The sequence below is a fragment of the Hemitrygon akajei genome, chromosome 4, assembly GCF_048418815.1.
Source record: "Hemitrygon akajei chromosome 4, sHemAka1.3, whole genome shotgun sequence".
Taxonomy (NCBI): domain Eukaryota; kingdom Metazoa; phylum Chordata; class Chondrichthyes; order Myliobatiformes; family Dasyatidae; genus Hemitrygon; species Hemitrygon akajei.
Window position 1 is genome coordinate 46,981,063 of NC_133127.1, and position 72,089 is coordinate 47,053,151.

The following is a 72,089-nucleotide window of genomic DNA, read 5'->3' on the forward strand; positions in this document are numbered from 1 at the left end:
ACTTGGAGGTTCTGATCTGGTATCAGAGTCGAGGTTGCTGCTATTACTGTGGGGAGGCAGGTTGCTTTCAGGCCAAATGTTCAAGGCTGCAGTCATTGGGAAAATTGCTGAGACTGTCCAGTGTCGGGGAAACTGTGACGGTAACAACTATCACTCCTGATCCTACGGATTCTGGTGTCATGCTGAAGGCAGAGAGCTCCTGTGGTAAGAACTGAAAAGAAGCAAATGCTTCTGTGGACAGCTGGTAATTTGCTGGATTTGGGGACCAGTCATCGGCTTAACATACCAGTGCAGGAGTCCTGGCTGACTGTCTGCTAGGGTCCAGGGAGATCCAGTGGATCTGTGGATCATTGCTCTTGTGGATGAGGATAGAGGATCACGTAGAGGATGTTAGTTTCTATATCATCAATTCACCTCTCATACCCCTGATTCTCGGGCACCCTTGGCTGTCCCAGCATAACCTTTCTGTGAATTGCAAGCAGTCTGAAACTCAGCTAAGCCTAAGGGATCTAGTTGCCAGGTCCTGACTAAAGGACAGACTCCTAAACACAGACCCTTGTAGTGTGGTCCCAGGGGGTTAAGGGACATTCGTACTGCTTTGTTGCTGTTATCTGAGAATACAGACAGGCATTTGGACTCTGAGTTAGCCACCGTTTCAAGGAAAGAGACTAGTGAACCTATGGAGGAGACTGAGGTCTGTCGAATCACCCCTGCCACCTATGGAGCCTTAGGAGTCATTCTCAAAGAAAGGTTTGGAGGAGATTGCAACATCCAAACTGCTTGAAATCCTTTCTGTCTACAAAGATTTGGAAAGGGTCTTCAGAAAGGGAAAGGCCTCGACACTTCCATTGCATCAACCCTGGTACTTGGCTTCCACGGGGTATGCACTCTCAGGCCCAGAGAAGCGCTATGGAGGAATACATAAAAGAGGCTCTTGTTATGGGATTCAGTTGGCCCTCAACCTCACCAGGTGGTGTAGGTTTTTTCTTTGTACAAAAAAAGGACTGGAGCCTGCGGCCATGCATTGATTACAGAAGGCTGAATCGCCCAACGACTAAGATTCATTCCTCCTTCCACTTGTGAACACTACCTTCGAGATTCTCCAAGGGGCAAGAGTGTTCACGAAGCTAGACTTGTGGAGTGCATACTATCCGGTCCACATAAAGGAAGATGATGAGTGGAAGACTGCATTCAACACACTGACAGGGCACTATGAATACCTGGTCATGCCCTTCAGCCTTACGAATGTGCCAGTAGTTTTCCAGGCCTTTATAAATGACATGTTCTGGAATGCTCTCCATAACTATGCCTTTGTCTACTTGGAGAACATCCTAATCTTCCTGAAGTCCATGGAGGAGTATGTCACTCATGTCAGAGCTATCTTAAAGTGGCTTCTAGATCATGGACTTTATGTCAAACTGGAGAAATCTGAATTTCACGTGACCACCATTTCACTTTTGGGTTTTATCATCTCTAATGACAATCTCAAGATGGACCTTACCAAGATACAGGCAGTCAGATATTGGCCACAACCATCCAATAAAGGTCCAACAATTCCTGGGGCTTGCCAACTTTTAACAGAAGTTCATCAAGAACTTAAGCTCAGTGGCGGTTCTGCTGGCAGCTCTGACCAAGACATCCTTGGGCCCTTTTGTCTGGACTACTGAAGCAGAGGCTGCTTTTGCAGAACTCAAAAAGCAGTTCACGACAGCTCCCATTTTGATTTCACCTGGCCCGGACCTTCCCTTCGTCATGGAGGTGGATGCCTTGGACGACGGAACAGGTGTAGTGTTGTCTCAACAGACACCTTCGGACAGTAAACTGCTGTTCGCTGCTATCCCAATAATAAGCCCTGGATCACTAGTCACATCAAAGGCCTCCTAAACCAGAAGAAGAGGGCCTTTAAAGATGGTGATCGGTTGGAGCTTAAAAGAGTTCAGAAGGAACTCAGAGTACAGATAAGGGGGGCAAAGGAGCAGTATAGGAGGAAGCTAGAACAAAAGCTGCAGAAAAAAAAAGCATGAAGGAGGTGTGGGATGGGATGAAGATCATCACCGGATGCGGTGCAAAGCGGGGGGCGAATATAAGTGGAGATGTGGAGAAAGCGAACCAGCTGAACAACTTCTTCAACAGGTTCGACAGCTCAATCTCATCCTCACCGCAGAAATCCACACCAGGCTTACTTCCCTCACAGGAAAATAGCCACTCACAGGAGACCTTGCCCACGCCCAGGATTACGGCTGCACAGGTGGAAGGTCAACTGAGGAAGATCTGTACCAGCAAGGCGGCTGGACCGGATGGAGTTTCCCCACGATTACTGAGGGCCTGTGCGACTGAGCTGGGAGAACCACTACAGCGCATCTTCAACACGAGCCTGGAGCAGAGAAGAGTACCCAGACAGTGGAAAACATCCTGTATTGTCCCGGTACCGAAGAAACCACAACCAAAGGAGTTGAATGACTTCAGACCTGTTGCCTTGACGTCGCACGTTATGAAGACCATGGAGCGGCTGATAATACAGAATCTGAGGCCACAAACCAGGCACGCCCAGGATCCTCTTCAGTTTGCGTATAAGGAGAAGGTGGGAGTGCAGGATGCTATCACGTATTTGCTGCACAAATCACTCTCTCACCTAGAGGGGTCAGTTGTGCTGTGAGGATTACATTCCTTGACTTGACTTCTCTAGTGCCTTTAACACCATCCAGCCCAAGATCTTAAGGCACAAACTAACGGAGATGGGAGTTGTGGTGAACTAGATATACCTGTCTGACTGCTCCTGTGGCTCCTCCCACAGACCCTGCTGACTGCTCCTGTGGCTCCTCCCACAGACCCCTGTATAAAGGCGACTGTGGTCTGCTGCTCTCCCTCATTTTCCCAGGATGTAGTGTTGTTCTTCCAGTCAATAAAAGCCAATATCTCACTTCCTAAGTCTCAGCGTGAGTTATTGATGGTGCATCAGGAGTAGACTCTCACATGGTGGATTGGATAGTGGACTACTTGACAGATAGACCTCAGTATGTGCGGTTGGGAGACTGTAGGTCTGACACGGTGGTCAGCAGCACAGGGGCGCCGCAGGGAACCGTACTCTCTCCGGTCCTGTTCACCCTGTACACATCAGACTTCCAATATAACTCGGAGTCCTGCCATGTGCAGAAGTTCGCTGATGACACGGCTATAGTGGGGTGTGTCAGGAATGGACAGGAGGAGGAGTATAGGAAACTGATACAGGACTTTGTGATATGGTGCAACTCAAACTACCTGCGTCTCAATATCACCAAGACCAAGGAGATGGTGGTGGACTTTAGGAGATCTAGGCCTCATATGGAGCCAGTGATCATTAATGGAGAATGTGTGGAGCAGGTTAAGACCTACAAGTATCTGGGAGTACAGTTAGACGAGAAGCTAGACTGGACTGCCAACACAGATGCCTTGTGCAGGAAGGCACAGAGTCGACTGTACTTCCTAAGAAGGTTGGCATCATTCAATGTCTGTAGTGAGATGCTGAAGATGTTCTATAGGTCAGTTGTGGAGAGCGCCCTCTTCTTTGTGGTGGTATGTTGGGGAGGAAGCATTAAGAAGAGGGACGCCTCACGTCTTAATAAGCTGGTAAGGAAGGCGGGCTCTGTCGTGGGCAAAGTACTGGAGGGTTTAACATCGGTAGCTGAGCGAAGGGCGCTGAGTAGGCTACGGTCAATTATGGATAACTCTGAACATCCTCTACATAGCACCATCCAGAGACAGAGAAGCAGTTTCAGCGACAGGTTACTATCGATGCAATGCTCCTCAGACAGGATGAAGAGGTCAATACTCCCCAATGCCATTAGGCTTTACAATTCTACCGCCAGGACTTAAGAACTTTTTAAAAGCTATTATTAATGCTTTTTGAGATAGTGATTTAGATGCATATCATATTTTTTTACTGAGTTAAGTATTGTATGTAATTAGTTTTGCTACAACAAGTGTATGGGACATTGGAAAAAAAGTTAAATTTCCCCATGGGGATGAATAAAGTATCTATCTATCTATCTATCTATCTAAACTGCACCCGTGTGCATTCTTCCCCAGGCAGCTATCCCTAGCAGAGGTGAAATGTGACTTTGGGAATAGAGAACTGCTCACAGTCTATCTGGCTTTGGAAGAATGGCATCACTGGCTTCAAAGTGCCAAGAATCCTTTTATCATTTGGACAGACCACAAGAACCTGGCTTATGTTCAGGAGGCCAGGAGACTGAATTCCATGCAGGCCAGGTTGTCTCTTTTCTTTAACGGCTTTAATTTCATCCTGACGTTTCAGTTGGAGTCAAAGAACCAGAAACCAGATGCTTTGTCCCATCAGTTCGATGAACTTGAACAAGAGCAGCCTACCACCATTTTGCCCGAAGCCAAGGTGATAGCATCAATTCATTGGGGAATTGGCACTCTTGTTTACAAGGCTAAGAACTGTCCTTCAGGTTAGCTGTCTATCCCAAGTTCTGTCCAGTCTCAGGTACTTCAATGGCGACATGCATCGAGAACAACTGCTCAACCAGGGATTGCTAGGACCCTCGAGTTCATCAAGAGAAGATGCTGCTGGCCTGGAATGGCAAGAGAGATCTGACAAGATGTTCAGACATGCAATGTGTGCACCTGGAACAAGGTGCCCCAAACCCAACCTCAAGGGCTCCTTCATCTGCCTGTTCCAGAAAGACCATGGGTGCACATCTCCATGGACTTTGTCACAGGCTTTCCTCCTTCCAAGGGGAAGACCACCATCATGGTATGTGTCGATTGTTTTTTGAAAGCCTCCAAATTTATTGCCTTGGACAAGCTACCATCTGTGATGGAGACAGCCAAAATTGTCCTGCATCGGGTCTTCCGGATCCACAGGTTTCTGGTGGACATTGTGTCAGATCGCGGTCCTCAATTTCCATTATGTTTCTGGAGGGTGCTCTGTAAGCTGATTGGGGCAGCAGCGAGTTTTCCCTCTGGATTTCACCCACATTCTAATGGCTAGACAGAGCAGGTGAACCAGGATATGCAACATACCCTTGGATGCCTGACCTCTGAAAGAGTAGATGAGTGGTGTGACCAATTGATATGGACAGAAGTTGTCACAACACCTTATAGCATTCAGTGCACAGGATGTCATCGTTCAACTGCCAGTTTTGTTATCCACTGCCGCTTTTTCCTGAGCAGGAAACCGAGGCTGGGGTTCCTGGGGCCAAAAATCATATCCAAAGCTGCAAGGAGAAATGGACGAGGACAAGGGAGATTTTGTTGGCTTCTACCCAGAAGGTCAAAATCAAGGCAAGCCAAAGGAGGCAGGGACCTGCTTTGCAGCCTGGGAAACAGATTTGCCTGTAGATTCAGGATTTGTCTCTCCGGGTGGAGTCTAGAAAATTAGCACCCAGGTTCATTGGACCATTCAAGAGTCTCAGGAAAGAAAACTTCATGGCTTCTTAAGACCCTCAAGATCAATCCCACTTTCCATATCTCCAAATTAAAACCTGGTAACTCCAGTTCTTTAGCCCCACCACCATCAGACCCACCGGCACCTTGGCTTGTCGATGGGGAACAAGCCTTCATCATGAGAAGAATTTTGGATTCAAGAATTGTTTGGGGTATCCAGCAGTTCCTCGTAGACTGGGAAGGATTCAGACCTGAGGAATGATGCTGGGTTCCTGAAAAGGACATCTTGGATCCGGCTCTCTTCAACAACTGCCCATCATCATCTCTCCAACTAGCCATGCGGTCAGGGGTTGGCAGGGGGGTGTGGAGGTTTGGAGGGTCCTGTTATGATACGCACCCCACCGTGCCAGCTGCCAGGGTTCAGACGTTTAGACGCTCCAACCCTCCAGAATATCGATAGCTGATGCAGCCTCCTTAAGGATTCGGCACTATCTCAAAATAATTGGCAGCCGTGTTTTGGCACCAGGATTCAATATTTAAGGAGCACCTGAACAGAGGTTCGGTGCTCAATCATCATTCTACTTGGATTATCATCTAGCATTTAGTTTAGTATTCTGTTCTCGTTTCAGCCTTGTATTGTGTCTCGATTTCAGCCTCAGATACAACCATCCTTGCCTAGGTCGCTCGTCATACCCAACGACCTGCACCAGGATCATAGCCCTGAGAAATCCAAATAATTCACAAACTGTATTCTTGATAAGAATCACAACTCAGCCAACAAAACATTGATATTGGTTTAGAATTGTCACATGTAACAAGATAAGTGAAAAGCTTTGGCTTTGAGTACCACAAAGACAGGTTGCTTGATCCACTGAATACCTCCAGCAGTTTGTTCTCTTTCACTATAGAATTTGTTATAATTAAACTGGAATTTTCACCATTTTCCTGATCAATTATTGAACAAAAGTTTGGTTTTAAACCCCAGGGAAACAGCAGAAACCAAAGTACAGTATTGTAGGTACGAGATATCTGAAATAAAAAAAAAACAGAAGAGAAGCTAGAAGTACTTTTCCAGCCAGACAGCATCTATGGAGAAAGAAACAGATTTAGAGAAAATAAAAATAGTCTCAATTTCATAAAAAAGAATTTCCAGGATTAGTACTGAAGTTGTAGCAGAAGATTAGAAATTTCTGGAAAAGATTAATTCCTTAATGGCTCAGTAAAGCTAAGCATGTTGGAATGCATTCATATTATGGAATCTAATTCTTAGCTCAACAAACCACTACCAGACATCATGCCAACCCTATCTACTGCCCTGTCGCTGGTTGCCTGGAGTATTTGATGCAGTGCTTAAAACTAATTCAGACAGGATAGATCACTCTATAAATATTATCACAATAGATGTAAACCAATATAAGGAGTTCATATTTCTAACCTCCATTCTCCAGGAGTAACTCAGAGACCAGGATTGCTACCATTGTGATGAAAATAGGAAAACTATTGTGTGCAATGTAAATGTAAGTTTCCTTGGCATCCATCCCCTCAGATCCTCCACACTGATGCAGTGATCGAGGAAGCAGGTCAGCATTGACACTTCGTTAGGCATCTGATAAGATTCGACTTGCCCTCCAGGATTTTTTCAAACATCTACAGATGTGCTATAAACAGTATCCTAATGGGTTGCACCTCAGACTGGTTGGTAGCTGGGCCAAGAGAAACTGCAGAGTCTATGACAGACGTATCACTTCCTTCCATCTAGTCCATCTTCACAGTGTGTTGTTTCCGAGATATAATAGTATTGTCAATGAAGCTTGCCATCCTGGTTATTCCATTTTCTCTCTTCTACCTTCTAGAAGACACAGGAATGTGAAAACCCAGATGACCATACTCCCCACTGCTAGCAGAATTCTGAACCAATCATCTCTTTCATATCCCCTTCCTGATGGTACTGCCATATTCTCGAATCCTTGATTCTACCTCCATTATTAATTCTGTTACTGTCACTCATGTTTACAGTACCTCAAACAAATTGAACCACAGTCTTTGCACTATTCTGCTGTTTTGCACTTGCCATTCCATCTATTGTTTTATTTACCGTAGATTCCGGATTTTAAGCCGCTACTTTTTTCCCACATTTTGAACAGCTTTGAACTCTGCGGCCTTTAATACAGAGCGGCTAATACATGGTTTTTTTTCATGCCGCCTCGTAAACATTTTGCCTCGTAACAGTAGACCAATAAAATTGATGAGTAGTTCACAGAGGTCCAATGAAATTGTACGATAAATCAAGCGCACTTTCACAATTAAATTATTGTAAATCAGTCATTTGTACTCACCCTCATCAACATGGAAAACACTCGAAGAAAAGCATTGTGCTGCCTTTATGGCAGTTATTTAGTTTATAATATTTTCGCTTAGTAATTCATTTTCTAGTTAAAGTTAGAAGAGTTTTAACTATATTTGTTTTCTGTACTACATCGCGGGATGCTATGACGTCACACCCAGATTCGCCGCGTCTTGTGGGATACCGGTTTGCGATAAACGGGACGGCGGGGGGGAGCGGCGGAGCGGCGGAGCGAAAACGCTGCTTTTAAGTTAAAGGCGATCAATAACTTTTCCTGGTAGGCTGCAGTATATATATTTTTTACCAGTCGTTAGGAGATATTGGAATGTTGTTCAGTAAAGAAGTATACGCAACGTATATTTAAAAGTAGCTGCGTTACGGGCACGGTTCGAAAAAAAGCATTTGCAATATGTATTTGTTTTTGTTACCATATGGATTTAATTAAAAGTTAAAAAATCCTCACGTGTAATATCTTTCTGTGTAAATATCTCATATTACAACGTGGGACACCTGCGGCCGAAAATCCGGTGCGGCCTAAAATCCGGTGCGGCCTTTACAAGTAAAAAATTGATTTTATTTCTAAAATTAGAGCCAGCGGCTTTTAATCAGGTGCGCTCTGTAGTCCGGAATCTACGGTATTATTACCTTGTTTACTCTATGAACTTCACATGATCAAGGAATTTCATTGTACTCTGGTGTATATTAAATTAATTAATTAATTGAAATTTGAATTTGAATTACCATTCTTCAAATTGAATTTGCTATTTTAATGGATTGCTATTCTAATTACCACCCCATGGCATATTCCAGACACCCACCAGTCTCTGTGTTAAAACATGTCCCTTATATCTCGTTGATCGTCCCTCTTCTCACTTTAAATGCATGCCCTATAACATTAGAGATTTCAGCCCCGAGACAAAGATACTGGCTGTGCATTGATGCTCCTCATAATCTATCAGGTCACCCCTCAACCTCTGCCGCTTTGGAGAAAGCAGCCCAAATTTGTCCAACTACTCAAATTAAAGTTCAAGTTTATTATCATCTGACTGTTCGTATATACAACCAAATGGAAAAAAAACTTTCCCCTGGATATGCCCCATTGCATATTCCCTCTATTCCTGGCAGCATCCTGGTAAACCTCATCTGCATGTTCTTCAAAGCCTCCTCATCCTTCCTACAATGGGAAAACAGAATTGAATGCAATACTCCAGGCGCAGTCTGATCAAAGTTTTACAAAACTGCAACGCAACTTTCTGGTTCTTGAACTCAATGCTTTGACAAATAAAAGCAAGTTTATCATTCTCCTCCTTTACCATCCTATTAACCTGTGCAGCCATTTTCAGGGAGCTATGGGCTTGGACCCCAAGATCCTTCTGTACATCAACACTGTTAAGGGTCTACTGTCCCTTTACATTTGGTCTCCCAAAATGCAACACCTCACATGCTGTCTGCCATTTCTCCACCCATTCTTGCAATGATTTATATACTGCTGCATCCTTTGACAACTCCACCATGGACGGTGCCAAAACTGGCTGCAGAAACCCAGTGCTGCAGAAATGCCAACAGAAGCTCTAAAGATCTCATCCCTGAGGCAGAAGGATACACTAAGGAGATGGGTACATGTGGTGACAATGTGAAAGACTGGCCCAGGACAGAGAACTGTGGTGAGCTACTGTTGACAGCCTATGCCCCAGTAGGGGTGATGGGGCCCAAGTAAGTGAGTGCCAACATTCTTCACTATCATCCGTCTTTGTATCATTTGCAAGCTTACTAATTCGCTCATTCACACTTTCATCCAACTCACTTATACGCGTATGTATATATCACCAATGGCAGGGGTCCCAGGAACAATCCCTATGGAACACCATTAATCATGGACCTTGAGCCAAAATAAGTCTCACTGACCACTATCGTCGTCTTCTATGGGCAAGCCAGTCAGAATCTAAATGTCCTCGTCATTCAGGATCCCATGCATTTTATTTAACCTTCTGGATTTTCAGTTCTCATTTCACTTTTCCAGCTTCTGAAATTTTATTTGATTTTCCATTTACAATTCCCTAGAATGTTTTGAACAGAAGTGGCATGCCAACGTGTCAACTAGCTATTGGGTCTAAAAAGACAGAATGCACATTCATCATTCAATTTCCATTCTAAAGCTACAAGCCTTCTGTGTCATGAATTTGAAGATGCCATTTTCAAGCAGATGTTTATTAATTTGCTGCTTTGTAGATTAAGATTCAATAAAAATGATCCTTGATTCTTCTTCTAAAAGGTAACTGACTCTAATGTTCTGTTGGTCAAGCCAGCTTGATATATTTTGGAAGAACTCACTTATTAATATATTCGTAAAGTCGGTTTGCTTTCTTCACACTGTAATTACTGCCTCTCACCAGTGAAGACAGCTCATCACCTTCATAATATCTAAATGGTTAGAAATTTCTCACAAAAATGTGTGGACAGTATAACAAATGTGGACACTATGACAATTTCAAAAGAAGTAGAGGATGCTGTAATGTCAAAAATAAGCCCTGCTTTTGCTTGTTCTTTCACATATTATGGAAAGACTAGTTTACAGAGTGAGCAAGGCTGATTATTCATAACAAGTAGATGAATTTCTCATGGCTTTACAAAATTAGTATAGATCTTCAATTTAAATTAGCAGAGATATGGTAGATAATGGACTGGGAACACATAATAAATGTGATTCAATCCCCATTCTAAAACCATTCTGTCCTCCTTTTGAATAGAATTTCTTTCTATAAGGAAAAGGAAACTGTCTATGCAAACTTGTTGCATGGGGCAGTGATGTCTCTGCTGGCAAAAGGAAGCGATTTCAAGGTAACATGTAGTATATACAATTTCTGGATGAAGGAAGTTATGACAAAAAAAATCTGATGGAAAATGTGCTGGAACCAAAGGGCAGGGAGGAGTCTACCACATTTCCATGAGTCGAGTTGCATATAGGCCAGATTATGACATCAAATATCTTTCCCAGCATATATAACAAATAAACTATTCTTGGGTTTCCAGCTGGAGACAAGTATTGATTATAACTGACGTTTCATCTTCAGGGATGAAGATTTGGTCATCAAAACGTCGGTTATAATCGATACCTGTACACGACTAGAAGCCTAAGAAGAGGTTATTCATCAAATATCTTGTTAGTCAGTAATAGTATACATTTTTTAAATTCCAGATCTATTTAATGAATATGATTTAGTGGGATTTGAATAATTCCAGCATCACAATAATAGTGACGCGATTACCCTAGTCAGTCCATCTAGAGAACGTGTACAGCAACTGCACCCTTAAAGAGTCCAACAAACTATTAAATGACACTAAGTTTTCTGTCTTCAATAAGGAATCATGATATAGTCCCTCACCACAAAGGAAAGCCTGAGATCTATTTAAACTGACACACTAGTGTACGTTTTTAAAAATTCCCATATGACAAGTTTGAAAGGGAATATGGAGTTAACACTTCGTTGTGGGCAAAGTTTACCCCCCCCCCCCCCCAATCAATTCAGAATGAGATTTATTATCAGTGAAATATCTTGTGAAATCTGTTGTTTTGTTTCAACTATCTGGCCCGAATGGCCTTGCTAGTTGTGGGATCTTGCTGGGCACCAATATTCTATCACTTTTTCATGTTTTAGTGCCTGCACTTTGGAAGCATTTTGAAGAGTGAGATCAGCTGAGATTCTGGAAAGTGCAGGTTCCCTTCAATATTTTGTGCTGTGAATGTAGCCTTGCAATCTTCTTTAAAAATATCACATTGTTCAAAGATGTTAAGCAGCCCTCTCAACTGCAATATGTTTAGTAATGCAAAGGGTTTCTCTCGTTTTTATTTTGAGATGCATAGGAAATCTCTCCTTCATAGATGTTATACACTCCTACTAGGTGTTCCCAACCTGTTTTATACTACGAACCCTTACTATTAACTGAGGGGTCTGTGGACCCCGTGTTGGGAACCCTGGGAAGACATTCACTATCATACAAGTCCTATCCAGTTTTTAAAAAAATTCTCCTCACTTATTCGGAAATATTCCATTCCCTAGAATCTTCTTTTAATTTTAAGTCACAAAGATTAGCTTCATTTGTCACATATACACCAAAACATACAGTGGAAAGCATCATTTGCATCAAATCAGTTAGGATTGTGTTGGGCGGCCTACAAGTGATGCCATACTTCCAGCGGCAACATAACACTAACCCTAACAATATCAGTTCAGTTTCAGTTTATTGTCATTTAGAAACCACAAATGCAATGTTGTTTAAAAAAAAATGAGACAACATTCCTCCAGAATGACATCACAAAAGCACATGACAAAACAGACTACACCAGAAAATCCACATAACGTTTGGCAATCCCCAATCCAGAGTACGGAGAGGCTGCTGCGTATTAATATCGTGCTGCCATCTTAGCGCGTTCCCCGGAAAGGAGCTCCAAGTTCACCAGACAAAACAAGACCAAAAACTAAAGCTACAAGACCTGCACAAAACCACATAGTTACAACATATTGTTACAACAGTGCAAACAATAGCATAATTGATAAAAAAAACAGACCATGGGCACAGTAAAAATAGTCCAAAGATATTAAAAGATGATAAGTTCGAAAGAAACCACCACACAGTTTCCACAAGTCCTCAGGGTCCTGATAGACTCGTCATCCCACGCAGGCAGCAGAAGGGAATACCCTCGCTATGGACTTCCATGGTGCCGCCGGACTCAGCCTCGCAGACGCAGCACACAATGAAAGCTCCGTCGAAACCAGCCTCGCAGACACAGCACACAGTGAAAGCGACCTGACCGCAGCGGACTCCGAGTCCGTCGAACTTCCGAGCCTCTGACCATCCCCTCCGGCACAGCTTCTCCGAGTACCGTCCTCTGCCGAGCGTATTAAGATGCCCCCACCAACAGCCACCGGCAACGCGATCCCAAGGACTGGGGGCCTGTTCTTCCCAGCAGAGACCCGGACCTCACAGCAGCAGCAACGAAGAGGGCCTTCCTGGAGATTTCCAGATTTTCCTCCGTGCTCCCACGTCCGTTTTTCTTCAGATTAGGATTGCGCACGGCACCCCGCTTCACAAATAACAGACATCAGCTCCAGAGTAGCCGCTGCAAGCTACGTCGTGCCACCATCTTGGCTGTCCTATAGAGTGAATATGTCCTTGGAATGAGGAAGGAAATGAGTGTCCTGAGGAAAACCGACTCTGCCAAGGGGAAATGTACAAAATGCTTACAGACCGCATTGAGAATTGAACCTTCAAGAAGAACAGGCTACTCCCAGGAGTCTGCATAGTGATATTGGCAGGAGGGGTAGTCCAATTACAAACAAGAGAAAATCTGTAGATGCTGAAAATCCAAGCAACACACACAAAAATGCTGGAGGAACACAGCAGGCCAGGCAGCATCTATGGAAAAGAGTGAACAGGATGAGATGCTTCAGGAGGTCTTGGCCCAAAACACTGATAATTTACTCTTTTCCAGAGATGCTGCCTCACCTGCTGAGTTCCTCCAGCATTTTGTGTGTGTGTGTTAATAGGAGAGGTAGTGTGGGATGCTGAGGGTGATGGATGGGAAATGAGACAGCTCAGAAATAAAACCCGAGTCAGCATGTCCCAAACACAAGATGAGATTATACTTCCAGTCCTGGTAATTGTACAGTTCAGGACCTGTTACTACAGTGCATCTCTAAATAAAAATTACAGAAATAAATTGCAGACCTAATTTCACAAGTGTGGGACATTAATCTGCTTCCACATTGAGAGCGCTAGAAAGAGATCAAATGATGGTCCCTGGGAACCCCCTAAACTGAGACGGAATTTTGTATCTGGAGCCTAGAAGGTTTCCTGGGCTGTTTTTGATCATTCCCTTTAAGGGACTTGTATAATATTTTCTTGATCCATACATACATACTTGCTAAACATCTGAAGTATGATTCCTACATTAAAGTATCAGTGGTACAAGCACGTCTGTTGACATATCCCCAACACATGCTGCTCTTGGGGATGGCTGCAATAGGAAAGAGATGGCCACTCACCTTTGCACAGAATGGATTTGCAGGTAGGGTGTGGAGATGGATTCAAGTGTTCACGTCTCGGTTCATCCTCTGCAGATATGTCATGGAGGGCTCCCTGATCTGCGGTGTGTTCCCAGGGATACACACCAAGGCAGATGTCAAGTGCCACTGGAAGTTCACCAGCTTGGTGGAAGACACTCGTTGGTCTGCCCAAAACACATTGGTCCTCCAGCACAGTGAGAAGTCTGTAAGGTAATGCTGCGGACTGGCACACTCCAGGCAACAGGAGTACGTACTGAGAGATGAACTGAATCTCGGTGCAGCTACTGCTAAGTCTCTGATACGGCGGTGACTGGAGCAAGGCTCAGGAGGGCCACCAGAGATTTGGCCGAAGAGGCAGAACAGGGCAGCTTTTGGCTGTGGCCGAGGAGGAAGGACAGAAATTGGGGGAACCAACTAACCTCATTTGAAGCTGCAAGGGGTCTCTGCCACTGCTCCGGTACCAGGAGATGTATCAGGGTTAAACGAGTGAAACATCCCTGGCTGATGTACCTGCAGCTGACCTAAAGGCACTGTTGGAGGTGTGGCAGGCAGCAATGCCAAGCAGGAAACAACATCCTCCTGGAAGTCTCGCTGTGGGGAAGGACTGCAGTATAGGCTCCTTCTACTGGTGCACGCATGAAGGAGCAGAGTTACGTGGCAAAGCCCCTTGAACAATGAAAAGGATGCATCACCCCAGGGGCCCTCGAGTGGTGTGGTGCTGTTTGTTTGTCTGCTTTCTTTTTCAGTAAAAAGTTTATACTACTGAATATAATCACCATGAATGCAAACATTTTACATTGTTTCTTCATTTGTATATAATTTTTATTATTAATAAAGTTTATTTTTAAAATAAGAAAATGCACCTGAAAGTTGCACCTGGTATGTCTTGAGTGTGAAAGGGATACTTACGGTCCACACTCAGCCCCAGACTATTCCAGTCATAGAGTCTGAGAGACACAGCAAAGAAACAGGCTCTCCATTCTACCAAGTCCATGCCAACCATCAACCACATATTTAGCTTGTTCCTATACAAATTCCTTATTTTTATTCTCCCACATTCTATCAGCTTCCCTGTCAGGACATTGGAGTAGGGATCCAATCACAGACCCAGTACTGTGGACACAGTGATATTAATTGAGTAATGAACCGGAAGTGCAAACAAAGTTCAGGCAGAGATCAAAACATCCAGAGAAATCCAAAATCAGAATCAGGAACCAGGCAGAGTTAATATTCAGATGGACAGAGTACAGACACAAAATGCTGGAAAATTCACTGGCACAATCTGGCAACAAACAGGTGAAAACACAGGACTAAAATACACTGAGCAATAGACAGAGAGGCAGATGATAGGTGGAGCACAATGAGACACAGGTGGCAGCAATACAGGTAATAATGAGAAACAGATGAGAGACGGAGTACTCAGTGATACAGGGGCCGGAGTAGAGCAGGAGCAAATGGCAATACAAAACCACAGACTGACAGCTAGGGGGAAACACACAAAAAGACAGAGTTCAACTGGAGGTACTGACATTCTACCTATAGATTCTACCCATCATGTACACATTAGGAACAACTTACAGTGTCCAATTAACTCACCAACCTGCACCTGTTTAGGATATAGGAGGAAAGCAGAGAACCTGGAGGAAACCCACGCGGTCAGAAGGAAAGTGGGTGAACTCCACATAGACAGCACCTGAGGTCAGTATTGAACCTGTGTCACTGGGTGCTGTGCTGCCACTAAATATTCCACTAACTCATTCTTTCAGACAAAATAAGTGATGAGACAATAGTTAGCATCTAAAACCACATTGTATGGTCCACTCTGCACTTCTCGCTTCCTCCTCCCCTCTTTCCCCTGAACTCCACCCCTCTCCCCAACACTTCCTCTCTCACCCCTCCAATTATTCTCTTTTCCATCTTCTTTGCCCCAGCTCCAATCCCTGCCTGCCCCCTTGACCTTTCTGATGTTGGGTGGTCAGTCCTCTGCAGAGACGTTACCTTTGTACCCTGCACCTACGCCTCAGCAAGCTCTGAGCCTGCCACTACTACAGACATACCGTTGAAAGCATCTTGATTGGTTGCACCTTGGCAGTTCAAATGCAGAGGAATGAAGGAAGATGCAGATGGTAGGGAATTAAGTCCAATACATCTCAGGAACATCCCTCTCCCCCAATGGAAGAATACACACAAGGCACTGCCTCAAGAAAGCAAGATTCCCCCACCAAATGGACCACACCATCTTCTAGCATGTACCATCAGGTAGAAGTTACAGAAGCCTAACGTCTCACACCGCCATGATCAAATGTAGTTAGCTCTCTTCAACCATTGGGTTCATAAACCAATCTGCACAACCCTAATCACTACCTCAGCATAGCAACTTTCACTACAATAGACATTTTCTGTGCTAATTGTGTTCTTCCTTGTATAATGTTGTATAATTTATGTTGCTCTTGTGAATATTTTGTATCTGATATTATATTCCTGTGATGCTGCTGCAAGTAAGATTTTTATTCCACCTGTGCATATGACAATAAATTTGACTTGGACTTTGACATTGACCTCTGCCTCCATCTTCTTTCCCTCCATGTCAGAATCAGAGTCAGGTTTATTATCACTGGCATGTAACATGAAATTTGTTAACTTAGCAACAGCAGTTCAATGCAATACATAATCTAGTAGAGAGAAAAAAATTAATAATAATAAAATAAAACAATAAACAAATAAATACATGTATATTGAATAGATTTTAAAAATGCAAATACAGAAATACTGTATATTAAAAATTAAGTGAGGTAGTGTCCAAAGCTTCAATGTCCATTTAGGAATCGGATGGCAGAGGGGTAGAAGCTGTTCCTGAATTGCTGAATGTGTGCCTTCAGGCTTCTGTACCTCCTACCTGATGGTAACAGTGAGAAAAGGGCACGCCCTGGGTGCTGGAGGTCCTTAGTAATGGATGCTGCCTTTCTGAGACACCACTCCCTGAAGATGTCCTGGGTACTTTGTAGGCCAGTGCCCAAGATGGAGCTGACTAGATTTACAACCCTCTGCAGCTTCTTTCAGTCCTGTGCAGTAGCCCCTCCATACCAGACAGTGATGCAGCCTGTCAGAATGCTCTCCACGGTACAACTACAGAAGTTTTTGAGTGCATTTGTTCACATGCCAAATCTCTTCAAACTCCTAATAAAGTATAGCCGCTGTCTTGCCTTCTTTATGACTACATCGATATATTGGGACCAGGTTAGATCCTCAGAGATTGTGACACCCAGGAACTTGAAATCAATCAATCACTCTCTCCCTCTCCCTCTCTCCCCCTCTCTCTCTCTCTCTCGATGTCCTCACCACTCCATTAATGACTTCTTCTCACATCTCCAACAGACCCCACCTTCCCCTTCAACACCTCATTGGGGCCCTTTTGCCCTCTCTTTTTGAAGAATTCCAATAGAGTGCTTTTGATCCAAAGCTTCCACAGATGCTGCTCAAACCACTAAGTTTCTCCAGCAGATTATTTACATGGTCCTCCTCTCATTTTAATTACTGTACCTGGATACAGTTTACTCATACGCCTCAGAGCTTTGCAAACAAAAAAGCTCAGTCCACGTGTGAGGCAGAGTGAACCTTGCATGTCATTCATTTCTCTTCCTTAGGTTCTGGACCACAAGAACACATTAATCAAATTGCTCCACTAATAGGACTGGCACAGGCAATAGTGAAGAGAACCTCAAATTGACCATAACTGAGATAGAAGCTGCTTTACATTTAGAGTTGTTAACACTTGACTAGTTAACAATTATACAGAGCCTCGAAATTAAAATTCGCTTGAAGGGTTCCAAATGCCTCCAGAGCCTTAACCAACACCATCTCCGTAATTGCTTCTCACTGAAAGCACAGCTACCATTGGTAAAATTAGGGAATTCCTTCCCTAAACTTTCTGCTGCACTTAAGACGCACTCCAAAATCTACCTTAATGGCTGACACTATGGTCGCCTGATCAATTACCTCCATGAACATTTTGCACGCTAATACTTTGAATTGAATTGACTTTATTTCTTACATCCTTCACATACATGGAGACAAAATCTTTACACTACATCTCCATCTGAATGTGCAATTTATAGTACTTTGTAATAAATAGTATGTATATCAGGACAGTCAATATAACATAGAAATACAATCGCATCAGCGTGAATTAATCAGTCTGATGGCCTGGTGGAAGAAGCTGTCTTTGGCCTGTTGGTCCTGGCTTTTATGCTGCTGTACCGTTTCCCGGATGGTAGCAGCTGGAACAGTTTGTGGTTGGGGTGATTTGGGTCCCCAAAGCTCTTTGCAATATTTTGCTTCATTAAAGTCACTTTGAAAGGTGAATTTGATTGGATAACCAGAAGAAGAGGGGAACATTACTGGATGTAAAGCTGACTGTTTATGGTGTCAGCTGAGGCTCAGTGGAATCAGCCTTGGGTTTACGGCACCAGTCTGTATAAGACCATAAGATAGAGGAGCAGAATTATGCCATTCAGCCAACCTGCTCCACCATTCGATCATGGCTGATCAACTCCATTCTTCCACCTTCTTCCTGTAATCCTAACCCCTTTACCAATTAAAAACCTATCAGTCTCTTTCTCAGATATACCCATAGACTTAGCCTTTACTACCCTCTGTGGCAATAGATTCACCACCCTTTAGTTGAACAAATTTCTCTTTATCTCAGTTATAAAGAACCATTCTCTTTATTCTGAGACTGTGCCCTTTGATCCAAGATTCCCCAAATCCACTCAATCAAAATCTTCCATTATCCAGTAGGTTTTGGCGAGATCCTCTCTAATTCTGAACTCCACCTAGTACAAGCACAGAGCTATCAAATGCTCCCCACACCATCATTCCCTCAGTGCTAATAAACAAGCTTCAAAAGCTGGGCCACTGTACCTCCCTCTTCAACTTCCTTAATGAGAGATCACTGTCAATGCGGATCAGTCATAATGTCTTCTCTTTGCTAATCAGCAATACAGTTGCACCTCAAAGATGCAAGTTTAGCTCATTGCTCTATTTTCTCTACATTTATGATTGTGGCTAGGAACAAGTCAAATGCCATCTGTAAGTTCACTGCTGACACCACTGCTGTTGGTAGAATCTGAGATGATAATGATGAAACTTACAGGTATGAGATGTATTGGCTGGTTGAGCAACAACAACAACATTGCATTCGATGTTAGCAAGACCAAGGAGTTGATTGTGGACTTCAAGAAGGGGAAGATGGGAGAACACACACCACTTCTCATTGAAAGGCCAGTGGTGGAAAGGATGAGTAGCTTTATGTTCCTGAGCATTAATGTGTCAGTTGATTTATTAATGCAATGACAAATAAAGTAACGCCAATGAATCTGCTTCATTAGAAGTTTGAGGAGATTTGGTATATCACCCCAGATTCTGACCAATTTCATAGCTTGGTGTGCAGGGTTAATGCACAGGATTGCAGAAGGCTGCAAAGCATTATAGACTCAGCCAGCTCCATCATGGACATGACCTTCCTCACCAATGAGCTGGTGCCTCAAGAAGACGATATCCATTATTAAGGATCCGCACCATCCAGGACACGCCATCTTCTTATTACTACCATCAGGAGGAGGTACTATAGCCTGAAGACCCATACCCAATGACTCAGGAACAGCTTCTTCCCTTCTACCATCAGATTCCTGAATGATCCATGAACACTACCTTGTTGTTCCATCTTTGCATTACTTACTTTTTCTGTAACTTAAAATGTTCATGCTTTTGCTTTATACTGCTGTCACAAAACAACAATTTCACATTCTACAAGACATAGGAGTAGAATTAGGCTGTTTGGTCCATCAAATCCACTCCAACATTCTATCGTGGCTGATTTATTATCCACCTCATACCCATACTCCTGCCTTTTCTGTAACCTTTCACACCTTTACTAATCAGGAACATGTCATCCTCCACTTTAAATACTGTCTATTCAATGATTTGGCCTCCACTACCATCCATGGCAATGAATTCCACAGATTCACTACCCTGTGGCTAAAAACTTTCCTCCATATCTGATATAAAGGAACATCCTTATATTCTGAGGCTGTGTCCTTTGCTTCTAGACTCTCTCACTATAATAGGAAACATCCTCTCCACATCCACTCTATTTAGGCCTTTCAGTATTTATAGATTGTAGGTCAGTGGTAATAAACTTGACTGATTCTGTTTTATAGGTTATATGGGAACAACAGAGCTCAAAAGGAGTCTCAGGAACTGGGAGACAAGGTAGATAAAAGGACACACTGGTATAGTAAATGGACAGGATTTCTCCAAGTTATAATAGAGGAACCATTCAAACTCCAGTAGCTGTTTAGTAACAAACTATTGACTTAGATAGGTTAGGAGAATGGGCAATGAAGTGGTAGCATCAGGGCACTGGGGCAGGGATCCAATCACAGACCCAGTACAGCGTACACAGTGATATTAATTGAGTAACAAACCTGAAGTGCAAACAAAGTCAGTGTCAAAGTTCAGGCAGAGATCAAAGCATCCAGAGAAATCCAAAAACCAGAATTAGGAAACAGGCAAAGCATGGATACAAATGCTGGAAAGGCTCAGGAAAATTCACTGGCACAATCTGGCAACAAACAGGTGAAAACACAGGACTGAAATACACTGAGCAATAAACAGAGAGGCAGATGATAGGTGGAGCACAATGAGACACAAGTGGCAGCAATACAGGTAATAATGAGAAACAGATGAGAGACGGAGTACTCAGTGATACAGGGGCCGGAGTAGAGCAGGAGCAAATGGCAATACAAAACCACAGACTGACAGCTGGGGGAAACACACAAAAAGACAGAGTTCAACTGGAGGTACTGACTGGCAGATAGAATACAGTGTAGTGGTGTATGGTCATGCACTTTGGTAGAAGGACTAAAGGTCTAGACTATTTTCTAAATGGGAAATAAATTCAGAAATCAGAGGTGCAAAAGAACTTTGGAGTCCTTGTGCAGGATTCCCTAAAGGTTAACTTGCAGGTCGTGGCAGTGGTAAGGAAGGGATGTGTAACATTAGCCTCCATTTCCAGAGGACGAGAGTATAAAGGCAAGGTTGTAATTCTGAAGTCTACAAGGCATTGGTCATACTGTCCTTGGAATATTATGAGCAGTTTTGGGCCCCTTATTTAGGAAAGGACGTGCCAGCACTGAAGGAGGTCCAGAGGAGGTTCACTAGAATAATCCTAAGAATGTAAGGGATGATGTAAGTGGAGCTTTTGATGGCTTGAGCCCTGTACTCACTGATTTTTTTAAAAATAAGGGGGATCTCATTGAAGCCTATTAGATTACCTAGATAGAGTGGGTATGAAGAGGATGTTTCCTATAGTGGGGAGTCTGGGACCAGAGGGCACAGCCTCAGAACAGAGGGATGTCCCTTTCTAATAGAGACGAGGAGGAATTTCTTTTGCCAGAGAGTTGTAATTGTGTAGAATTCATTGCAACAGACATCTGTAGAGGTTAAGTCATTGGGTATATTTAAAGCAGAGGTTGATGGGTTGTTGATTAATTAGGGTGCTAAATGTTACAGGGAGAAAGCAGGAAAATGGGGTTGAGAGGGATAATAAATCAGCCATGATGGAGCAGACTCAATGGGCCAAATGACTTATTTCTGCTCCTATGTCTTATGATCTTATGGTATAATGGTTGATATATTTTAATCCATCAACACAACATCAATAGTAGGGAAGGTATAACAATGATGATAGTACCTGAGGTTCTTACAATGAACTTACCTGCCCCAAAAATTGCTGACCAATTTTTATCAATGTGTGATAGAGAGGATGACAGTGTGGTTCTCTAGCTGCAGACAGACAGACCACAAAGCACTCCAACAGGTGATTAGGATGACTCGGCACATCATTGGGACTCAACTACTGGACCAGGCGACAATCTACAATTCTGGATGCCTATGGCGTGCTCATAACATCATTAAAGACCCACACCATCCTGGACACTGCACAATCTCCTGCCATTTGGTAAGAGATACAGAAACATCTTAGCCAAGACAGTAAGACTGAAAAACAGCTTCTTCTCGAGGGGCGTTGTACAACTGAATAATGCTACACCCCAGCTTGCCAATGGCCTTGGAGTGTTATGGACTATCAAAGTCACTTATAGCATGTAAATATGAAACTCCAAGTTACATGGGGATCAAAACCATGTAAAGTACTCCAAGCAACTGGGTGACCAAAGCTGTACACAATGCTCCAAGTTTCAGGATGACAAAAACCTCAAGTGAGGGTTAAAACAGCAGTGCTGGTAGCCAAGGACGAATTTCTAACCAAAAAAAGATTCCAAAGTCCCAATTTCCTGCTCCTCCCTCTTAGTCCTAAAAATTATTCTCACACAAGTGTGTTTTTAGTTCCTTCTCGAATGTTATGATGACTCTGTTTCTTCACAGCACTGTAGCTACTGAATTCCAGTAAAGGATTACGATCTGTGTAAAATCTTTACATCCCAGCTTTCAAAGCCTCTTGACAGTAAAAACTGAGAACAAATTTTGGGTCCCCAATCCAGGTAAAGAAATACAGGTCCACAAGCCCTTATCCGAAATCCTTGGGGCCAGTCACATTTCGGAATTCAGAATTTTTCGGATTTCAGAATCCCTCCTTATTGCTTCTGGGACTCCCCGCGGATACCAAAAAACACATGCTCAAGTCCCTTATTTAACCTGTTCAGTGCAGGTGGACTTTAGGTCCCAGCGGAGCTCCAGACCTACACACATCCTCCCGTATACTTTAAATCATCTCTAGATTACTTATAATACCTAACACAATGTAAATACTATGTAAATAGTTGTTATACTGTATTGTTTAGGAAATAATGACAAGACAAATATTTTATTTCCAACAAAAACATTCAATAAAACATAAAAATATACAGCTTTAAACGAACCAAATCAAACACATGGTAAATGACTTATTGGAATAAGTGTAGAATGTCACTGTCACTATAAAACTTCAGTAACTTGTCTTTCTGATTCTTTAAATCATATACAGTGGTAGTTCTGACACCATATTCTTCAGTAAGATACCGTACAGACACACCACGATCAAGCTTCTGCAATAACTCCACTTCCTGTGTTATTGATACGTAATGATAGATGCTTCCTTCTCTTTTTCTCATTGTTACCCATAGGGGTATCTGCAGCTCTTTTTAACATTTACACAGTGAAACTAAACACAAAGTCAACAGTGAACACAAAATATCAGCGAACAACAAATGCACGTGTAACCAGTATGAGCGCTGAGTCACAACTGACATCTGGCGGCATCTGCTAGTGCTGCCACGTCACACCTGAGTGAGTCAGCTGTTGGCAAAAAAAAACCTTTGGTTTTCAGAGCTGTTTGGATTTCAAAATTTCGGATAAGGGATTGTGAACCTGTACTGGCTTTGGAGAAAGCCCAGAGGAGGTTCACAAGAATGATCCAAAGCTTTACTTATGAAGAGCATTTGATGTCTTTGGACCCATACTTGATGCGTTCTGAAGTATGAGGGTGATGGGGGGGGCGATTTCTCAACTAAACCTATCAGACACTGAAAGAGTTTGATAGAGTGGATGTGGAGAGGATGTTTCCATTAGTAAGAAGTGAAGGAACTGACGGCACAGCTCAAAATAAAGGGACATCCCTTTAAAAGTGAGATAAGGTAGAATTTCTTCAGCCAGAAGGTGGTGAATCCGTGGAATTCCTTGTCACAAAGGGCAATGGAGGTAGATGTATTTAAGGCAGATATTGGTAAGGAGGTTAAGGGTTACGGGGAGAAGGCAGGAGAACGGGATTGATAAAAACATCAGCCATGGTTGAATGGTGGAGCAGATTCAATGGGTTGATTGGCCCAATTCTGCTCATATATCTTATAGTCTTATGGTCTCTTGAATCAGAATCAGTTTTACTATCACAGGCATGTGACATGAAATTTGTTAACTTAGCAGCAGCAGTTCAATGCAAAACATGATCTAGCAGAGAGAGAAAAAAAACATAATAAATAAACAAGTAAATCAATTACATATATTGAATAGATTATTTTAAAATGTGCAAAAACAGAAATATTGTATATTAGAAAAGTGAGGTAGTGTCCAAAGCTTCAAAGTCCATTTAGGAATTGGATGGCAGAGGGGAAGAAGCTGTTCCTGAATTGCTGTGTGTGTGCCTTCAATCTTCTGTATCTCCCACCTGATGGTAACAGTGAGAAAAGGTCATGCCCTGGGTGCTGGAGGTCTTTAATAAAGGACGCTGCCTTTCTGAGACACCGCTTCCTAAAGATGTCCTGGCTAGTGCCCAAGATGGAGTTGACTAGATTTACGACCTTCTGCAGTTTCTTCCGGTCCTGTGCAGTAGCCCCTCCATACCAGACAGTGATTCAGCCCGTCAGAATGCTCTCCACGGTACAACTATAGAAGATTTTGAACCTATTTGTTGACATGCCAAATCGCTTCAAACTCCTAATAAAGTATAGCTGCTGTCTTGCCTTCTTTATGACTACATCAATGTGTTGGGACCAGGTTAGATCCTCAGAGATCTTGACACCCAGCAAATTGAAGCTGCTCGCTCTCTCCACTTCTGATCCTTCTATGAGGATTGGTATGTGTTCCTTCGTCTTACCCTTCCTGAAGTCCACAATCAGCTCTTTCGTCTTACTGACATTGAGTGCCAGGTTGTTGCCACGGCACCATTCCACTAGTTGGCATATCTCACTCCTGTACGCCCTCTTATCACCACCTGAGATTCTGAACTGTCCCTGTCAAGGGAAAGCTTTCCGTCTACTTTTCTCACCTAGTTACAAAAGGTAACCTTATAACACCAATTATATAATAAAATAGCCTTATAACAAAAAATGCAGCAGTCTTACCATTATATTAAGGAGTATAATATATTGGGGATAGAGTTTTTTTAGCTAAAGTTTTCAGAATAAATTGAATTGAAATGCCACAGAGAATTACAGCAAATAGTAGAATGCTAAAAAAAACTTTGATAATGATGTGTGTTACGAAAACCCCGTAACCAGGTAACTTACCAGCAAAGATAGATGGATCAGCTGAGTCGGATGCTACTATTTTCAAACGTTTTATTCAACAAGGGCACAAACGTATGGTTAATACAAAACATTCAATCATACACGTCGTCAAAACTCAATCTAAAACACCGGTGTAACCATAATCAATCAGAAATAAGCTCTACAGTTGTCTAGGGGTTAATACTGAGTCCAACGGAAATATAAAGAGTCACTCAGAAGTTTGCCGGCTTTTCCTTTTGGGAACCGCTGGGATTTTCACGTTGGAGAGAGAGAGAGAGAGAGAGAGAGAGAGAGAGACGACTTAGAAAAGATACACACTTGCCCGTCGTCTTGGCAGAGCAAATCCTTGGAACCAGGGGAGCAGACTTCCCCGTTGTTATTTAAAAGCAGTCTTTCGTTGGTTTTAGCCACAGATTCAAATTCGGAATCTAACGCACGTGGCTTCCTTCAAAATGGCATCCCGCTCCCACGGGAATCGATCTCGTGTCTGCTGGGTGCATCTGCTGGGTGCGTCTGAGGGTCCTCCCCTCAGACCCGCCTTTATACTTCTTCACGGGATCGCAGGTGTCAATCAAGTTGCAGGTATTGCGATCTCTCTCTCAACCAGCCCACTTTGCCCGAGGGCTTTTCACGTGGTCTCCATGAGACAATAGTCAAAGTCACCTTTATTCTGCTTCTTGGGAGAACGTGGTCTTCCGCACGTCTCTCTCTCTTGGGTCAGTTGACCCCCCCTTAATTAGAGTTCTTGCGATTTTCACAAAGGAGGAGGCCAACGGCATAACATGTGAACAGATTCCAGATAACCCAAGCTGCTTCAGAATGTATGACATATGCATAGGTCAAGGAGCCAAATGTAAAGCAGCAGAAAGGTTGGCAATATAGAAGTAGAAAGAGGGGGAACGTGGGGAGGTGGAAGTTTAGCTCTGATGAGTTCTATCCCCAAAACTGGCAGAGTTGTAGTTTAATCGTCTTTGGTCAAATTAGTTCTATCCCCAGAAATTGTGAAGTAATATTTTAATCATTCTTGTTCTGGTTACTTTTTATTCCAGAAATGTGAAGCAATACTTTAATCATTTTTTGCTCTGGTTAGTTCTGTTCAGAAATGGTGGTAGAATAAAGAATTTGAAAGGCCTGTCACAAAGAAATGGAAAAACGTTCACAGAGAATTAAATTATTCAACCCATCTTAGTTCTTCCACACAGAGTAGTCTAACACATTCCATTGTGCATACACTTCCACAACATACTAATTCACACAATACTCCTTTATTCTGTCATGAGAAGCTCCCAGCAATGTGCTACCAGATTTGCAGGTTCGTGGTATTGAAGATGTCCACTTTAGTCCATTCTAAATTACGAAATGTGATGCTGCCTGTTCCCACTTGGTCCAGATCCCCACAGTTTTTTCAGTTTTATGGGAAGTAAGGGAGACCCCAAATAGTATGTTAGTAGGGATTTTGCAAAGGATTGTTGGTGCTTTTCAATAGGCTGGATCACAATTGGTGCCTGGTGACCTTGATACATTCCCTATGGCCCATCAAAGAGCTGGAGTTCCTCAAATGGCTAAAGACTGGGTAGGTAAGAGTACACAAGCAGCATTGCTGACGCTGATTGCTGGAATTGCATGCAACCTTGAGCTTGATGTATTAGTGAAGAGTCAGATAAAAGTATCTGAGTTTAGTTTTCAGTAAAGAGTTAAATAAAGTTTTTTTCAGTTGAGTTACATATAGTTACTTGAATTACTGATTTCTCTGTTTCTTTTAGTTGTGATTAAATAAACTTACATAATCATGTTATTTTCATTGTAGTGTCTTTCAGTGGCAAGCTTGTCACTCACAAGAAACCTGAGCTCAGTGTTTTGAGACAACATGTGGCATTTGAGATTTTTTTCTTAAAGAAAGCTGGCCATTTGGACAATAACCATGAAGCTAGCAGCAAAGCCAATGGTTTACTAAAGCCCTTCAGGAAAGGAGATCTGCTGTTCATACCCTGGTCTGGTCCACATATAACTCCCAACCCATCAATGTTTCTGATACTTAATTTTCAGGGGAAATTAGGGACTAAATTTCAGTTATGCCAGCAGTACCCACATCCCATGAAAGAATCATCTTAAATATGATGATAGCACTGGAAGATGTATAGGTTAGGAGAAGATGAATAAAAATGGAAATGCCTATTGGGAGGTCGAACCTAAAAGCAGGGTATAGGGCTAACGGCAGGATTGTTAGCAGTGTGGAGGAACAAAGGATCTTGGGATCCACGTTATTAGGTCCCTCCCAGTTTGAAAATAACAGAAAGAGGTATCAAGTGTTTTATTGCATGACAAATAGTTTGGGTGTGAAATGCACTGTCATGGGTGGTATTAGAAACAGACTCATTTGTGGCATTTAAATGGTAGCTGACAGGAAAAAGATGCACAATTGTGAGGAGGGAAAAGTGGTTCTGGTTGGATTTACAGTAAATGATAGAAAACAGATATAGACCAAATGTTCTTACGTGCTGGAACCAATCTGCGATTTTTCCAAATGTGACAGCCGAAAAATTTTGCATACAATATCCCATTAACAGCCATGTGAGAAGTTAGTGGGGAAAATATGTTTCCAAGTTATAGCTGAAGAGTTGTTATTAGCTAGACCTATCTTGACTTGCTCCTCTTTCAAATAGGATCAGGAAGTGTTTATATTTAGCTAACAAGAGCACAGTTTAACTCAAAACAGAAAGTACTGGAAGCAACACACACACAAAATGTTGGAGGACCCCAGCACATCAGACCGTATCAATGCAAATGAATAAACAGTCAATATTTCAGGCAGCATTAAAGGGAACCTGCTGAGTTCCTCCAGCATTTTGTGTGTGTTGCTGTGGATTTCCAGCAACTGCAGAATATTTTGTGTTTAAGCACTGGAAGCATTTAGATGGACAAACAGTATTTGTGGAAAGAAAAACAGAGTTGAGATTTTTGGTCAGTAATCCCACATCGGAACTGGGAAAGTGAGACAACAAGCATCTGTTAAATTAAAAAGTGAAGGAGGGGTGGGTAAAACAAAGGCAATGTTTGTGATAGGTGGCAGACTCAGCTGTCAAGGCAACCATTACTTTAAATAGCAATACTGAGACGTGGAAAGGAAAAGACAAGAAATAACAAATTGAAATGAATATATACAGCAAAACAAAAGTTCTACATTATTTTCCAGTTTCAGACCACACTTAGAGAATTGGCTTTACTTCTGGCCGCCTTATTATATGAAGGATGTGGAAACTTCAGAAAAGGATGTAGAAGAGATTTACCAGGATACTAGAGCAAACACGAGGAAATCTGCAGATGCTGGAAATTCAAACAACACCACACACAAAATGCTTGTGGAACACAGCAGGCCAGGCAGCATCTATAGGAGAAGCACTGTCAACGTTTTGGGCCGAGACCCTTTGTCAGGGCTAACTGAAAGGAAAGATAGTAAGAGATTTGACAGTAGTGGGGGGAGGGGGAAATGTGAAATGATAGGAGAAGACCGGAGGGGGTGGGATGAAGCTAAGAGCTGGAAAGGTAATTGGCGAAAGTGATACAGAGCTGGAGAAGGGAAAGGATCATGGGACGGGAGGCCTTGGGAGAAAGAAAGTGGGGGGAGCACCAGAGGGAGATGGAGAACAGGCAAACAACTAAATATGTCAGGGATGGGGTAAGAAGGGGAGGAGGGGCATTAACGGAAGTTAGAGAAGTCAATGTTCATGCCATCAGGTTGGAGGCTACCCAGCTGGTATATAAGGTGTTGTTCCTCCAACCTGAGTTTGGATTCATTTTGACAGTAGAGGAGGCCATGGATAGACATATCAGAATGGGAATGGGATGTGGAATTCAAATGTGTGGCCACTGGGAGATCCTGCTTTCTCTGGCAGACCGAGCATAGGTGTTCAGCGAAACAGTCTCCCAGTCTGCATCGGGTCTCACCAATATATAAAAGGCCACACTGGGAGCACCGGACGCAGTATACCACACCAGCCGACTCACAGGTGAAGTGTCGCCTCACCTGGAAGGACTGTCTGGGGCCCTGAATGGTGGTGAGGGAGGAAGCGTAAGGGCAGGTGTAGCACTTGTTCCGCTTACAAGGATAAGTGCCAGGAGGGAGATCGGTGGGAAGGGATGGGGGGGACGAGTGGACAAGGGTGTCGCGTAGGGAGCGATCCCTGTGGAAAGCAGAAAGGGGGGGAGGGAAAGATGTGTTTGGTAGTGGGATCCTGTTGGAGGTAGCAGAATTTACGGAGAATTATACGTTGGACCTGGAGGCTGGTGGGGTGGTAGGTGAGAACAAAGGGAACCCTATCCCAAGTGGGGTGGCGGGCAGATGGGGTGAGGGCAGATGTGCGGGATATGGGAGAGATGCGTTTGAGAGCAGAGTTGATAGTGGAAGAAGGTGTGGTGAACTACATATACCTGTCTGGACACGCCCCTCTGCTGATTGCTCCTGTGGCTCCTCCCACAGACCCCTGTATAAAGGCAGTTGGAGGCACTGCTTCCCCCTCAGTCTCCAGGATGTTGTGTGGTGGTTTCTTGCAGCTAATAAAAGCCTATCGTTCGCCCCCCGTCTCTGAGAGTTATTGATGGTGCATCAATTTTATTAGCTGCAATTTTAAAATATGGAGAGCATTTTACGACAGGATAAATTGGACATTGCTCCTCAATCTCCCGAAGCAGCCATTGCCTTTGAACTCTGGCTTGCATGCTTCCAATCGTACATGGAAGAGATTCCCGTGACTGAGCCTGCTATCATGCACAGAGTTCTCCTCTCCAGGGTCAGTCCGAGGGTATACTCCCTAATAAGGGACCTGCCGACCTACCAAGGGGCACTGGACACCCTCAAAAGACAGTACCTGTGGCCGGTGAACACCATCTACGCAAGACGTCGCTTAGAGATGCGGCGGCAGCGGGCCAGAGAGTTGAGCGCTGAGTTTGTCCGGGCCCTACAGACACTCGTGCGGGCCTGCGACTGCAGGGGACTGACGGCGGAACAGCATGCAGAGCTCCTGGTACGAGATGCCTTTGTTACGGGGATCAGGTTAGTGTACGTGCGCCAGCAGCTGCTGGAAAATCCCGATCTTACCTTACGCTCGGCGATCGAGATGGCCGACATGCTGGCGGCCGCTCTGCACAATGCTGATGCTGTCGAGCCGCGTGATCTCCCGCCGGTCCCATGGACGCTGCAGACCCTGCCACCCGCCGGCGAATCGACCACAGCTGCTGCCACTCGCGAGTCCGTGAACTCCCCGCAACCCTCCGGCGAATCGACCACGGCTGCTGCCAGTCGCAAGTCCACGCAGTGTTACTTCTGAGGACCCGAAAAGCACCCCCGAAAATGCTGCCCGGCCCGAGAAGCTACCTTCTTCAGCTGCAGAAAGAATGGCCACTTCGCCAAGGTCTGTAAGTCTAAACCACGAGCGGGGTCGAGCAGCGCCGCGTGCGAGGCATGGGGGTCGCCGTCTTGGTCGTCGCCATCTTGCCTGCCCCCCTCCTGCGAGGCATGGGGGCGGCCATCTTTGTCGGCGCCACCTCGCCCCGCCTCCGACCCACGGGTGCTTAACGGGCACCAAGACGGCAGTTCAACTCTGGCCTCCGTAACCCTCGACCAAAGCACTCCACACCAGCTTGCAATGTCAATGATGGACATCCTGGTGGAGGGGCACAGGACTAGCTGCCTGTTTGACACGGGCAGCACTGAGAGTTTTATTCACCCGGACACGGTGCAACGCTGCAGACTCGTGACACAGCCGGTAAGCCAGAGGGTCACCATGGCTTCTGGATCGCATTCCACAGACATCTGGGGGGGGGGGGGTTGTGTAGCGACATTGGTGGTGCAGGGCACAGAATATCAGGACTTTGCGTTACTGGTCATACCTCAACTGTGTGCCCCTGTGCTATTGGGGCTCGACTTCCAGAGCCACCTGAAAAGTGTGACAATGGAATATGACGGGCCCCTCCCACCAATCACTGTCAGAAATCCTCAGTTTTGTGGGACTTCGTCACATACCCCGCTACTGACCACACACACACACACCGACCCGCACATCCCACCCAGCACCATGCCAACAGCCGCACTACTGACACCACTTGCAGCCTCTCCACCCTCAAGATCCCTCCCCCACCGCTGTTCGCCAAACTGACCCCTGACTGTAAACCTGTGGCAACTAAAAGCAGGAGGTACAGCGTGGGGGACAGGGCCTTCATTCAGTCAGAGGTGCAGCAGCTGCTCAGGGAGGGGATCATTGAGCCAAGCACAAGTCCTTGGAGAGCCCAGGTGGTCGTTGTTCGGACCAGGCAGAAAAATAGGATGGTCGTGGACTATAGCCAGACCATCAATAGGTTCACGCAGCTTGATGCGTACCCCCTACCCCGCATCGCGGATATGGTCAATCAGATAGCTCAGTACAAGGTGTACTCGACCATAGACCTGAAATCCGCTTACCATCAGCTCCCCATCCGCCCGGAGGACCGCCCCTACACCGCCTTCGAGGCGGGTGGCAGGTTTTATCACTTCCTGCGCATCCCCTTTGGTGTCACGAATGGTGTCTCAGTCTTCCAGAGGGAAATGGACTGGATGGTGGACCAGTGCCAACTGAAGGCCATGTTCCCATATCTGGATAACATCACCATCTACGGTCACGACTGGCAGGATCATGACACCAACCTCCAATGATTTTTCCAAGCGGCCAAAGCTCTTAACCTTACCTATAACAGGGACAAGTGTGTGTTTGGAACTACCCACTTGCTATTCTTGGGTATGTCGTGGAGAACGGAGTCATTGGCCCTGACCCCGACTGTATGCGCCCCCTGTTGAAACTCCCTCTTCCCACGACCCTCAGAGCCCTCAAACAGTGCCTGGGCTTCTTTTCCTATTACTCCCAATGGGTCCCTCACTACGCAGACAAGGCTCGCCCCCCGGTCAAGTCCACCGCATTTCCCCTCTCTGCTGAGGCCTGCGCGGCCTTCAGCTGCATTAAAGGGGACATTGCCAAAGCAACGATGCATGCGGTAGACGAGACCATTCCCTTCCAAGTAGAGAGTGACGCCTCCGACTTCGCGCTGGCTGCTACCCTCAATCAGGCAGGAAGGCCGGTAGCATTCTTTTCTCGTACCCTTCAAGGCCTGAAACTCGGCACTCCGCGGTGGAGAAAGAAGCCCAGGCCGTAGTGGAAGCTATTAGGCACTGGAGGCACTATCTCGCTGGCAAAAGGTTCACCTTGCTGACCAACCAGCACTCAGTTGCGTTCATGTTTAGCAACCAACAGCGGGGCAAAATCAAAAATGATAAAATTTTGCGGTGGAGAATAGAACCCTCCACCTACAACTATGATATCCTGGAAGGCTCAATGAGCCCCCTGATGCCCTATCCCGGGGAGCGTGTGCCAGCGCACAGCTCGACCAGCTATACCCCCTCCATGCAGATCTTTGCCACCCGGGGGTCACCCGATTTTACCATTTTGTGAAAGCCCGGAACCTGCCTTATTCCCTTGAGGACATCAGGATGATGACCAGGGACTGCCAAGTCTGCGCTGAGTGCAAACCGCACTTCGACCGTCCTGAAAAGGCACAATTTATCAAGGCCACCCACCCCTTTGAGCGACTGAGTATCGACTTTAAGGGCCCCCTTCCCTCCACCGACCGCAATGTCTACTTTCTCAACATAATCGACGTGTACTCGCGGTTCCCCTTTGCCATCCCCTGCCCCGATACCACTGCCACATCCGTCATAAAAGCCCTGCGCCAGCTCTTCACTCTGTTTGGATATCCCTGCTATATCCACAGTGATAGAGGGTCCTCCTTTATGAGTGACGAGCTGAGCCAGTACCTGTTGGCTAGGGGTATTGCTACTAGTAGGACCACGAGCTATAATCCCTGGGGAAATGGACAGGTGGAGAGGGAGAATTCCACTGTGTGGAAGGCCACACTCTTAGCCCTTAGGTCAAAGGGACTGCCGGTCTCTCGCTGGCAGGAGGTCCTCCCCGAGGCACTCCACTCCATCCGCTCCCTGTTATGCACATCCACCAATGCCACCCCTCATGAGTGACTCTTTTCTTTTCCCAGGAAGTCTGCCACTGGGACCACCCTACTGGCTTGGCTGACATCCCCAGGGCCAGTGCTGCTCCGGAAACATGCGAGGAGCAATAAATACTCCCCGATGGTCAAGAGGGTTCACCTACTTCATGTGAACCCCCAGTATGCCTACGTGGTCTTACCTGATAGGTGGGAGGACACAGTCTCCGTTCACGACGTGGTGCCCGCAGGAGCACCAGACCCCTACCCCGAACACTCCACGGTGACTATGAACCCTGTACCCACCGAGGTGTATACCATGAGACACCACGCACACCAACCCCTACACAGACTCCTCACGACACTCCCATACCCGGCGCCTCGCACACGCATGAGGGGTTACTGACGCCTAACGGGCTGGCACCTCAAGTCAGGCCAGAGCCAGCACAACCACCGTCACCGGTGCTACGTAGATCACAGCGACAGACTCGACCGCCTGATAGACTTAACCTGTAAATATACTTGTAAGAAACTTCGCCCCATGGGGACTCTCTTTTAAAACAAAGGGGGGGTGAATGTGGTGAACTACATATACCTGTCTGGACATGCCCCTCTGCTGATTGCTCCTGTGGCCCCTCCCACTGACCCCTGTATAAAGGCGGTTGGACGCACTGCTCCCCCCTCAGTCTCCAGGATGTTGTGTGGTGGTTTCTTGCAGCTAATAAAAGCCTATCGTTCACCTCCCGTCTCCGAGAGTTATTGATGGTGGAAGAAGGGAAGCCCATTTGTTTAAAAAAGGAAGACATCTCCTTCGTCCTGGAATGAAAAGCCTCATCCTGAGAGCAGGTGCGGCAGAGACGGAGGAATTGTGAGAAGGGGATAGCATTTTTGCAAGAGACAGGGTGGGAAGAGGAATAGTCCAGGTAGCTGTGAGAGTCTGTAGGCTTATAGTAGATATCAGTAGATAAGCCGTCTCCAGAGATGGAGACAGAAAGATCAAGAAAGGGGATGGAGGTGTTGGAAATGGACCAGGTAAATTTGAGGGCAGGGTGAAAGTTGGAGGCAAAGTTAATGAAGTCGACGAGCTCAGCATGCGTGCAGGAGGCAGTGCCAATGCAGTCGTCGATGTCCCTTCCCACCGATCTCCCTCCTGGCACTTATCCTTGTAAGCGGAACAAGTGCTACACCTGCCCTTACACTTCCTCCCTCACCACCATTCAGGGCCCCAGACAGTCCTTCCAGGTGAGGCGACACTTCACCTGTGAGTCGGCTGGTGTGGTATACTGCATCTGGTGCTCCTGGTGCAGCCTTTTATATATTGGTGAGACCCGACGCAGACTGGGAGACCGTTTTGCTGAACACCTACGCTCTGTCTGCCAGAGAAAGCAGGATCTCCCAGTGGCCACACATTTTAATTCCACGTCCCATTCCCATTCTGATATGTTTATTCATGGCCTCCTCTACTGTCAAGATGAAGCCACACTCAGGTTGGAGGAACAACACCTTATATACCGGCTGGGTAGCCTCCAACCTGATGGCATGAACATTGACTTCTCTAACTTCCGTTAATGCCCCTCCTCCCCTTCTTACCCCATCCCTGACATACTTAGTTGTTTGCCTGTTCTCCATCTCCCTCTGGTGCTTCTGCCCCCCTCCTTTCTTTCTCCCGAGGCCTCCCGTCCCATGATCCTTTCCCTTCTCCAGCTTGATATCACTTTCACCAATCACCTTTCCAGCTCTTAGCTTCATCCCACCCCCTCCGGACTTCTCCCATCATTTCGCATTTCCCCCTCCCCCCACTACTTTCAAATCTCTTACTATCTTTCCTTTCGGTTAATCCTGACAAAGGGTCTCGGCCCAAAACGTCAGCAGTGCTTCTCCTATAGATGCTGCCTGGCCTGTTGTGTTCCAACAGCATTTTGTGCATGTTGTTGTTACCAGGATACTGCCTGGGATTGGAGAACATCTCTTATGTAGAAAGGTTGAGTGAGCCAAGGCTTTCCTCTTTGGATTGAAGGACAATGAGAGGCTACTTGACAGAGGTGTATAAGATTAGAAGATGCACCTTTTTGCCCAGAGTGGCAACAGCTAATACCAGAGGACATCATTTTAAGATGAATGGAGGAAAGTTCAGGGCAGATGGCGGAGGTAAGCATTTTAGATAAAGAGAGCTAAGGACTTGGAATGCACTGCTGGTGGTGGCAGAAGAGGTTGATATTTTAGGGACATTTAAGAATCTCTAAGATAGGCACATGGATGAAAGAAAAATGGAGGGTTATGTGCTGTGTAGGAAAGAATTGTTAGATGATCGTGGAGTAGGTTAAAATGTCTGCACAACATCGACAGTCGAAGGTCTGTACTGTGCTATTTTCTACTGACGTACTGTAATTCTCACTTCTCTACAACTTCCCACAGCTCTGCAATACACTGTGAATTCTCCAGGGTTTCTATCTGTCTAATGTCCACTTGCACTGCCATTATTGGCCATATGCATTCAGAGTCCTTGCTCTGGAATTCTCTATAACTGTCTCTACCTTCTCCTTAGGAGGGATGATGGCACCTAAGGGCGACTCCTTTGCTTTCATCTTCGGAAACAGCTCTATTTCTATCTTTAATATCTTTATTTTTCCCTTTCAGGGTTCTTTTGAAGACCCTGACCTGAAGTTACATGCAGGCTTCAGTTCTTAGAGGGAATGGGACCCGTTCTCGGGGTTCCATGACTGGTCGTTATTTGACATGTCAAGGGTTTGGCCTGAGAATCTCGATTGTGTTTGGAAGCCTAAGATCTCGGGGCTCTGGAGACGGGCGGATCGAGGGTCGGTGTCACAGCAGGAGACTCGTGTGTCATTGTGGAGGCCGGAAAATCTTTTGCTGTGGGCCTGAAGATCTGAGGTCTTTGCAATCTTCGGACACAGAGCTCAAAAAAAGTGATGAAAAGGAGTTTTAACATTGTAAACCAGCAGGTTGTTGTTATGTCTCCCACTCACTGGGAAAATGGGGGACTCCTCCTTCTCCCTTGCCAGAGAGAGAGAGAACCTGTGGTTTGTCGATTGTCGGAGGAAATGGTCTGTGTCTTTGTTCTCGTTTAGCACACGCTTGGGCTCGGTGACGGTACTGGTGCACTTTTTTATTGCTGGTGGGGGGAGGGGGTCGTTGCTCGCTGCCGTTTACACGTGGGAGGGGGGACCTGTGGGGGACTTTGGGGTTCTCACACTTAACTGTTGTTCATTCTTTGGGGCACTTCTCCGTTTTTGTGGATGTTTGCGAAGAGGAAGCATATTAGGATGTATATTGTATACATTTCTCTGACATTAAATTTGACCTTTGGACCTTTGAACCTTGAATAAACTCTTTAAAACTTCTCCCAAGACCCTTTTTTTCTTGGTTTGCATCTACCTTGTTTTCCAATTGTGTTTCCTTCAGCTAAACATTCCACCACTAAAGTAAAGTAAGTCCTAAAGTCACACAACTGTCAGGACACCATAATGCTCTCCCGCTTAACATTGTGCTGGCCCTAGTCTCAACCAATCCAGTGTAAGGATACTTAACTTGCTTCAAATAATTAGTCATTCTTTGAGAAGAATGGCCTGATTGGACATCTCCTGAACACTGCATATAGGAAGATCCCTACCCTTTGGATGATCTTGTTTATTCTTCATTAAAAGCAAAAAAAAAAAATCTAGATACCAGCAACCTGAAATAAAAAAACAGAAAATGAGAAAGCTCTTTAACAGGAAGCACTAACTTGTTTCTCTATCCACATAAGCTGCCCAACCTGTTGAATGTTTCCAGCATCTTCTATTTTTGTGATTCCTGTTTATGGTTCTGCCAGCTCATCCTTCTCACCCAGACTGGCCCAGATGAGAGAGTAATCTGGATTGTACGAACAAATGTAATGAGGCTTTTTTTCTGCCTATTCCACAATTCAATAAGATCTCAGCAGATCTTTCAGTTCAGCATCTCCTTCTGCACTAATCTTGCATTCTCTCATTCCTTTAACACCTGAAAGTCTACCAGAGCAGCCTTGGAAGCAGAATTACAATGTCAGAATCACGACATTTATCAGTCATCAGTCCAAAGACTCAGAGATGCTCCTTACCTTAAAAAAGCTTTATAGATGCAAACCGCTGTTGTTGATGGACATGCATGGTTCACATATTTACTGTTATGGTGTAAGTATTTCATTTAGCAGTTCTATAAAAGCAGGCTGTTCTGTTTTTAGCCTGTCTGGGCTATTGCTGAAGATAAGGGATGATGGGGAACGTGTGCTATCCAATTAAGATATGGAACTGGGGGGTGAGCTTTTTTTTGGTGAGGGACACTGAGGTTGGTCTTGGGTTTTTTTTTGGTTCGCCAGGAGCTGAAGAGAAAGACGCTGGGGAGAACCAGTCATAGGATATGATCCGGCGGGAGACCCGTTTGTTCGAGATGGATTGCGAGCGACATTCAGGATGGATTGTGAGCGGCATTCAGAAGATGGTGTGAGTTTTCATGCAGCCTGAGGGCCGAGTGACTAAGAACTTCGAGATGAGCTCCAACCTGTGCACACTTGACTGTTTAATTGAAATGGGCCCTTTTCTTTTTGTTTTCTTTACTAACCCTTAAGTTAAGATTCATAAATATAATTCCTTTAATTGTGTGCGTTGTACTGTGTTATTTCGTGGCACTAGTTTGTAACAGGGTAGCAAATTACACAGTGTCCACACAAGCCAGTGTTTGGGGTGGGAGGGCCATCTCTATCTCATGAGGTTGGCAGGACTGGAGAGTATCTTTCCAAGGAAACCAAGGGATTTCATGCAGGAATGTGCAACAATTAATAATCTGCTGGAAGAACTCAGCGGGTCAAGCAACATCTGTGCTGGTGAGAGGAGCATTTGACATTCAGATTGAAATCCTGAATTAGGACTGAGCGGAGAGGGAAGAGTTTATAAAGGAGATGGATATGGTGAGGCTGGGACCCGAAGCGATTGGCGAACTGAGGAAGGGTGAAAGGTGACAGGCAGAGCACCAGGTAGGGGAGAAGGAGCCATTTGGGAGAAAGTGTCGTGTGGATGATCAATAGATGAAGTCAAATGGAGAGAAAATAAAATACTGAGAGACAGAAAGGAGCAATATAGGAGGAGGAGAGTGTGAAGGTTGAAGATAGCTAGAGATATGAACAGGAATACAAGGGACTACCAGTAATGGAATCTGATAATTAAAGCAGGAGATAATGGGAGTGATTAGAAGAGAGGTGAATGGCAAATGCAATGAGGAAAAAACAAGGGAGAGGGGTGGGAAAAGACCCAGAGTGTTGTGTACCTTGAAAGGACTTTATAAATGCAGATTACTATTTCTGATGATTAAACATAAGAGATTCTGTAGATAATGGAAATCTTGAGCAGCACACACAAAATGCTACCGCAACTCGGTAAGTTAGGCAACATCTATGGAGGTGAACAAACAGTCAATGACTTGGGCCGAGACCCTTCATCAGGACTGGAAAGCAAGGGGGCAGAAGCCAGAAAAGGACAGCACAGGTTGTGGAAGGAGTGCAAGCTAGCGAGTGAGACCAGGTGAGGAGGAAGGTGTGTGAGTGGGGAAGGGGTAATAAAGCAGGAAGCTGGGAGGTGATAGGTTGAATAGAAAAGAGCATAAAAAGAAGGAATCTAATTGGAGAAGACGGTGGAGCATGGAAGAAAGGGAAAGAGGAAGGGCACCTGAGGGAGGAGATGGGCAGCTGAGGAGAAGAGAAGGGGTGAGAAGGTAAACAGACTGGGGAATTGAAAAAGAGAGAAGGAATAAGGGGAGTAATTACTGTAAGTAGAAGAAATAGGGTTGGAGGCTACCCAGACAGGATATGAGGTGTTATAGAGGAGGCAATGAACAGATATGTCAAATTAAAATGGGTACCCATTCATTAACGATTGTTACATTTGTTCAAGAGATGTCCACTCATAGATAGTGCAAAATTATTGGTTTATTATTGCCACGTGACCAAGGTACAGTTAGAAAATTTTATTTTACCTGTCATCTATACAGACCATTCAACACGTTGAAGTAATGCAAGGGAAAAACTGACAGAATGCAGAATGAAATGCTATGGTTCCAGAGGAAGTGCAGTGCAAGTAGACAATAAGATGCAAGGCCATAACAAGGTAGACTGTGAGATGAAAATTCCACCTTCTTGCACTGAGGACAATTCCATAGTCTTATAACAGTAGGATAGAAGCTGCTCTTGAGCCTGGCAGTACATACCCCCAGGCTTTTGCATCTTTTTCCTGATGGGAAGTGGGTGAAAAAGAGTATGTCCAGGGTGGGAGGGTGGGGTTCTTTGATAATACTGGCTACTTTACTGTTGGCAGTGAGAAGTGTAGACTGACTTAACTGCTCCAGTTCAGTGTATCTTTCTCCCTCTTGTATATAAGGTTTGGGGCAAAGGAGGCTGAGAGGAGATTTGACAGAGGAGTACAATTTCATGATTGGTTTATATAACTTAAATCGAGGGAAGATGTTCACAATTGTAAATGATTCAAGGATGGGAGCAAAGAGTTAAAATTCTGGGTAGATGTTTAAAAGGAGATGTGATGAAAATATTTTTTTACATAGAACTTGCTTAGGATTTGGAATTTATAGCCTTGAGGGCTGTAGGAAATGGAACCAATCAGAGCACCAAATAAGATCTGGAAAGACAGTAGAGAGTAAGCAATTTGTAGTACTATTGGATAGAGTCCAATGTGGTTTCTCAGCTACGGCATTTCTCAGCCTTTTTGCCCTGCAGGAACCCTTAAAATAATTTTCAGGTCTCAGGGAACTCCTGCATCAGAACTATTACATCTATAGCTCACAGTACGTTAGCGTGATCAGTACGTTGTAAATATAATGATCCAAAGATAATTGTCAATGCTCTTTTGAGCAGAGAATGAATTTTTAGCCAACCTTTCTTGAAAAACAGGTAGTTGTTGTGGCATTGCAACATATCAATTAAATAAAGGCACGTGGCTTTAGCTGATGTATTCACACTGCAGCGAGAGAGAGTGTGATCAATTTGCAATCGTAGACAAAAGATTAATGTGCATACGTAGACATCAGAACATACGCAGCGCTAAGTGGCGTCATTGCTCTAAAAGAAATAGATCCATACATTATACTTCTCCCCCTTTAGATTAATGCAACATAAAACTGTATATGTACAAAACATTCAATTTCCCTTTCATAAACCATATTCCATATAAACATGCTTTCACAATAATGGTTGATAACTAACTTCACTATACTAAAGATTTAGTCTTTTGGGTGGCACTCTGCTTCTTTCTGGATAGAGCCTCTTGACCTGTAGAGTGTCATCAGGTTTGGTAGTTGTCTTGTCTGATGGTATCTTAGAAAACAGTCTGTTGTCATCAGCCTCTGAAATTATAGACAAAGCTGACTCTGTATCCAGCTCCATTTTCTGTTTTACACCAGACACCTCTATTGTGATCCATATGGATTTGCGATCTGCTTCAGTGATACTATGCAATTCTAGGCAAGACCACTCACCTATGCGGTCTGATTCTGTTTCACATTTGGTCACTTTATACATTTGTTTAGTTTTGTGTTTGAAACTTTTCACTCAGTTGAGCTTTTTGTCTGCCTTGCACACTTTCTCTATGTGGCTTTGTCTGTGATACTTTCTGGAAACTTTTTCCTTGAACCAGGTCATTTGCATTGTGGGAGGATTTGCCACGTTGATAACATTTTTGGCTTTTGCACCATTCAGGGACATTTTGTGCATTTCACATTCTAAACTCCTTTTCTGTAGTTCTGCTGCAACATTTGCTGCGGTCTCTAATGGTATTGCACTGGTCAATGCTTGTTCTAAGGTTAGGTTTCTTTCTGACAGTAGCCTCTTCTGGGTGTTTTAACTATGCATGCCACATGCAAGCCTGTCCCTTAATGCATCAAGAAGTCCACCGCTAATGCCACAGGGAAAGTTTGTGAAGTTCTGCAATGTGCAATGTATTTACAAATGCCTTCATCCTTTGACTGGTCCTCTTGTAAAATATAAATCTCTCAACTATTACCAGTGGTTTAGGGCTCAAGTGATTTTGTAAAATTGTAACAATTTTGTTGAACATCTTGCTTGCTAGCTTTTTACTAAGTTGTGTAAGAGACTGTACATTCCAGGACCCACTAAGCTAAGAAGTGTGGGGGCTTTCTTTAGCTTCTTCACATTGTTTATGTACAATGCAGTTCCACCCTCTTGATATACAACTCCCAGTCTTCACTTGCGCTATTAAATTCGCCAACTTCCCAAATGAAGCCATTGCCACATTATTTTCAGTTTAAATTTGTTAGCTGCTTCTGTGTATTATGCAGTGTACTCACGCGTCCCTTTGTTAGTATCAGTGCTGGCCGTCTCTGTACTGTTTAACTCTTTCCTCCTGTCGTTTCGTCTCATCACTGTCTGTGCTGTTTGCGATATTTTCTGGCTTTAACTGATGTATTCATATTGCATCAAAAGTGAGAGAGAGAGCGATCAATACACATCCATAGATAAAAGATCAATTCACAGGTGTAGACAACAGATCAAACGTAGCGCTAAGGGGAGATTGCTCTAAAAGAAATAGATCCATACGTTACAGTAGTTAAGCTTAGTTCACCTTTCTAGAAATTAATCTCTTTCTTTCTTTTTCAATAATTTAAAAAACTCATGAGGCAAACTGTATCATTTTTTGTTTAATAACAGGCTTGAGCCTAAATATAATTTAATTTTTCTAAAGGTAGGCTCGGTATCATATCAACTCTTCAGCATCATGTGACATGTCATCAATATGTCTACTTATCATACTGTTTGAGAGTGAAACTTTTTCAATTTCTCATCCTACTAGCAGCTATCACAAACTTGATGGACCTAATCATTTCCTTCTATGTGAAAACAATTAGTCATACAGCAAGGAAGTTGGTCCTTCAACCCAACAGTCCATGCCGACGAAGATACCTCTTCCAAAATAGTTCCATTTGCCAGTGATTGGCCCATGACCTCCTAAACCTTCTTAATCCATGTACCTGGCCAACTGTCTTTTAAAAAGCTGTTACTTATCAGCCTCAACAATTTCTCTGATACCACCCTTTGTGCAAACCATTGTTTTTCAAGTTCCTATTAAATCTTTCCCATTTCACCTTATACCTGCACTCTCTAGTTCTTGATTGCCAACCCTAGGGAAAAGACTGAAGCATTCACTCTATCTATGACTCTCATAATTTTATACACCTCTGTAAGATCACTTCTCAGTCACCTATGCTGTAAGGAATAATGTCCTCACCTCTCCAAACTCTCCCCAGAACTCAGTCCCTCATGTCCTGGCAACTTCCTCATTAAATTCCAGAATTCAATGACGTTATCTATTTAAAAGTGTGAAAACAGATTCAGCAACTTTTTGGAAACATTATAATGTACAGCTGTTTGCACCTAACTGTACATTTGACAGAAAATAGCTTTAATCTCTGGGGAAGGGGTATGGAGAATGCTGTGCTACAGAACAACTTTTCAAGGAATAGATATTTTGCCTGTCCTGGTCAGAATGTTTGCCTGATATCCATTTGTGGAGGAGCCAAAGATTTATCCAATTAACATTGAGAAAGCTGAAGCTATTGTTCATGCCATAGGTTTTGTGCCAATGTCATCAATTCCATTCTCCATTTAAGAGGGTAGGCATGGTAAATGTTTAAAGTTACAGTGTGGTTCACAAAATGACATTTTAATTGCTGTTAACATAATGCACTCTTAACAAAAATTCTGATGAGTTCTAGATCATTTAGTCTCTGGTAGTCTCCAGGATTGTTTGGCACTGTCAAGCTTAAGTTTGCTTAACTTTGATCAGCAAGACATATAGAAGCCAGAATGTTGCTAGAAAAAGATGGGGTCAGAATGTTAGTCCACTCCATTGTATCTCTTAGGTCATTGCACTAATGATGCTAGGCAATCCAAGCAACTTCTCACCAATTTTGGACCACTTGGGATCACCTGGAGCTTATTTTATTTCTGTTCAAAGTATTGCTAATAGTTTCTCAAGATTAGCATGCAAAGTACATCAGAGCAGCCAGATAACATGACTACCTTGATCTGGAAAATGGAGTTGGAAGATGGATCCAACATCCCTGCTGGACAAACAGAATGCTTTTGTGAAGCTTGGACAGTGTGTAAGAATATTCTCGTAGGATCTTCCTAATGATAATAAAAATAATTCAGTATTTCAATAATACTCGAGCAGTATTGTAAACATATTGTTTGATTAAGCATTCTTTATTTATTTACATAATCCATTATGGGTTAGATGTAAGAAGTACATGAATGGCATACATCATTATGTGTATGCCTCAGTAAAAGAACACTAAGTACACAAGTATTCCATGTTTTTCTTTTGATTAAATTCTGGAGATATAAAACATAACAGTGGCAATGAATGAGTTTTAATACAGCCAAAGAAAAGCGAGTACCAGTGTTACTGAGTACAATAGGTGGAAAAGCATACAGGTTGCTTAGAGGTTTAACTGTTCCAACCAAAACAGTCTAAATGAGCTTTGCTAATATCATGAGGATAATGCAGGAACATTTAGAATCAAAAATGTTGTTGATTGCAGAATGCTTTAGGTTTCATAAGTGGAATCAAAAGGAAAGGAAGTGCATTTCTGCTTACATGGCTGAATTGAAGAAATTATCTTAGTATTGTCAATTTAATAACGCATTTAATGATGCACTGAGAAATTGTGGAATTTTAAAAGAAAGCATTCAAAAACAACTTCTAAATGAAGCACAACTCACATTTAAAAGAGCAGTTGAAATTGCTGTATCAATAGAAACAGCAGACAGAGGTGTAATGATGTTGCAGTCAGGAACGAAAGTGAGCATGAACAAAAGTACAACATCTACACAGAAGCCTGTCTGTCTGGGTAATTGTGTCACCATTGTGACAGGGGCTCACATACATCACACCAATACAGGTTTAAAGGCGAAACTTGCACGAAATGCAACAAACTAAGACACATACAAAGAATATGTTACACGGACAAAAATAAATGGACTACACAGTGAAGGAATAAAGTTAAAAGTTGTAGTTACATAAAGAATACTAATCTATGTGCTGTTCTGATAAGGATGAGAGTGACACATGACTGAGTAGCCTTGAGATTTACAGTGTGAAAACGAACAAGAGGCAAGCAATCTGCCTTATGCAGGAGTGAATGGCAAACTAATGAAAATGGAATTGGACACTAATTTGACTGTTTCAGTCTTTCAACAAAATGAGTTTGAATGGCAGTTCAAAAATACTGAACTGAATTCTGCAGACATACTGTAGAACTAAGGACATACTGGGAAAAGACAACTCCTGAGGGAATAGCATTTGCAACAGTGAAATACAACAACCAACAAGCCTCCCTGGGCTTGTATGTGCTAAAAACAGGAGAGCCAGCATTGTGGGGCCATGATTGGCTGAGACTACTAAAACTTGATTGGAGATCCACCTATCACCACAGCCACAGCCCCTGCAATAGTCAACTGCAAGCAAATTAAGAAAGGTACTGGATGATGACACCGCAGTGTTCGAGGATGACACTGGAAAACTCAAACATATCACCGGCAAAATAGTGTTAAGTGAAAATGTCACTTCCAACTTTTACAAAGCCTGTCTGGTTCCTTAAACTATCTGTGATAAAGTAGCCAATGAGATAAATCACAAGGAGGCTGAAGGAATTCTTTCTGAGGTTGAGTAGAGCCCATGGGCAATGCCAATGGTTCCAGTAGCCAAGAAGGTTGGGTCTGTCAGAATCTGTGGTGATTTTAAGGTCACCATCAAACCAGTGCTGAAAATAGATAAATATCCTCTGACCAGGATAGAGGATATCTTTGCAAAGCTTTCTGAAAGGTAACACTTCAGCACATGAGCTTAACTGAGGCCTACCTACAGATGGCAATGGAAGAAGAGTTCAAAGTGTTTATCAGCATATACACTCACAAAGGGCTTTATCACTACAATAGGCTTATTTCTGGAGTAGCATCTGTACCTGCACGCTGGCAGAAAGCTATGGATCAGCTGCTGCAAGGCTGCTCAGGCACTCAGTGTTACCTGGATGACATCATTGTTACCAGTGAGGATGACAAGGAGCATCTCCAAAATCTAAAGATAGTGTTATAAAGATTAAAAGACCCAGAGCATGATGCAACAAGTGTGAATTTTTTAAACCAAACATCACTTACTGAGGTTACACCATTGATGCACAGGAACTACACAAGAGTGCTGAGAAAATACAAGTAGTGGTGGATGCCTCAAGGCCAAAGGATATGTCTTAGTTGCGGCCCTTTTAAGGAGTTGTCCATCATTATAATAGGCCACTGTGCTTCACCCTTTGAACTCATTACTGTAGATTGGGAAGAATTGGCAATGGACAAAGTAGTGTGTGATGGCTTTCCAAAAGGCAAATGAAATGGTGATGCCGGACACTGTACTCACACTTTATGATCCACGTCATCCAGAAAAACTTGCCTGCAATACCTCACCTTATGATAGAGGTGCAGTCATGTCACATGTTATGAATGATGGAAGTGAACGCTCCATAGCTTTAGTTCAAACTTCAAAGTAAGTTTATTATCAATGTACATTTGTATCACCATATACAACCCTGAGACTGCATTATGTCCCCTGAACATTGCAGAGGAAAAAATTGCACACAGATTGACAGAGAGGCCTTTAGTCTGGTTTGGAGTATAAAACATTTCGTCCATTACCTGTATGGAAAAGAGTTTACCCTATTACTGATCATGAACCATTAGTGTCCATTTTCATTCCACAGAAAGGTGTTCCACTAACAGCAGCAGCATGAATGCAGGTCTTGGGGAACACTACAAGATCAAATTCAAGTCGTCAACTAATCATGAAAATACTAATAGATTGTCTCATTTACCCTTGGAAAAGGAAATACCTGAAAAATTTACAGAAGATGACACTCCTCCTGACAGATTCTGCCTAATGCAAATTGAAAGTCTCCCTATTACGGTAGAGATTATCCAAAGGGAAACCAGAAAAGACCCCACATTGTCTCAAATCTACAAGGCTACCCAAAATGGCTAGAATGTGCAACAGAAAGAAACTCCAGTTCTTCATTTTCACCAGTGTCAGGATGAACTTGCCCTTGATGGGGTTTGTCTTATGTGGGGATTGAGAGTTGTTGTCCCATTCAAGCCGAGAGCTAAAGTGTTAGAGGAGCTACATGCCGCGATCTAGGCATTGTCAAAATGAAAGCGTTGGGTTGAAGCTTTGTCTAGTGGCCTTGGATAAATCAGCAGATTAAGCAGCTTGCCATGCTCTAGAAGATGCCAAGAGCAGCCCTCTCCATTCCTGGGAACGGCCTGGCACAGGATTCACGTGGATTTGCCCAGACCATTCATGGGCCTAAATTTCGTGGTAGTAGTGGACACAGCTACAAAGTGACCTGAAGTGTTGACAATAGCCTTCACTACAGCCTCATCCTGTTGATGTGTTGGCAAGCCTCTTCACAAGGACCCGGTGTTCCAGAACACTTAGTCAATGACAATGGGCAACGGTTTGTTGTCAAACAGTTTCAGTCATTCCTGAAAATAAATGGAATAAGACATATTACATCTGCGCTGTACCACACTGCTACAGATGACTTGGTGGAAAAGTTTGGCCAGAGCCTAAAGAATTCACTGTGAGCAATGTCAGCAAAACACATTACACTGACACTGAATCAGAAGCTTGCCAATTTCCTCCTTGTATATCACAATGCACTACACTCCACAAACAATAACTCATCAGCTATGCTGTTCCTGAGTTGTCTCTTGTGCTCGCGTTTGGATCTCCCCAAACCCAGTCTCAGAAGGATAATGCAAAACAAACAGCTGAGACAAATTGAGGGATCCTCTAACATTGAGGTTCAATGTTTCACTCCTGGAAAAGCAGTTCTAGTGAGGGACTACAGGGCTGATCAAAAGTGGGTACTTGAAAAGATTAAGGACAGAACTGGACCACTCTTCTACACAGTGGGGATTACATCTGATGTCATCTGGAGACAGCACATGGATCAGTTGAGGGCAGCAGAAAAGAAGAGTGTCAGAACCACTTCTTACACTTGCAGAGACAATTCCTACAACCACCATGGAGGAGGACCCAGAAACTGAGATTGTTTCACAGCCACAAGTCTCACCTGCCAAGCAGTGACCCCACCACCACCAGCCCCCTTGTCAGGAAAGATGTTTATCCCACAAGGATAAGAAATCCTCCATAGCAATTAGATTTTTAGGCCTAAATGGGACAATTTGAAGTTTACTACCATATGCTGTGGATGTCTATATAGCATTTGTATTATATAGTATACTGTCTATATAGTTAGGAAGCATTCCATATTGTGTTGGAGTTTATAGCTAAGCAGGGTGGGGTGTGGTGTATTCAATATTTCAGTAATATTTGAGTGATCTTGTACATATATTGATTGATTAAGCATTTTGAATATGCATAATCCATTATTGGTTATACGTAAGAAACATGTGAATGGCATACATCATTACACCACCACGTCAAACATGTACACTGCACTAAAAGAAAACTAAGTACACAAGTACTCCTAGCTCCTGTGTTTTACTTTCAATTTGTTTCTGGAGTTACAAAACATAACACTCCTGATTGAAAAGTACTGTAAACGCCTGAGGCATAGTTTCTAAAGTGTGTTTCTGAGAATTGTGTGGATCACAGAAAGGAATTTTTATCCATTTTGCCTGTGCCAACTCTCCATAAGAGGCCTCCAGTGCATCTCAGCTACTCTACACCAACCTCCCCACACTCTTTCCTCACAGCCCTGCAAGATTCTTCATTTCCAATTAGTATTTAAAGTTCCTTACTGAATTTGTTTCAATCAACTTTCAGATGGTAATCTATGTCATAGAGTTATGGGTTCAGAATGCCAAAGAAAGTTGCCATTTGACTCCCAGTGACTGGGGCATGGGCTGGGTTGCAACCTACGTATCTCCCAGTAAAGTGAAACCGCTCAGTACAAAAAAGATTCTTGGTCGGCATCAAATGCAATTACTTTGTAAAGTTCACACAATAAAAAGTGACAAATTATAGTTCAAAGTCCAAAGTAAATTTATTATCAAAGAATGTATACAGTATGTCACTATATAGTACCCCAAGATTCATTTTCTTGCAGGCATTCACAGTCAATACAAAGAAACACAATAGAATCAATAAAATAATACACACAGACAAAAATGGACAAACAACCAAGATGCACAAAGAAACAAGCTGTGTAATTGCAAAAATAGATAAATAAATAAAAGGATAAATAAATGAACAAATGAATGAATGAATGAATGGGTAGGTATGTAGATAGGTTGATAGATATATTGATAGATAACTAAATAATTCCTGAGTTGTAGAGTCCTTGAAGTGATTCCACAGGTTGTGGAACAGTTCAGTGCTGAGGTGAGTGAAGTTTTCCAAGATGATGCAGGAGCCTGATGATTGAAGAGTAACAACTGTTCCTAAACCGGGTGGTGTGGGACCTAAGGCTCCTCTACTTTGTTCTCAATGGCAATAGCGAGATGAGAGCATGACCTGGAAGATGGAGGTCCCTGATGATTGATGCTACTTTCCTCTGGCAGTGCTCCTTGTAGATGTGCTCAATGGTAGGTGTACTTTTGACAAACTGGGCTGTATTCACTAGTTTTGTAGGCTTTTCTGCTCATGGACATTGGTGTTTCCATACCAGGCTATGATACAACCAGTAAGAATACTCTTCACTGTGCATCTCTAGAAGTTTGTTAAAGTTTTGGATGACATGCTGAATCTTTGCAATCTTCTAAGAAAGTAGAAGTGTCTTCTTTGTAATGACACTTACATGCTGGTCCTAGGATAGATCTCTGAAATGATAATGCCAAGGAATTTGCTGACCCTCTTCAGCTCCAATCTTCTAAGAGGACTAGCTCATGGACCTCCAGTTTCCTCTTCCTGTAAGCAGTAATCAGCTCTTTAGATTTGCTGACACTGAAAATCATTACAAGAGAAAGAAGCAAGTTACCTTTCTGCTTGAGAATTGATCCAGACAGTGCAACTATTAGATCACTAGCTTAATGCAAAACCTGTGCATTGGGGTTCTATTTTTTAAGACTTAGCTCTATATTGAAATATTAACAACCTATTCAATTCCCAAAGGTATTCCTTTTACTCTTAAATATATATGGTTATTACTTTGAATTGTATTGGAAAAAAGTAACAGAGAGGTAATCTTGTTCCAAAGTTTTTGGAACTTCAAAATTGTAGAAAAATGTATGTTTAGCATCACAAAGGTTCATTGTTACCATAATTGTTAACAAACCAGAATATGTGTCTCAGGCAAACATACAGCTTAAAGACAAATATACTCTTTCTAATAAATGCAGATCTATAGGTGTCTTCAGGAGATTAAGAAATTTTGTACAAAGGAGAAGTGTTAATTTAAAGCACAAATACACAAAATTCTAAGGGATAGGAATATTGTGTTTATTCACAAGATACTATATATGCATATTAGTGTTGGGTGAAGTCATCAGCATTGAATTTACCAGCTGAATTTGTGTAAATTTATTAAACACTTATAAAAATGTCTTGTGTTTGCACTATTTCCATGCCTTGCCACTATCCCCTTTATACATACAACCTACAGATCTGAGCAATGGGATTCTCCCCCTCTCTCACTGTAGCTGGAGTAGGAACTACAATTTACCCCAGTCCTAAATACCTGTACACAGTGGGATGCTGTGGCAAATAGACCACACCCACCCAGGCTGTCTATTTCTGTATTCTAAAGCACCTTGCCAGTGGCAGTTATCAAGCAGTGCAATGGTAGTGTTGATAGAGTGCAGAAATGGCAGATAGATTCCCCAGCGAGGTTTGTCCTCATCAGTTAACTTATGCAGGATGCTGGACAACAGTACACATCCAATAATCTTGGACCTTTTTTAAGCAGAGCAACTTTTGCAAACAAAGTAGTAAAAACAACATTGTATTTAGCTTAAAAGAGTTTTTTTTTTTGAAGTCAAATGAACTTAATCCAATTCTAGCCAATTTAGAAATTCAAGGTTGATTTATTAGGAAATATTCTCTCTTCTCATCTTTGAGTCAGGCAGAGAGTATGTGCTTAAGACAATAGCCTGATTAAGTTATCTCAGAAATGTAAACTTTGAAAAGGCTTACTTTTAGTTTTAACTGATTAAGGTGAAGATTTGGATTTAATAACCAAATGTTCAATCTTTCAAAGCTCAGTACTTGACATTTTTGATTTCACAAGTTAAAAATTAAGTGAGCCTTTGAGATTGATTAACTGACAATAACAAAGGTGGAATGGGAAGTATGACTCAAAAAGTCATTTAGTTCAAAAGCAGAATCTATGAAGTGTTCTCTCGCCTCAGAAGTTTCCCTGAGACTGCAATAGATTCTCCCAAAAAAAAGCAAGCAAATTTCTCCTAAAGATACAGAGACAGGAGAAAATATACTTACAAATACTGCAATTTCACAAACTAGAGTAGTTCTGTCTTTCATAGACGTATGAAAGAACGTCTATCTTTCATAATAGACGTTTATGAAAGATATAAACAAAATAAACATACAGCATCTTTTTCCCAGAATTGAAATGTCTAATACTAGAGGGGATGCAATTAAAGTAAGAGGTGTTAAGTTCAAAGGAGATATCTGGACATTTTGGATATTTACTTACAAGTTTCCTTAGCTTGGCACAGCATCTTGGATTGAAGGACCTGTTCTTGTGCTGTACTGTTCCACAACAACACACACACAATGCTGGATGAACTCAGCAGGCCAGGCTGGATCTGTGGGAAAGAGTAAACAACCGGAGTTTCAGGCCGAGACCCTCCATCAGGACTGGAAATGGAGAGGTCAGAGTAAGAAGGTGGGGGGAGGGGAGGAAAAGTACAAGATGGCAGGGGAGGGGAGAAACCAGCCAAGGGGTAGGGGTGAAGTAAAGAACTGGGAGGTGGATTGGTGAAAGAGATAAAGGGCTGGAGAAGGGAGAATCTGGTAGGAGAGGACGGAAGACCATGGAAGAAAGGGAAGGGGTAGGAGCACCAGAGGGGGGTGATGGGCAGGTAAGGTGATAAGGTGAGAGGGGGAAACAGGAATGGGAATGGTGACAGAGAGGGGGTGGGGGACAATCACCAGAAGTTCGAGAAATCGATGCTCATGCCATCAGGTTGGAGGCTACCCATGTGTTCCTCCAGTCTGAGTGTGGCCTCATCATGGCATTTATTGTGATTTATTTAATTATTATAATTGTGTCTTTATCTTATTGTGGCTTTTTTACTTGCTGCATTGGATCCAGAGTAATGGTCTCTCTTAATGATATTGGGTGAGGTCAAAACCAGGGAAATTGTTTCTGTTTAACTTTGGGCCATTTAATCTATTATATCCCTCTGCTGGGACTGAGACATAATGTTACTTCTGACCTTTAACAGTGCAACTCACCATTGGCACTGCAATGCATAGTCAACAAGAGTGTTAAGGTCAGGATTCTGGTGATGAACATTTATTAATGATAAAAGAAACAAAGAACCTACTTTTGATGTACTGAACATGTGATGGCATATCTGGATAACTAATCATTCAGACCCAATCGCTGGAACCAACAAAACTTTCTTATTTTGTTCTATTGAACTACACCATTTGTATAAAGTAGGTAGGACAGTAAAATCAAATCATTGCTCTTTATCTGAATTTAAGACTATTTACAAGCAACAACCGTATGTTAATAATGGACCCAAGCAAGTTTAGTAATTTCCTTTCAGTATTCTTTGGATGTATAAATATGATGACTTTGCATTTTGAGTTCAAAGAGATTACTATAATGATATCAATGCTAAATACTTAATGTGCACAATTTCTTCAGGTCTGGAAGGAATTATTCTAATGGATAAACCCTTCTCAAAGCTTAAGGTTGAGTTGGTTGGTTTTCCTGTCTCTGAGTCAGAATATAATAAGTATTTATGCTAAGCTGCTGCTGACCAGTTAGTACTGAGGTCTAAGGTGCAGCTTTTTGCTGAGTCAATAAACTAAGGTACCATCTGTTGCTTAGGGATCCATGTGGTCTTCATGGAAGACAAGGTATTCTGGCATGCTAGAAGTTCTCTAGCAAACCCATTGGAAACAGATTAATTGATTGCTCCTAGCATTGTTTTATACTGTGCTCAGAATAACAGCTATATTTTATCACATAATAATATAATATCCCCCTATCATTTTGGGGGATTTTAACCTGGAAAAGTCTCTAAAGGTCAAGGTTGAAGGTTCAAGGTTCTTTTTATTGTCAAAGTGTGCATGTACAATACAACTCTAATTTTAATAATTATTACAGACAGATTACTTGTAGTATCAGAGGAACCAACGCATTGGAGCACTGATACATTGCCATTGAGAGTGCTTACAGTGCTATCCCACACCCACACTCTGGGAAGTCTGATCACTTGGCTGTATTTCTACTCCCTGAGTATCTGAGTATAGGCAGAGACTGAAGACCGCAGCACCAGTAATGAGAACCTAGAAGATATGGACAAGGAAGGTGCTGGAGTGCTTATAGGCCTGCTTTGAATCAGTGGACTGGAGTGTGTTCATCTTCGAGTCTGAATGAGTATACCACAGCTGTCACTGACTTCACTAAAACCCGTATGGATGAGCGTGTGCCTACGAGAACATGTTGTACACATCCAAATCAAAAGCTGTGGATAAACCAGGAATTTTGAAGTCTACTGAGGTTTAGATCTGTGGCATTCAAGTCTGGCGACCCAGGACTATACAAGAAAACCAGGTCCGACTTATGGTGGGCTATTTCAAGAGCAAAGGAACAATTCTGAATGAGGTTGGAGGTGGAATCAAATGCTGTCAACTCTGGCAGGGCTTGCAGGCCATTTCTTTCTACTAAGCAAAACCCAACATCATGAACGGCAGTGATGCTTCACGCACAGACAAGCTCAATGCCTTTTATGCACATTTTGAAAGGGGAAATAAAACTAGTTATGAGGATCCCTGCAGCACCTGGTGATCCTGTGATCTCAGTCTCAAAGGCCGACATCAGACTGTCTTTCAAGAGGGCGAACCTTGCAAGGCGACAGGCCCCGATGGAATACTGGTAAGGCTCTGAAAGCCTGTGCTAACCAACTGGCAGGGGTGTTCAAAGATATTTTCAATTTCTCATTGCTACAGTCAGAAGTTCCCACCTGCTTCAAAAGGGCAACAATCATACCAGTGCCCATGAAAAGCAGGGTGAACTATCTTAATGAATATTATCCAGTGGCGCTCACATCTATGGTGATGAAGTGGTTGGCTATGGCTAGAATAAACTCTTGCCTCAGTAAGGACCTGGACCCACTGCAATTTGCCTATCACCATGATAGGTCTACAGTGGATGTGATCTCATTGGCTCTTCACATGGCCTTGGATCTCCTGGACAATACAAATACCAATGACAGGAGACTGTTTATTGACTACAGCTCATTGTTCAACACAATCATTCCTACAGTTCCGATGAAAAAGATCCAAAACCTGCACCAATGAATCTTCCTCTACAAGTGGATCCTCACCTTTCTAACCAGAAGCTCACAATCTGTGCAGATCGGAAACAACATCTCCACCTCACTGACCATCAACACGGGCGTGCCTCAGGGATACGTGCTTAGCCCACGACTCTACTCTCTCTACACTTATGACTGTGTAGTTAGGTTCAGCTCAAACGCCATCTATAAACTTGCTGACATTACAACTTTGGTTGGTTGAATTTCAGATGGTGATGAGAGGGTGTACAGGAGTGAGATAGATCAGCTAGTTGAGTGGTGTCGCAGCAACAACTTTGCTCTCAACATCTGTAAGACCAAAGAATTGACTTTAGACTTCAGAAAGGGTAAGATGAGGGAGCACACACCAATCCTCATAGAGGGAGCAGAAGTGGAGAGAGTGAACAATTTCAAATAGCTGGGTGTCAATATCTCTGAGGATCTAACTTGGACCCAACATACTGATGCAGCTGCAAAGAAGATACTGTACATCAGTGGCTATATTTCATTAGGAGTTTGAGGAGAATTGGTACGTCATCAAAGACACTCACTTGCAACTTTCTACAGATATACTGTGGAGAGCATTCTAACCGACTGCAAGACTGTCTAGTACGGTGAAGGTGGGGTGGGAAGTGTGGAGATGAGGTGACTGCACAGGTTCTAAATAAACTGCAGAGATTTTTAAACTTAGTCAGCTCCGTTATAAGCATTAGCTTCTGTAGTATCCAGGACATCTTCAAGAAGCGATGCCTCAAAAAGGCAGCATCTGTCATTAAGGACTCCCATCACCCAGGACATGATCTGTTCTCATTGCTACCACCAGGAACGAGGTTCAGGAGTCTGTAGGCACACACTCATCGATTCAGGAACAGTTTCTTCCCCTCTGCCATCCAACTTGTGAATTGACATTGAACACATGAACACTACCTCAATACTTGCTTTATTTTAATTTTAGCCCTACTTATTTATTTCAACTATTTTTATATTTTAACTATTTTATATATATACCTACTGTAATTTATGTTTTCTCTATTATTATGTATTGTATTGTACTGCTGCCACAAAGACAACAAATTTCATGATATATGCCGGTGATATTAAGCCTGATACTGAAATGCATTCTAAATTGATTCTAAATGAAGACTATTGCACTGTTGGAAGTTTTGATATGACCAGAACTGTATAAGGCTGAGAAATCAATGTTATGTAATCCAGTTTTGAGTATGCCCAGAGTAAAATGATTTTTTTTGCTGGTGGAATTGTTCTAAGGACCCCGACCATCTGGCCATGTCCTCTTCTTGAAGATTCCATCAGACAGGAGGTACAGGAGCCTGAAGACCCATACCTCAAGGTTCAACAACAGTTTCTTCCCCACTGCTCTCAGGTCTTTAATCAACTTGAAAAATCGTAAGACTACCTCAGACCATATTTCTCTTTTCCTCTCAACTTTCACTGATGCCTTCATGCTTATTTTAGGGGCATTTTGCCATGCAATTTATGTTTAATTTATGTTAATTTAAGTCTACTTTAACTTGTATTTGTCATGTTTGTAATATGCTGTGCTGATATTGCACAAAAAGAAAACTTTCATGGCATTTACATCCTGAGTACGCTTGGCTCTGACAATAAGCAAATTTGAAACTTGAAACTATTTGCAAAATTGGACCTGGCATTTCTGGTTTCAATCCACACTAATGCACTGGCTATTTTCCTTCCTAAGTTATGGTATTGTGATTGAAGCTGCTCCTATTTCCTTCTGTGTCAACATCAACCGGAGCTCAGAGTTCTATACCATGACTCTGGTGTCACTTTCAGTATAAATTGGAATGCATATTCCTAGTTTGTGTTTTATTCATTATTTAAAAGGACACTCTGCCAACTTTGGAAGGCAAAGCAGCCAGCTTTGGAACTGGCAGCTGGCTTCTCAGACCTTGTCCAAAGTGGTATTTAATCCAGTATCTTGCAGCTCAGATCCTCATGCAGTGGACACTTCCTGGGTTAACGCAGCTGGCAGTGCTACAGTACAGGAGAAGAAGCATGGTCATGGCTGGCACTGAGGAGGGTCAGGGATCTTAGAGCAGGAGGCAAACACAAATCCGTCAGTGAGAAGCCCACTCCCAGAGAATCTTCAGAAACATCACATCCGATCTGGATCTTCCAGCTGATCAATGCATTTGCAAGCTCACGTTTTGCAAGTCTGCCACCATTGGCATAGATGACATAGTGCAGGATACCATCAGTACCCGGATTGTGCCCTCTAAATCGTTTGAAGTCATGGCAACTCTGAATTTTGTCAACAGAGGTTCATTCTAAGCAGATGTTTGCCATGTCTCTCCACTTCCTGCTCAGCGTCAGGGAGGTCACTGGGCTCTGCTCTCACAAACCAGTGATTTGGTCTGCTTGGATGTCAGTGAGGAGAAAGGAGTAACTTGGACACTGAGATTTGTTTGTCATGACTGCTGGCAGCTAGTGAATAAACTCATGTGCCTGTGTGGGCTGCTCCTTATAACTCCGACCTTCTTCAGGAACAGGAAGGTGCATCCTCTGCCTCAATGTGCAAGTCACTGAATGAAGAATACCTTGATGGTGAATGCACACAGGACTCTTTCACCTTGAGGGAGGTCGCACTCTCAGGCACTTGTGATGGCTAACTCTGACAAGAGAGCTGGATTCTGGGAATATAGAACAACACAGCACAGGAAAAGGCCCTTCAGCCCGAGATGTCTGTGCCAACTATGATGCCAAGTTCACCTAAACCTATCTGTCAGCAATATGTCCTTATCCGCCCTTTTCCTGCATGATTACATGTGTGAGTAAATGCCTCATAAACACTATTGTCCCATCTGCTTCTGCCATTAACTCTACTAGCATTTTCTAGACACCCACCACTCTCTGTGTAAAAAAATTATGTCACATTTATCTGTTAAACAACTCCCCTCCCCCCCCCCCACCACCATCACCCTAAAGCTATGTCCTTCAGTTTTCAATATTTTTATCCTGGGAAAAAGTATCTGGCTGCATATCCTTTTGATGCTTCTAATAATTTATAAACCTCTACCTTTCCATTTCTCTTTTGGTCTCTTTATTCACATCATCTAAGCATAGTTACGATAGAAGCCAAAGAGGTACCAGAAAAACAGTGCAAAACAACACTGGTCTCTACACAATGAGATTCTTTTGCAGGGAGCAATCAACAGGAAACCCCGAACAGATGTGGATTTATACAGGTCTGCTGTACACACTGTAACCTTGTGGACTGAAGAGTGCAGATATTGCTGGAGGAAGATTAGCAAGAGGCCCGAGTGTGAGAGGGAGGGGCAGAGGGTGAAGAGCAGCAGGAAGCAGGGGAGCAGGAGGACAGGGAAACTTGCTGGAAGACGTCTCTGTCAGGATTCACAGCTCAGTGAAAGAGACCGGGGAAGACAAAAGAGATTGCAGATGCTGGAATCTGAAGCAATAAATGAACTGTTGGAGAAACTCAGCAGGCTGAGCAGGATCTGTGGAAGCACAAGAATAGTCAACATTTTGGGTTGACATCCTGCATCAGGACTGAGAGTGCAGATGGAAGACAGAGTGCAAAAAGAGGTGAAAGACAGGGGTGGGACAAGGACTGGTAGGTGATAGGTGGAACTAGGTGTGGTGTGGGGTGATGGGGTGATGGGACCAGATGTGGAAGGACATATGAAGGCTAGGCCAAGGGTAGAAGATGTGGAGGCAGATGCTGTTCATATGGACTACAGAGGATTTTCTAAACAAGAAATACTTTTCAAAAGGGGACTTCAAGTTGACAGTCCTCATGAAGAGGCTTCAAATTCATTGATCAGTCTAAATCATCACTGTGTTGATGAAATTATTTCTGTATGGATGGCAGCCCTTACTGACTCATGGAATAATCAAGAATAACCTTCAGCAAATTGATCAAAAATGGCAGCCTTACTAAGTGAGGTATCTGCGCTGGGGAGTGGACTGGGTTGGAGTGAGGAAGCTGTAAATTAGGAAAGGGATGGATTAGCAGCACATATGAGGTGGGGGGGGGGGGGGGGGTGTGTGTGTGTGTGTGTGTGTGTGTGTGTGTGTGTGTGTGTGTGTGTGTGTGTGTGTGTGTGTGTGTGTGTGTGTGTGTGTGTGTGTGTGTGTGTGTGTGTGTGTGTGTGTGTGTGTGTGTATTGTATGTTTGCAGAAGTTTGTATATATACTTGTGTGTGTATATCTGCATCCATTGGCATGTGTGTGTTTATAAGCATGCATGCAGTGTCTTTGTGGTCTACAGCTCACTCAGGAGGATATTTCTCAAATGTTTGAGGATTTTGTTCCTTCAGAGGCTACTGGAGATAGTTCCTATCATGCTACTATGATTATGGGTCTGGCCAGCTTCCTGGCCATCTTAACACAGACAGCCTCCCTCCTGTTGTGTATAAAGATTATAAGGTTAAAGGTTATATAAATTAGTTTTATTTGTCACATGTACATTGAAACATCAGTGAAATCCATTGTTTGCATCAATGACCAACACAGTCTGAGGAAGTGCTGGGGGCAGCCTGCAAGTGCTATAACATGACACAGCATACTAGCCTGTACATCTTTGGAATGTGAGAGGAAACCAGAGCACCCAGAGGAAGCCCATGTGGCCACAGGACGAAGATTCAAATTCCTTACAGTGGGAATTGTACCCTGATCCCTGGCACCGTAAAGCGGTACGCTAGTCAGTAACACTACCATTGAACAGCTGTTGATGCATCTCATTAACCAGAGATTTCTTGGGCCTTGGGGTGAATCTGGAAACTCGTTCCCTCTCACCTGCAGATTCCATCGAGCTCTGTTCTGATGTTGCTGAATGACAGGCTTGGAAATAGTGCAGGAACTGAATCAATTTCCATGGGAAACTGCTTTTCTGATTCTCTCTAGGCTAAAACTTCTAGTTTGCTGATTTTTTAGATGGATCCAATTTTTAAATATATACTAAATATGACAATGTACAGTATAGCAGGATAAGATTTGATCCAATTTTGAGGTAAAGATATGAAGGCAGAAATTAATGTGCATTACACCCATTTAATGTGAGAGAAACAGACATAATATGCACTTTGCCCAATGTTAGCTATCTAATCTCAGCATCCTAAGTGTGTTCACATATCTCAAGAGTTCTTAGTCCTTCCTGCAACCAAAGGTCTGTCTGCTTCTTTAGCAGTTTTGTTTTGTTTTGTGTAGTAGACCAGACACACCTCTCTTCATACCCCTCCAATCTCCCTGAAGTTTATGATCACCCACTCCAGTCTCACTTATGGGTCTTTACATTTGCCCTACAGCTTGTGTTTGAGGAGAGCAACAAAATTAGTCACCCTCTTTAACATCACATTAGTATCGTCAAAAAGTAGATACAGCAGCGCCTCTAGTTTGTTAGAAGTTAGCATGGATTTGGCATGTCACCAAAAACTTTGACAAACTTCTGTAGATGCACAGTGGAAAGTATCCTAACTAAATGCATCACGCCAGGGATGGAAGCACCAATGCCCAAGAATGGAAAAGGCTACAGAAAGTGGTGGACACAGCCCAGTTCAGCCCAGGAAAAAGCCTCCCTACCATGTAAATAATTGTATTTGCATGGTGAGCTGCCATGAAAAATCAGCATCCATTTTCAAAGACCATCACCATCCAGGCCGTGCCCTCTTCTCACTATTACCATTTGTTAGGAAGTATAGCTGCCTTGAATCCCATGCCACAAGATGGGGGCACAATTATTATCCTACAACCATCAGGCTCTAAACTAGTGTGAATAACTTCATTCGCCACTACTCTATACTGATTCTATAACTTACAGACTCACTTTCAAGGGCTCTGTATTTACAATTCATTTTCTCAGTATTATTTTATTCGCACAGTTTGACTTCTTTTACACATTGGTTACTCATCCATCTTTTTTATGTACAGTATAGCTTTTTTCATAAAGGTCTCCTGTATTTCTTGTTTCCTGTACATTCCTGGAAGAAAATGAATCTCATGGTGGTATATGGTAACATATATGTACTTCAATAATAAATTTATTTTGAACTTTGGGGCTGAGTGGTCCATAGAGAAAGCATCTTACTCATTGTCAGAAAAATTAAGTGCTAATTATTGATCTCAGATGTGGTGCACATGCCTCTGTATGTATCGATGGTACTGAGGTGAAGATGGTTGAGACCTTCAAATTTCCAAATGTAAACATCACCAGTAGCTCACCCAGTTCAACTTTGTAGATGCCATGGTCAGGAAAGCACATTAGTGCCTCTCCTTCCTCAGATGGCTAAGGATCTTTGCCATGACTTGTTGACCCTAACCAATTTTTATGTGCACCATATCGTAGAAAGCATCCTATCAGGGTGCATTGTAGCTTGGTACAACAACTTCTCTACCCAGGACCACAGAAAACTGCAGAGTTGTGCTTGTAGCTCAGTCATGTCAAAAAGCAGTCTCCTCTCCACGGACTCTGTCTACATTTCTCACTGCCTCAGGAAAGCATAACTAAGCACAAGGAATTCTGACATGCTGGAAATCTTGAGCAATATTTACAAAAAAGCTAGAGGAACTCTGATAGTCAATAAGGTTCAATTGAGCCAGATTGAGGTCAAGAGTTTATCTTTAATTTACAAGATGCCTGTTCAAGAGTCTTCTGTCAGCAAGAGAGAAGCTGCCCTTGAGCCAGGTGGGGCATATTTTCAAGGCTTATGCCTTCTGTCCAGTGGAAGGGGAATTGGGAGGAAGCAGAAACCTGAAGCTCTCATTTATCTTGACATTAGCACCATTGATATATAAAGAGCCATATGCAACACACACAAAATGCTTGAGGAACTCACTCCCAGTATTCTGTGTATGTTACTCAGCAAAATAAAAAACCCTCTCACCCCAGGCATTCTCTCTCCGCCCCCCTTCCATTAGGCAGAAGATATAAACCTTGAAAACATGCACTACCAGGCTCAAGGACAGCTTCTAGCCTGCTGTTATAGGACTTTTGAACAGAAGTCTTGTGCGTTAGAAATGAACTCTTGACCTCATAATCTACCACAATTGAATCTTATTGTCTATCTGCACAGCATTTTCTCTGGAACAGTTACTGTAACACTATATTCTGCACTGTTATTGCTTTCCCTTATACTACTCAATGTACTTATGTTTTGAAATGAAATGCATGTATGGCATGCACTGTTTTTCACTGAATCTCGACATATATATAACAATAATAAACAAATTCTGATTCCAATTACTCCAAATATATAGGTGAGGATGGAAGCCCCCTCTGATAATTCTTGAGCATCTTGGCTGATGTACCAAGATCAGGATTAAATTAATTTCTGACACGAAAAATTCTAACATTAAATTAGTCTGGATATCATTTATGATGTCTGACTGCTGTAGAGCCCAGTCTGTAGAACTGGAACTAATTAGGGATCGCAAAATAACAGGCTCTCCCTTCAGCTTGGTGCATGGCATGTTTATGGAGTTTAGGCTCATGGAAGATTATCAACCCGGGTATCGGGTTCACCACCTGCCCACAACAAGGGCATTCCTGACCATGTTTGGCAGGAAGTGGTTTTGCTGCATTTAAAATGGGAATTCATATTGGCTCAGCCTAAGTCTGGATGCCCTGCCAATCTCGTACAGTAATAACTATGAGGAATGGTGCACTGGTGAAACATCATTTGCTGACAACTATTCCAGAGTTCTAACAGGACAGTTAAAACCCTGGCATTTGTAGTTCCGTTTCCACAGTTTTAGAAGGATATAGGTCAAATGCTATTAGATGGAACTAGCTCAGGAAGACACCTTAGTCAGCACAGACGAGTTTGAACAAAGAGACTATGTACACAGTACAGCACTTAATCCAGCCCTTGAACTAACGATGTTGTGCTGAACTAATTAAAGTGGCTTTTAAAAGTCTAACCAATCTTTGTACTTCCTACTGCCTTCACAATCTCCATTCTCTGCATATTCGTGTCCCCATCTCAGAGCCTCTTAAATGCCTCCATTAACGCCTTGGCACTAAGCACCCTCTGTGTAAAAAAATTGCCCAACACATCTCATTTGAACTTATCCCCTCTCACCTTAAATACATGACCTACAGTATTGTTCTGTCCTTCCTAACTCTGATTCTATGACTACAACTCTATGGCTAATTTTAACTTCAACTATTTTGTGTTTCACTTCTGCCCTACCAACTGAATCCATCCTTCCAGTCAAAAGTTTGAATTACCTACCAAGCCACTTAGCTTGCGTCTTATCAAAATTTTCTTGAGTCAAAAGGAAAAGTAAATTTATTGGCAAAAAAAATGTGTGTTTAAGAGCTGAGACAATTGCAAGGATGCGGAACACATGAGGTATTGTTCCTCCAAAGGAATGTGAACTGTTATTTACTGTGTCCATAAAGACTCTGCATCAAGTTATGATGTAATTTTCATTTCCGCTCCAAACTAAGTCAGTTTTAAAGAGTTCCAGATTTTGTTTGGAGCATGAGTATGCATTATTGTCAACAAACCACAGGCTCTGGTTGTTAACAAAAAGCCTTACACTGAGTGTCAGCTCTAAAGAAGAGTTTCAAGAACTGTCTTATTAATAAGTAACATCAGAAACACGGCCAGCTGCTGAAGGCAGAAACAGAAACAGAACCTGAAGTATTCACAGGGACTTTCGAAGACTAAATAAATTTGGCATGTCCCCTTTGACTCTTTTTTTTATCAGGTATACCTTAGGGAGTATCTTTTGTAGATGCATCATGGCGTGGTACAGCAACCTTTCTGCTCGAGATTGCAAGAACTGTAGAGAGTTATATACACAGCTCAGCATGTCACTGAAATCAGCGTCCCCTCCACAGACTTTGTCTGCACCTTGCTCTCTCAGTAAAGTCTAAGTGAAGTTTATTGTTTTATGCACAAGTGCAAGGAAAAACTTACTTGAAACAGAATCACAGGCACCTACCATCATATAAACAGAATTCAGAGGAAAAACATAAATTAAACATAAATTGTTCACATTTTTATAAGAACACAATTAGAACCAAAGAACAAAGTGCAAAGTGATCAAAGTGGTCATAGTTTTACAAAACTACAGTAATTAGGGTTTTATCAATAGGTTCAAGAACCAAATAGTTGAATGGAAGTAGCTGATTTTGAGCCTGGTGGCATTGGACTTCCAGTCTTCTGTACCTCCTGCTGGTGGTAGCTGTGAGAAAAAGTGAGGATCTCTGAAATAGATGTTCCTTCTTCAAGCAGAGCCTTTTGTAGATTCTGGATTTGATGGGGAGGGATCTGTTCATCGTATATTGGACAGAGTCCACTACGCTCTGCAGCTTCATATTGCCATATCAGACCGCGATGCAACAAGTCAGGATACTTTCAGCAGTGCTTTTGAGATCTTCTCTGCCGTAGACGTAACAACAATGCTGTTCATTTGCAGTCTTCCATTAAGAGACTGGCTTCCATCTTGAGCAGTGGATTTGGCCCAATACATCACAGGGAAAGCCCTCCCAACCATTGAGCACAACTACACAAAGCTTTGCCATAGAAAAGCAGCAACCATTATCAAAGATCCTCACTATCCAGACCATGCTCTTTTCTCTCTGCTGCCATCAAGTTGAAGATATAAGAGCTTCAGAACTCGCACCACCAGGTACTAGAACAGTTACTACCCCTCAACCATCAGGCTCTTGAACAAAAGGGGCTAACTACACACATTCTATTTCTGGTGTTCCCACAACCACTGATCTCACTTTAAGGATATTTTATCTTGTTATTTCATGCTCTTGTTATTTATTGCTATTTATTTATATTTGCATTTGCACAGTTACTGTTCTGTAGATTTACTAAGTATGCCTGCAAGGTAAAGAATCTCAGGGTTGTATGTGGTGACATGTATGTACTCTGATAGTACATTTTTACTTTGAACTTTGACTTTGAGTCGACACAGGGAAGTGGCAGTCACACTGGGAGTGGCTGACCAAGTTGAACAAATTACTTTAACAATGGGTGAGTCTCCACCAATAGGACCTTTATGAAATCTGTGACTGAATGTTCCTGATTTCCTTCCTCAATCACTGTGCTTGAATCTTAAGACAGAGTCATGGTCATAGAGCTGTACTGCATAAGCCTAGCCCTTCAGCCCAACTTCTATATTGACTATCATTCTATGCCAATTCCACTTTCTGTGTATCACTCTAGTCCTGCTCATTCAAGAATCTGTTGAGGTGCCTCTGAAAAATTATTACTGTCCCTGCCTTCAGCACATCCTTTGGCAGCTCATACAAGATACGATCTATTCTTTGTATGAAAAATGTATCCCTTAAACCTCCTCCTTCTCATCTTAAACCTACGCCTTCTAGTTTTAGAATCCCCTACCATATCTAACCATATAATAATTACAGCATGGAAACAGGCTATCTCGGCCCTTCTAGTCCGTGCTGAACGCTTACTCTCACCTAATCCCACTGACCCGCACTCAGCCCATAACCCTCCATTCCTTTCCTGTCTATATACCTATCCAATTTTGCTTTAAATTACAATACCAAACCTACCTCTACCACTTCTACTGGAAGCTCATTCCACACAGCTACCACTCTCTGAGTAAAGAAATTCCCCCTCGTGTTACCATTAAACTTTTGCCCCCTAAGTCTCAACTCATGTCTTTTTGTTTGAATCTCCCCTACTCTCAATAGAAAAAGCCTATCCGCGTCAACTCTATCTATCCCCCTCATAATTTTAAATACCTCTATCAAGTCCCCCCTCAACCTTCTACACTCCAAAGAATAAAGACCTAACTTGTTCAATTTTCCCCTGTAACTTAGGTGGTGAAACCCAGGTAACATTCTAGTAAATCTTCTCTGTACTCTCTCTATTTTGTTGACATCTTTCCTATAATTCGGTGACCAGAACTGTACACAATACTCCAAATTCAGCCTTACCAATGCCTTGTACAATTTTAACATTACATCCCAACTCCTATACTCAATGCTCTGATTTATAAAGGCCAACATACCAAAAGCTTTCTTCACCACCCTATCCACATGAGATTACACCTTTAGGGAACTATGCACCATTATTCCTAGATCACTCTGTTCTACTCAATGCGCTACCATTTACCATGTATGTCCTATTTGGATTATTCCTACCAAAATGTAGTGCCTCATACTTATCGGCATTAAACTCCATCTGCCATCACTCAGCCCACTCTTCTAACTGGCCTAAATCTCTCTGCAAACTTTGAAAACCTACTTCATTATCCACAATGCCACCTACCTTAGTATCATCTGCATACTTACTAATCCAATTTACCACCCCATCATCCAGATCATTAATGTATATGACAAACAATATTGGACCCAGTACAGATCCCTGAGGCACACCACTAGTCACTGGCCTCCAACCTGACAAACAGTTATCCACCACTATTCTCTGGCATCTCCCATTCAGCCACAAACACTAAAAACACAAACACTAGCTATTGCCAGATGTGCATTCATGGGTTTGGAATTTCTCTGCCCTTTACCACTATCTCCGTTCCCATCACCCTAACCCCACAACCCCTCTCAGTCTGAGCCATTAAAATCTCTTAAACTTCTCAAAATAATGCACATTCAATTTAATACAGTTGTAACCCTCTCACTAGGCTCATGTACAAACTCGGCTTGATAGCAGACTCTGCTAACAGCCACGTGACTCTGCGATGAGAAGGCCACCTTTATAACAATATACCTCTAGGATTGGTGCGATTTGGGGTTCAACCAAACAGGAAAGTTGGGATGTTTCAATTAACGGAACCTCAATTTGAGCAAATGGTGTGTGAATACTGCCCATACAGAATTACCAGTAATCAAGAAATGATAAACCGTACACCAGCAGAAAATCATAAAGAAAATATATTTACCAATTTCAGCTTTACCAAGCGGTTATTGAGTGAAAGAAAAGAAAGAAAAGGGCACATTACTGTTAGACCAGTCTAAAATGTGCTATTCTCTTCCAAAAGCTGGGTATAACTGTTATTCATAGTGCTGAATTCTCATCACCAATCACAGATAGAACTTCCCATTTTGGACTCCTTTATCTTGTGAAACACTCCTTGCAATAGTGTCTTCCTGTTGGATTGAATCTTACAGACGTCTTCCTGATCTTCTCTTCTCCACATCCCACACCAAAAAACCATGAACCCGACCACTGTCCATACGAATCTCTCACCTGAACCTTCTCCTGATCCCACCATCCTGATCTGCTAACACAACATTCCTATGTTGAACAACATAGCTCCTTATCTCTAGCCAAAACCAAAACATTCTACCAGCAGGACACACTGCTTTTACAGAAAACTACTAACATGAAGTAACTCACAACATAGCAGTGGAAATCTGGACCAGGGCATTACCCAGTCATAAGCCTGGTTTGTACAAGCTGGTATCTTTGAAATCAGGTTTGAAAGGTGAGTAGATTATTATTTTATCCATATCATAGAGCTGTATAGCACAGAAACAGGTGTTTTTACTCAACTTGTTAAAGCTGACCAAGATACCCATCCAAGTTAATCCAAATTGCCCATAGTTGTCTGGTATCCTTCTTAACCTTCCCTATCCATGTACTGAGTGGCACTGGGTGGTTGGCAGTGTGGGATTCAAAGTACATTTATTATCAAAGTATGTATGCAGTATACAACCGTGAGATTCGTCTTCCTCACAGACAGCCACGAAACAAAGAAAACCATGGAACCCATTCAAAGGAAACAGCAAACTCTCACCACCGCACCCCCCCCCCCCACCCAAGTGTGAAAAAAATCATGCAAATTGCAAAAAATGACTGAAAAACACAGAAAATAAAACACAAAATCAAAGGAATATTCCATTCAGCTCGGTTCTAGTTCAATCTAGTGCTGTGTTATTCGTTATCTGCAGGCTACCAAGATCAAAATTGCCCAAAATTGCAACAAAAAAAGGAGGGACCAGAAACCAGAAACACATCACAACATAAACTACAGAGTCCATTCCACAAACAGCTTTGATTAAACCTTGCCTAAGGCCCAGGTCTCTGGTACCATCTTCTGACAACATCGAGGGAGAGAGAAAGACCATTGGAACGCGGGGAGGGGAGGGGAGGAAAGGAGAGGGACCATTGCACTCAAACACCTTCCTTCAGCAGTAGTGATTGAGGGTTTAATAAATGGCACTGAACACCCACTCTTCGTCTGTTCTGGCCTCAATGATTTTATTCATCTTTGACACTTTAATTGTTGAGATTGGCGATAAATGGAGTCGATCAAAGGCTCGTGCCTCATCTCCATGCTTCTAGGCCTTGAGGCTACGTGCCTCACTGAACACCTTCAGAGACAGCAAAGTCCCAGATTGCTCACTCAGCCTGAAAGCACATCAGCAAAATCAGGGGAAGATTCAAGAGTTTGTGCATCAAATCTTTCTGAATTGCTAGGCAGTCATTTTAAGAACACGCACTAATCCAGGTGAGACACACAACCTAAGATAAATCTTGGACAGCAGAGAAAAAAAATGATAGAATGAGAGAATCCAGTTGCGGAGTTGAGGATGGAGAGAAAGAAGTGTGAAAATGGATTTGAAAAGTTGGTTGAAAGGAGGAAGCCTATGGGGTGGTAGGGTGTGAAGGTTAGAGCTAAGGACTGGAGACAAGAAATGCAGTGCTCTGGGAATTTTAGAAACATACGTTTTAGAATTTTAGAAACAAACTACCTCAGCATTATCATGCAATGGCTAATTGCTTTTTCTTTGCGATGAAAAGAGTGTGGATGAGGGATTTGAGAGTTATTATTCCATACCTTGCCACCTGTCAGAAAGGTGCTTGCAACCCTTTTAGGATCATGGTGCATAACATAAGAGTTCTGGGCACATATCAGTGGTTTTAAGAGAAGCTGAGACTTTAACTCAACAAATTCTGTGGGAGAGAGTGTGATGACTTCTCTAACAGCCTGCCTTCAGTTGGGAGATAAGGAATCTGAACAGAGGAAGTTCAACATCTACTTTGTACATCAGTAACGAATTTTGCAGAGTAATCCCATCAATTTATGTTGGACCCTTGTGAGCATATATAAGGACCCTAAAACTTTGTAAAGGCTATTACCGTAGATGTCGGATTATAAGCCGCTACTTTTTTCCCACATTTTGAACAGCTTTGAACACTGCGGCCTTTACTACGGTGCGGCTAATGCATTATGTTTTTTCATGCCGCCAAAAACATTTTGCCTCGTAACAGTAGACCAATAAAATTGATGAGTAGTTCACAGAGGTCCAATGAAATTGTATGATAAATCAAGCGCACTTTCACAATTAAATTATTGTAAATCAGTCATTTGTACTCACCCTCATCAACATGGAAAACACTCGAAGAAAAGCATTGTGCTGCCTTTATGGCAGTTATTTAGTTTATAATATTTTCGCTTAGTAATTCATTTGTTAGTTAAAGTTAGAAGAGTTTTAACTATATTTGTTTTCTGTACTACATCGCGGGATGCTATGACGTCACACCCGGTTTCGCCGCGTCTTGTGGGAAAAATGCCGTTTGCGATAAACGGGAAGGAGGGGGCGGGCACATTACGCGAGCGGCATTAGATCTGAGCGAACGCTGCTTTTAAGTTAAAGGCGATCAATAACTTTTCCTGGTAGGCTGCAGTATATATATTTTTTACCAGTCGTTAGGAGATATTGGAATGTTGTTCAGTAAAAAAGTATACGCAACGTATATTTAAAAGTAGCCGCGTTACAGGCACGGTTCGAAAAAAAGCATTTGCAATATGTATTTGTTTATGTTACCATATGGATTTAATTAAAAGTTAAAAAATCCTCACGTGTAATATCTTTCTGTGTAAATATCTAATATTACAACGTGGGACACCTACGGCCGAAAATCCGGTGCGGCCTAAAATTTTCTTTCTAAAATTAGAGCCAGCGGCTTTTAATCAGGTGCGCTCTGTAGTCTGGAATCTACGGTACTTGCTATCGTGCAGAACTCTCTGATGGGTAAAGGACACTTGAAATATACCCTCAATGTTTGTAGTTTAGGAGGCAGCATGGCTGTGTTGATTCTATGGAAGAACTATCCAGTTAGTTCCCTATTTCTTGCCATAGCTTCTTCTTTTTGAGGGATGTATTTCCTATGTTTCATTCTTTTCAGAGGTCTGAATGCATATTGGAGCTGGACTCGAACAGTTCTGCAAAGGATTTGGCTTTGCCCTTGGTAAAGAAACAGCTGCAACTTTCAACCCTGTAATTGAGTGCAATTCAACTGTGGAGGAAGTGTTTAAAAAAATAAATATTTAAAGCTGCTGCAGTGACCCCACAATAGTCTACTGCTGCCAGTCCTCCAGCCAGCAAGCAAATCAGGAGCTGAATCCAGGCAGAACAGAGGGCTCATATATCAGTCAACGTTGGGATTTTAAGTTATGGCTCACTCATTGGGAGGCATCCTGAGCCAACAATATTTTGTCAGTGATTATAGATAAACCTCTTGTATATGTTAAATTGAACAAGACGTAAACAGGGATAAAAGCTGCTAACCCATACCGACTGCAGAATGCTTGAATAATTCATGTCCAGTGTATCTCGTAGCTACCAATGTACTGCTTACATGCCGACAAGCCCCTGAGGCGTGTATAGTTTAGCAAAATGCAAAGGGCTAATTAGTCAAGAGTTTCTAGTGAATAGTATGAAGCATTGGGAGGTGACATTGATATCATAATATTAGAATGATCGAGAATGACTACAAACAACTCAGGATCTATGGAGCTCTTCAGGATATACATTTTTACTGCAAAATAAAATCATCAACACATGTACTTACACTACATGAACAACCACATCATTAAGTCAAATATACTTGAGTGTTTGTCATAATATACACAGCTCTTACAAACTCAGTCTGTTAACTAGCATTCTTAAAGGCTAAGACCTTCCCTAGTGTGGTCAGGTCTCTGGCACCTGGCTGTCTCTTGATCCAAATTTATGGACCACCCCATCTCAACTCATTCTCCTCTCCAAAATTTCTGATTCTGTATCCAGTTCTGGAATAATCTCCAGAATTTAACATCCAGAAGAACAAAGAAGGCACGCCAGTCATTCTCCTTCATGAGGAGTCTGAGAAAACTTGGTATGTCCCCAAGAATCTTTTACAAATGTTTACAGATGCATTGTGTTCTGTGTTTTACAATGGAGAGCATTCTGACAGTATGGTATCAAGCCTCCATGGTACAGAGTTGCAAGGGACTGCAGAGAATTGTAGACCTAGCCAACTCCAGTATGGGCATAGTCCTCTCCACCATCAAAGGCATCTTCAAGAGTTGGTGCCTCAAAAAGGCAATATTTGTAGGTAGGGAGGCTCCCAATCAATTACCGGTACATACCTTCTTCTCATTACTACCATTGTGGAGGAGGCATAAGAACCTAAAGATCCGCACTCAACAATTCAGAAACAGTTCTTTCCCATCGTTTTGAACAGTCTGAACCCATGAACACTATTTCATCATTCCTTTCTTGTTGTACCACTTATTTATTTTTATAATTTATAGAAATGTAATTTGGTACTGTACCGATGATGCAAAAACAAGTTTCACAATCTAAATCAGTGATAATAAACTTGATTCTGATTTTGATTTAGCATCACAAATCTCTTTAAAATCTCAGTGTTATCATTAGCATGAATTTTTCCTCCACTCCATACCAAACAATACCCCACTGCTGTAGGTCATATTAATTTGATAATCTCATTATGCTCTCCATGTCCAGTACTTGAATGCTACTCTTTGTGTCTTCTCGAAGACATGAATCAGGAACTTGCTCTTGTTTAAACTGTGGTCCTTCCACTCAATTTTTTAGGCTGGGTTGTATTAAACCTAAATACATTTGGAGCCTGTGACTTATTAACAGCTCTGCTGGAGTGAATTGTGTGGTGGAATGTGGTGTAGCATGATACTCGATGAGAAAGTTAGCTAGACAATTTATGCTTAAATCTAACCTCTAAACTAGTCTCTGCAAAAGCTTTTTGAGAAATAATATTGGACTTTCAGCTGCATTCTTGAGGGATTAGGAGGTGTTTCACACCATTCCTTCTCAAGAAGCATTCGAACAGACATGACATGAAATGGGGTTAGTTGTCTGGTGCTACTTCTTTAAGTTTTCTGTGAGTTCATTTCAGTTTCTCAACTGTGCATTTTGCACATTAATAAAAAACAAGGATATTGCTCCCTTTCTGATAATAATTCAAACATTCTGAAATGGTCATGTCAGTCATCTCTTTAACTGTAAAGTTGATTCTTTAATTCTGCGCTCTTGACAGAGAGAAGCTAAATCTTCTGAATTTTTATCCATACCTGACTAATATGTGAATCTTGTATTAATATTGTACTAATTCATCTAAGATAGTTCTTCCTATTATTCTCTATCGCCATATCAGAAGTTGTGAGCAAGACTCCAGGGTAGTATATTACCTCATTAGTACTGAAATCAAGACTATCTCTAATGAAGTATCAGACATTTTTTCCCCTACAGACGCTGCTTGTCAAATCCTCCAGCAGATTGTCTGTTGCTTCAGATGTTGTGACCAATTCATAATCCATACCATCTGTTATAAAATCGTTCTAAGTAAATTTATTATCAAAGTACATATATGTCACCATAAACAACCCTGTGATTCATTTTCTTGCAGGATTCACAGGAAAACAAAGAAATACAATAGGATCAATGAAAACCTACACAGAAACAAAGACTGACAAATAACCAATGTGCAAAAGAAGACAAACTATGCAAATATAATAAAAATACAAATAATAATTAAAACAAATAAATAATACTGAGAACATGAGTTGTGGAGTCCTTGAAAGTTGTGGAAGGTTGTGGAATCAGTTTGGTGTTTAAGTAAGTGAAGTTTTCTATGCTGATTCAGGGGCCTGATGGTTGAAGGGTAGTAATTGTTTCTGAACCTGGTGGTGTAGGATCTAAGGCTCCTATACCTTCTTCCCAATGGCATGCAAACCTATACTTGGACACTTACCTGAATTAGTCCTATTATGAGATGTAGGAGATCAGGGAGAAGTGTCTCTGATATGTCAACGAAGTTCAAAGTGAATTTATTAACTGTTATGGTACCAGCCCCCTCCTTTGTGAGAATCGCAAGAGCCCTAGTGAAGGGGGGGGGTCAATGACCCGAGAGAGAGAGACGTGCTGAATACCGCGTTCCACTGGGATGCAGAATGAAGCGACCTTGACTATTGTCTCATGAAGACCACGTGTAAAGTCCTCGGGCAAAGTGGGCTGGTTGAGAGAGAGATTGACACCTGTGATCCCGTGAGGAAGTATAAAGGAGGGTCTGGGGGGGACGACCCCTTCAGACGCACTAAGGAGACACGATAGCGATCCCGTCGTAGCGGGAAGCCATTTTGAAGGAAGCCACGTGCGTTAGATTCCGAATCGGGAGTCTGTGGCTGGAATCACGGAAAATCGCTTTTAACTAACAACAGGAAAGCCGGCTCCCCTGATTCCACGGCTTTGCTTCGTAAGGACCCGGGCAAGTGTTCCTTTTCTCACCAATCTCTCTCTCTCTCCAACACGGGAAACCCAGTGGTTCCCAAAAGGCTGAAGCCTGCAGACTACTGAATGACTGTTATATTTCCAAATGGACAAG